The following is a 71,089-nucleotide window of genomic DNA, read 5'->3' on the forward strand; positions in this document are numbered from 1 at the left end:
CCCATGTTAGATAAAGGCGAATGACTCACTACCAATCTAAGATGAGAGGACGTTTCCATAGCTTCTTTAGAAAGCTTTTCATGACAGTTTACATATGAATACAGTCTACCCTTTCTTTGTCTGATTCCTCAATGCACTTTCCCTCCCCGATTCTGCTCTGTACTGTCTGGATTCTCCCACACTCCCATTGCTATATCTTTCCTATCTCTGTCTTCCTGCACCTCTTCCCACTATCAGTGTGTGAAGAAAAGGAAGCATCCTCCAGCAATCACGTCCCCGCCGAGGTGAAATCAGTTTACCAAACTGGTCGGTCATACAATTAATATAAAGCCAAAGATGATCATTTTAAATAAAGGGCTCATAAAGTTTGGCCATACTAGTTAAGGTAATAGGTTGACCTACAGTAGGGACAATGAGCATTCTTTAAGTGTCCTTTCTGTACTCATCTGCCATCCTGATCCACCACCCAAAAAATAGTGCACATGTAACCAACTGGGACTTTTAAAACTTTTTAAGACATAGTTATAGTAAGTGGCCAGATGCACTTCCACTGACTGCTGTTTTTTTGGAAGGACACATGAATAATATCAGAACTCGAGTGGTTTTATTTGAACAAGCAACAAGCATTTCTGATCAATGTTCAATGCTCATTTTTTTAATAGATATTTGTTGGAGTGAATGTTTTTGATTAATCTAATGTTTGCTAACGATTGTCCATGTTAAACCTGTCTATGACATTTACAAATCAATTAGTAAAAATGGGAAGGGCCAGACATTGACTTCTGGCTTAAGTCACTGCTTGCATAATCAAGTCTTTCTGATTTCCGTAGTTTTTAGGGCACGCAAGAAAAAAATGTATGGGCAGCACAGTGGCTCGGGTTAGCACTCCGGCTTTTGCAACGCTAGGTCCTAGGTTCGAGTCCCAGCCAGGACACTATCTGCGTGGAGTTTGCAGGTTCTCCCTGTGTCCCCCCATGCGTGGGTTTCCTCCCACATCCCAAAAATGTGCAGGTAAGGTAATTGGCTTCCCCTAAATTGATCTTAGACTATATTAATGACATATGCCTATAGTAGGGACATTAGATTGTGAGCTCCTTTGAGGGACAGTTAGTGACACGACTATGGACTTTGTACAGCGCTGCATAATATGATGGCGCTATATAAATACTGTGTAATAATAATGTACAGCCAGCTGATGAACTTGGGGTGGATTTTTCATTGCTATCTGTGCCTCTATAGCAGTGTTTCTGGACCTTTTTAACATGAAGAAAGCAGTTTTATAATGACTGTATTCCCAGTTTACAGTATATTCGTGTGGTGGTCAGTAGAAAGAATGTCTCCCTTACAGATAGCCAAAAAGATTGTCTTTTATACGGACCTGAGCAGCAAACATTGCTCAAGGAACTTCTAGAAACCTGGGGAGAAACCCCTGGTTCTGTAGAACCATAGAAGGTTTAGGTCTTGCTCAGTTCATCAAACAAACAGTATTATATGCATACAAAAATTCTAACATACCTTTCAGCGCGCTGCACAAATGACTGGCTGCAATGCATTCTGGGTAGGAATTAAGGTCAATCAGAGTTGATTTCTCCATTGTTGGCCAAATTCTCGGGGATTAACTCCATCCTTTCTCTTTCTATACACGCCTACGTGTTTGGTCTTTACATACATGTGTATTTTTAATGCTCTACAAGAAAAGGTATAGATAGATAGATAAAAAAAATCACTTGAATAAAATAGAGACAGAGACAAAAAGAAAGGGAAAAAAGGAGAAAGCAAAAGAATCTGAAGACCAGAGAAAGCAAAACCATTACTTAAAATAAACAGAAAAAAAAAGAAAATAAAAAACAAAGAAATAATGAAAATAAAAAGTATGACAGAAAAAAAAAAGAAAACTAAAAAAGATAATGTAGAAGTATAAACATCATGCAGTACTCTGAAATGAAGAACTTTTCTTGCTTCTCCTTTAATAGTTATTTTAATACCTGTAATATTATGGACCACCTTCTGAATTAGGAAATGTATGGGTCACACCTGGAACAAGTATGTAATCTATATATGGGCAGGGTAATCCGCATACTCATTCCAACTGAGGGATTTAGAAAAGGATGTTGGTCAATTGATCACTATTGAGAGTGGTAGATACTCTTTAAATAAAGATTGGCAATGAAAACATTTTTTGTGAAGATGAACATGTATTGGTTTAGCACTGAAGGATTGAATCACTGTGTCAAGTAATTTTTTTTGATAGCTTTTATGTTCATTTTTTGTTTTTTATTCAATCAAATTTTTTTTTCATACAATTAAATACCTATGCTACAAAAACACATAAAAAAGCAAACAAGTAGACTCAAATTTCATGAAAACAAACAAAAAATGACTGTCCCAATGGTTCAACAATCAGGAATTAAAATGGATTGACATATAAAAATATGCCCATACATGCCTCACATTTTCTTAGTTTCAAAAAGATGAGACAAAAAAAGTAAAATCAAATGATCAGACCAAAAGTTTCTGCAGCTGTGTTTGCTGTTTTTAAGTTTTGTTTTACTGGACCTGACCCACAACAACAAATGAAGCTTAATCTTTGCTTTTTTGGCTGCAATGGAAAACGCCTCAATTGTTTAACCTATAAACCTGATTAGAACCACTGAGTTCTGCAATGCAGAATATTTGTCTGTTCATTATCAATGTCCAGTATGGATTCTAATACTCCTCCCTATCTGCATTAAATACTGTGGGAATCTGTGAGTATCTGTGGCTCAGTGAAGCAGATAAAGTTAGCAATTGGGTTAGAATTAGCATTTATCATAACAGATATGACTGTACCTTCACTCCCACTTGCTGCCGCACCACAAAAATGTCATTGTGACCATCATGTTCTGTAAATCTTTCTATTTTCAGGAAGTTCTATCAATGCTGTAAAACTTACCAGATATTATTTTTATGTTATTTTTACATGTTTTCTCGATAATATAAAAAGATGTTTTAGGTATGCCTTCTACTGAACCACTGTAGCCCATATAATGCAGAAAGATTCTCTGGAGCTGATCTTCCCTCATCACTGACTTACCATGCCTTGTTCCATTTTGTATCTCTGTGTGCAGGTGGCTAGAGACAAGCCTTTGCTTTCCATGTTGGAGTCACAGCAAGAAGAACCATGAGCACCCTAACAAACAGAGGCAGCAGTGCCATAGATGATCTCAACCTGCAGCTATTTACAGCTATGAGAGTTTAAGCACATGAATTACCCAGACAATGGAACTACCAGGAATTCCAATTTAGGAGGAATACGTGACAACAGGTAGATTTTTTTTGGGTACCAATTTGGCACAGCTGACACTTGTTGTTCCCTTTAACATAGCAAGTCTTCATTTTTTCAATTTTAATATTATTATTATTATTATTATTATTATTAATAATAATAACAATAAACAAGATTTAGGTAGCTTTAGAAGTTAGTTCAGATTGAATAAATGAGCATTATTATTAATAATAATTTTTTTATTATTAATAATAATAAACATTATTTTTATGGCGCCAACATATTACACAGCGCTGTACAATAAATAGCACTTTCAAATGACAGACAGATACAAACAGTTACACAGGAGGAGAGGATCCTGCCCAGAAAATACAATCCAGGAGGTGGGGGAATTATCACACAATAGGAGGGGTTTTAAAATACAGAAGGAGGCAAGTTTGAATAAAATTCAGATCTATTTTAAAGTGACCTTTGCATTAAAAAGCATGGCTGAACTAAAGTACTAAAGACCTGTAGGAAAAAAAAAGGTTAACGGCTTACACAGCTTTCACCTGCAACACCTAATGATGTCACCATCAAGATCCTGGGAATGCTAAGGATTCCAGCAAATAAACTCCTGAACCATGTTGGATTATCATAGGATTATGGACAAACTAATTCAGAATTTAGTATTAAGGAAAAGTATCTGAAGCAAGGTAAATGAAGAGCAAATTTAAGACAATAAATAATAAACTTTCATGTATTGGAAATCACCCACTCTGCCCTCTGTTGCGGAATTGAGGACAGGTGTAGGGGATATTCGGCTGTCTGCTAGGCCCAATAACAAACTGGAGAAATTTGAGGAAATTTGGACCCTAAATATGGTTGGCTAAGCTAGTTGTTTCCTAGTGAGATCTTGGACTTCTTCCTGTTCTCATCTTTATTTTTTCTATTCTACGCCTACCTTTATCTTATTGTTTAATATAGGTTTTGTTTTCTTTTTTTTAATTCTGCATTGTTGTATACTTGTATATGTTAAAATTTATATTTAAATAAAAATAATAAACTTTCGTCCAAAGAGAAAATGACCTTCCAGAAATGTCGATCTGCATTGTTCATAGATATCATTGGTCCTTTCTGCTGTCCTCCATATTACTACTGCAACCTGTAATTAGTGATAGTCAGAAAACCAGTGAGAGCCCCAGGGAACCCCGGAGAAGAACACCATAGGACACCAAAGGGTGCACAGTTGTCTAAGAGGCTAGCTAGAGGCTTTGCTGTGCTAGGTCATAGGTTTGAATTTTGGCCAGCACACTATCTGCAAGGAGTTTGCATGTTCTCCTCCTGTTGGTGTGACTTTCATCCCCCTTCCTAAAAATATGCTGTTATTTGGTTTCCCACTCAAAATTATCGTTAGACTGTATTAATGATATATGACTATATGGGACATTAGATTGTGAGCCCCTTTGAAGGACTGTTAGTAAAATGTCTAAGGACTTTGTAAAGTGCTGCGTAAAATGTTAGCGCTATGTAAAAAAAAAAAAAAGAAAAGTGTTGGCTTTCTTTTGGATATTCACAGAAGATTTCTCATACTCCAAGTAGGTTTGGCAGGGTGGGCAACAGGAAAGCTGAGCATTTAGGGTTTTCTTTTATAGTCATGATTTGCTTTAATTACATTTCTATAACAAAGAGGTCCTTTTTAGCGCTAGTGACAGACTGTACCATATGTCATTTTTTTGCTTTTGCCCATAGTTTGACACAAAAAGTAATTCTACTAATATAATTAGAGAGGATTTATAGTGCCACACCTAACAATTACAAGCAGAGCAGGCAAGATGTTTATTGGAGAAAGGACAGGTGATATCCCTTCTGCAATAAAACATACGTATATCCACAGATGCAAAAAAAACTGCAAATGCAAATGCATAAATAAAACGTAACAATTTTGATCACTCTTGGTAGTGCTATTTTTTTTATTAAACTTAATTTTTAAAGCGCCAACATATTATGCAGTGCAGTACATTAAAAACAGTTGCAAATGACAGACAATGACACAGGAGGAGGAGAGGACCCTGCCCAAAAGAACTCTTACAATCTAGGGGGTAGGGGACACAATAAGAGGGGGATGGTTTGTCCTAAATACTGACACTTTTGTTGAACAACATTGTCTGCATGTTAATATAAAGAAAATAAGAATACAAATACAATACAAAGGAATTCATACATAGCATCTTATTATTGGTTATCAATAGGCATTACTTTTGTGATAATGGTGCTTTAAGTTTTTTCTTCTATCTCCTTGCAATGACACTAGTGATAGTGGCATGGGTGCAATTTAGATTACCAGAAGACAAAAAATGTGTGAAAAAAACATGGGAAAACACCCATAATCTCCCATTGGATGATATCTCTGTACAAGGAGATAAGTGACCAGACGCTGACCACACAGGCATTTACACAGAAATTCCTGTATAGGCCGACTGGCACAAAATTCAGATGAGCACAACCTCTTTTGTTGCGTGCCTTTATTTAATGCCAGGGTCTTACAAAACAGTAATTATGCGGGACGGCATGGGAATCTGTGCAATATAACAATAGGCATTTGTCAACTTTCCCTGAATTGAGGTCACCTCTGTTAGCCAGGCGTCAATTGGTGTTTTCCAAATCTATGCCCATCTCCCAGAATGCCCAGCATGAGGACACACGTCCACAAGAGTTGGAGAATGTAATGTCACCCTGAAGCTGGGTCAGGGTAGGATTCATGGTCTCTGGTTTCAGCTGCAATGAAAAGGTTAATGCATTCCTGAGATGGGGGCAGAAACAACCCCATTCATGGCCTGAATAGGGATACTTTAGACCCTATCACTGTCTGAGCTTGTAGTGTTTTTGTTTTCCCAGGGGCCATGAGCATTCAATGAGAGGTTAGTACACAATGAAAGGACAACTCCTGCTGATACAATGCGTTCAAACAATACAGAAATGCTGGCACCGTATTGTAATGTATGCTTCTAAATGAAGACATAATTCCAGCTATAGACGTGAAATAATCAATTCACATACAGCCAGATCGGAAATGACTGCAAGTCTGTTGATACTTTGTGATCTGTGCAAATTCTCTCTAACTACTTTTACAAAAGACATTTTCCTAAATCAATCTTTATACATTCCTACCAAAAGGACCAAAATCAGGTTTGTCTACTGAGTACATAAATCTTTCCCTTTCTACTGGTATTTACCACTCTGCTTTCAAATAAGCTATTATTCTGCCTATCCTGAAGATACCCTCACTAGACCCCTCCCTACCATCCTATCTCCCTCCCCCTAGAATTCAATTCAAGCTCCTGTGCTTTGCCTACAAATCCCTTTGTAGTTCTTGTCCCACTTACCTTTCTGACCTGATAGAAAAATACTCCCTAGCCACTATCTCCGTTCCTCCAATGACCTACTAATGACTTCCTCACTGATAACCTCATCACACGCACGGCTCCAAGACTTTTCTAGAGCTGCCCCACCCTCTGGAATGGTCTTCCTCGTCCTATTGGGCTTGCTCTCCCTTTAAAAGAGCACTCAAAACCCATCTTTTTAAACTTGCCTACCCTCCTGGTTCTGTCTCTTAATACTTTACTATTTCCCACCATTCAATATCGCCCCTCCTATTGTGTGACACTTTCCCCACCATATAGATTGTAAGCTCTTCGGGGCAGGGTCCTCTCCTCCTCATGTGTCTGTATCTGTCTGTCATTTGAAACCCTTACAGCTCATGTACAGCACTTTATAACATGTTGGCACTATATAAATCCTGTTATTATTAAGAATATTAATAATAATAAATCTGCATACACACGTGCAATTCTTGTCGTTGGAAAGGATCTTTCATGATCCTTTCCAGCGATAAGAACTGCAAGAAGCATGAACGAGTGCTGTACATACAGCACCGTTCTGCTCTATGGAGAGGGGAGGGGGACAGCGACGGAGCGGCACCCTGCTGCGCGCTCTCCCCCTTCCCTTGCATTAGGATCGCTCATCGTTCATCGTCCGTGGATCCGCCAGGAGGGATCCACGGACGATGAACGACCTATCGGGCGAGAAAAATTTGACGTGTGTACGCAGCTTTATAATAATAATGCTCAATTGTTCAATCTGAGCCATGGACCTAAGCATGCCCATACACAAAGGGGCAATCAGACAAGCAATAATGATCCAACGGACCTCATATACCATTTTCAGCCAATTGTTTTTGGTAAAAACAAAAAATGAAGTTCAGTGCTTATTCTTGGCTCCTGGTGCCCATCCTGTGACCTGGGGGTCTTTGGCACTTGCTGTGCTACCTTGGAACTTTGCTTTTGGGTTAAAAATGGCTTTAATGTTTTTTAATGTGTGTCGCAAAATAGCCAAATAGTTTTTAGAATTTGTAAAACACTAAAGGGCTCGTTCACACAGCTGTTTGGTGCCCTGTCTTCTGTTCATGTTTTTAACACCTACCATATATGGCCATCGGCATGGCCTGACTAATCTCTCATGTAGATCTGAGGTCAGCCTATGGCATGTTTAGTGTGGCCAGAGAATGTCCTCCAGTCTTTTCTTGTGTTCTCTGTTCAGCATTTCTCATGTTTTTTAGAACCCATACAAATTTACAAAATATATGCATGCATGTGTAATTGTGTGCTATTGTACACAGACTCACATATATGGGACACACACGCATGACAGCATGCGTAGCAAGTCTCACAGCTGTGCCTTGTAATTGTAACACAGGCCATGTAACGAGCCGCTTTCATGCATGCTTGGAATATTTCATGCATGTGCCATCAGTCCTGGAATAATTCCCATTTGTCCCCATATAGAACACGACTACAAGGCTGGTTTTCCCAGTGTCCCCTGCTGCAAACCTGAGGACAAGTGTCATTGAGTGTGACATATCAGGGGTGATGATAACCTGGTGACCTTTCAAGTCCTTCATACTGCAGATTGTCTGACCCTTGTGATTATCAGTGACCTTGCTAATTAGATCCACAGCTAAAGTGAAACCAATGCAGACCACATAAAAGCAATGTTTGTTCATATATGTCAGGCATGAGGACAGACAACAAGCAGTGCAAATCAATCTTTAGATAGAAGCAATCTAAAGCTATGTACACACATCAGACAGAAGACATATCAAACAAAACGATCAACGATATACAGAATTTTAACACAAACGCCTGAATAACACAATAATACATAACAATTGTTTACAGACTATGCCAAACAACTGTAAAGACAACAGATACGATCTGAAAGACATTGCCTAATGACTTGAAAATAGTTAAAGAAATTGAAATTATGTGTTTTTTTTATTAGGAAACACAAGTGACTCCATGTGACTTATGGGTTCAAACATCATTTCCTTTCACTACCACTCCTACACGTGTCCTAGGATAGCCAATCATTTGTAGACCGAACACATGCTAGATATCAATTGTTCATTGGATGAAAAGATCCACTAAGGCTGTCATTCCTTTCAACATTATCTCTGTCACCAGTTCAACTAATAATTACAGAATGACTAGTCAAACACTTTGAACCTTCGAGTCTGCACAAAGAAACATATATATGCTCTATGCAAAAAAAAAAAAAAATAAAATTTGAGCCAAACCACAATTTTCCTTAACTGTTAAATTTCACAATAGAGTCATAGCAATATTAACCTGGGTCCCCATATAGAAAAGTTTAAAAACAATGTCACGTAACTAAATAGGGAGAGTATAGGGGTGTAGTAAGAGGAAAGTCTGGAATGGTGTTTTTTTCTCATGGGGTATACACTGTTATGAAGGAAATCTAAGGGTCACATTTATTGATGGAAAACTGTCAGGCCTGGTACTGGTACAGACCTATGGTTCTCAATGGCAAACAAGACTGTAATTTTATTCTCCAAATAATGACTAATCAGAATTCTCTGGTAAATATACCATGCAGTGTTGGTGATCCTGAGTCCAGTATATAACAGCAGACATTGAAATTCACTGGACTAGCCATAGAATGTTCATTATCTTGTGCCCACTATAGGGCCTGCTAACTCTTTGCTTATTGGTACAGGCCTACAATGCCCAATGGTAAACCCAGACTTTATTTGTATTCTCCAATTGACTGACCAAAATTATCTGAAAATGAAATATATCGTGAAGTGTTGGAGAAAAAATTGAAATTCTTTGGACTAGCCGTGGCATGTTGGTGATCTTGTACCACTATGGGCTAGCTACTACTGTGCCTAATGGTAAACCCAAGCCCCGATCCTATTCTCCTGTTCCTATATCTGGACAATACCTTGGTTTTTAACCAAACTTTTGTGAGTTGATTTCTGAGTTCTCTGACGCACTCCTATCAGTTATCTTTATTCCAGCTATTTTTCTCACAGTAGATTATAAAACACCTCTCCTTATGTTTTGGAGAAGGGGGTGTTCTACATTGCAGCAGCATGGTGACTTAGTGTTAACACAAAAAGTATCTTACTGGCAGGATTGCAGGTTGATAAAAAAAGAAAAACCTGTAAGGGACTTATGGAGCCACTACAGCTAAGAACTGATAATATTAACTTTTTTTTTCTTGGTTTAGATACTGCACACTATAACTAAACTATCCTAAATACAACTCCCTAAAATACAGCCTAACTCTAGAAACAATTTTGCCTAATCCATTCAAAAAGAAAAGCAAGAGTTTCTGCTTCAGCAAGATTTAACAGACTGTGAAATTGATTATTTTGCCGAGAAGTCATTCAACCCATCCCTTGTTTAGAGATTTTGCTGTATAAAGCAGTTATTAGAGCAGATTTGTACATAGCCATGTTTGGTTAATCTCGGTGGTCTTTTTGAACGTTTTTTTGTTATCGCAAAATAATAAAGTATGTGAAAATTCCAAAAAGTCACCAACTTCTAACTAACTTCTAACAAAAAAAGTAACTTCTAACACTGTAACAACAATGCACATTTAGACACAGTACCATGCGCATTGTGGTGCCATTCATTCCAAATGGTGCCCACATATTTACATTTGCTGGCAAGGTATCTGCAGTAAACAGCATCACAGAACATGCATTGTGGCTTGGTGCATTACCTAAATGAAAATGACTCATTTTTACATTGAATGCGGTCAGCCCATGAAAAATGTTTACATTTTAAAATTAAAAAAAAAAAAAATGTTTAAAATTTTAAAAAGTTTTACCCAGCATGAAAGTCTAAGTGCCAATGCAAACCTGCGTGAGGATTATATTTGGCTTCCCATACTAATAAAGTTTTGTTTTTTCATATTGGTGAGGTCCTTGTGCAAGGATGATAGGTTGTGTAAGAGTTTGCTTACAATTACTATTGAAAAGCTATGCTTGCATCCAGCTACACAATATGCCCTTCTGTTTTACCCCCTACCTGAATGCAAGGCTTTCCATTGTCTAAAATAATGGCATGCAACTTTTGCTTTTTTTTCTCTCTGTCCTTGCAATTCCCAAAGCCAAGAGCACCCAATTATGCAAATCCAGTAAAACCCTGTAAAAGGGTATCTGGACTCCTTTCTCACTTCTGTTCTTCCTACTCCTTACTATTACTATGTTATCCAGTGATTGAGAGCCACATACAGATTTTGGTATCAGCACAGTCATATTCTAATTAAGTATTTTTTAAAACATTGCTTTCTTTATTTACTGTTTTCTATTGGGAAAATACAAAAAATGTGTATGGCTTCTGGCCTCGGAGGGCTGGATTTGAGGCAAGTTTGAAAATATGGGTTTTGAGTGCTTTTCTTAAGAAGCATAAAGTAGGAGCAAGCCAAATGGGACGAGAAAGACCATTACAGAAAGATGGGGCAGCTCTAGAAAAGTCTTGGAGCCGTGGATGTGATGAGGGAATGAGTGAGGGAATGAGTGAGGAAGTCATTAGTAGGTCATTGCAGGAGCAAAGAGAGAGTGGCTAGGGGAGTTTTTTTCCACCAAGTCAGATAGGTAGGTGGGACAAAAACTGTGGAGGAATGTGTAAGAAAAGCACAGGAGCTTGAATGTGATTCTAAGGTGAAATGGAAGCCAGTGAAGAGAACTACAAAGAAAGGCAACAGAAGAGGATCTTGGGCCTTTCAGGTCAGTTTAAGTGACACTAATAATTTTGGCTATCTGTAAGGGTGGCATTCTTCTCACTGTTTACCGTGTTCCCTGAAAACCTAAAAGTTATTTAAGGGGTTCCCCAGGTTTAAAAAAAGGTGGGAAAGGCTACACTAGAGGGTATTCTTACTGGACAAAAGCGAAGGAAGGAAGAATGCATCTTAACTTCACAAGCTCTGGATGAGTCACTGTGATAGATTGCTCAGGTTTTATAAAGATATCTGGCTAACTTTACAAATTCTAAGAAATTAGAGGGCAATTTATCCCACCAGGCATTGACATGTCTCAGCAGACTCAAACATGACATTTTGAATTTTCTCAATGCTAGCAGACAAATTTTCTAGAAAAAGAATAGAAATCCTATAAAAAAGACAAGAGAATAAACTGGGTTGTCAGGGACTGATTTAGGCTGGGGTGTGTGGCTAATGAATGCGGTTAAACTGGATCATGTGCATCTAAATCCTGTCTGCAGGCACCATTTACTGATAGCACCTGCAGGGCAAAAAAGTTACCCCTTCTCAGGAATGTCATCCTACGTATCAAGTGACATTTATAATATATCATGTGTACGAAAATGTTCTGCAAAAATCACAAATCATAATTTGTTCTAAATGGCTACTTAAAGTAAAATCCCATTAATTTTGTAGTCAGGTGTATTTTACATTTATTATATAATTTATTCATTCTTAAACTGATGTTTTGTGTTTGTGTATATTTATATTTATAAATTTAAAACGTAAATAAGTGGTAGCCCCAGTAGGGCTTTATTTTTTTCTTTCTTTATTTTTTTTTTATATTTTTATTATTTGGTGGGGCTTTATACCATAGAAAATCCCAAGAGACAGGATGAATGCTGCTGGTTAAGGTCTTAACTATTAACCGGAGCTCTTTGTGTGTTGGTATTATATATGCTGAGTCTATTATGTGCTGTCCTGTCCATACACTATGCTGTAGAGAACATACTCCAAACTGACATCTGGGGACATTGGTACACATTCTAGATTTTCATCTGAGACCATCACAAACAAATGTTTCATGCAATGAAAATGGGTAGAGAGCAAAAGGGTGAAACATATCACCAGTGGTAAAAACAAAGCTGATGAACGAGATGCACAATATTTATTTTTTATGCAAATTACAATGATTGGAGACTGAGATTACTGCAAGTAAAGTTTGATTGGCTCAGCTTTAGGTTAGTACAATTTGCATGAAATCTGCATGTGATTTGCATTAAAGTCACATTTTCTGCATCTCATTGGCCATCTCTAGTGGTGGAACAAACAACGTATCTATTCCAGGAAGTATTCATTGACTGTATATTAAAATCAATCTTTAAGAAGTAAAGGGCGAGTGGGGACTGCCTTTTTAAAATACAGGGAATCTGCTTTAAATAAAAATATATGTGTGTGTATACATAAATATAATATATATATATATCTATATATATATAGATATAAATATATAATGTTATACACATACTCAGTCTACAGGTTAACTGTCCTACAATTATTATTTTATCCATATAACTTTCTGTAGAATGGCAAATAGTGATCATGCCTTCTCATGTCTTGTTTGCCGCTGTCTACAACATACATGGGATAAGGTTACAAGAAAAGTATATCTAGAAAAAGACTGAGATTTCCCTAGGGAATGAAATGCTTTGCATACTTTGTGTCTTTTGCAGAACACATACTACGCTAAAAACCACGTGTTGCAAACTATTTTCAACGTTTGGGTAGGTTACAACTTCTTTTGCAATGAAAGTAGATGAATCATGGCAGCAACATCCTGGAAACAAAAAGAGAAGTGAGATTATTCCAGGTTAGTACTCTGGCTGCAGCTGCTAATACTTTGCAGTCTCATGCACACCATTTTGCAATTCCAGGGGATCAAGTCAAAAATAATCTACAAAGTGTTTCAAGGGCTTTCAGTCACAGAGGATGTTTTTCTGACAAATAAAAATGGAGACTTGCTCTGAAAATTTATGAGTTTTTCACACGTGGGTAGAGCCCTTTAAAGTGCAATTGTGTGTTAAAAAGCCATCTATAATTAGAATTATAGTCAATGGTGAGTTTCTGACGTAATCAGAAATTATATATAGCAATACTTGCTGATTATGGCACAGACTTACCTGTGTGCAGCTACCCTGTGGAGATAAAACATTGCAACATTAGAGAAAGCTGCCATTGTCACCACCAACTCCATGGTGGACTTCCAAGAGCACACCAATCCTCTTTGGCCTTTGGATGGGCACTGATAATGTCTCTGGCACAGAGCTTTACACTAAATGACACATGTGCTGTACAGTGTAGAGCTAAAACAAAGAGCAACCAGGAGCCAGGGATTTATTCTTGCATTGTATGTCTCTTTTGTCAGTTAGCCGTACCGCCCTGTGGCTTTATGTTTTTTGTGTTTAGGTCCACTTTAAAACCCATCTCCAGGCAAAAATCCCCTCTAACCCATCCTGCATGATCTAAGTTTCCATTACCTAGTAAATGAGGATAAACTCATCTTAGTCTGCCATTTAGATTCTTGGATAGTGCCACTTGGTGCAGGGTACTCTGGTTCTATAAATGTATATATGCATAGACCCTGCTTGATGAAATTTGTATGCTAGGATTTATTTGTTTTTACATACACCACTATTTAAATATGTTACGTTTTTATTAGGATTTTTTTGTCTGGGATGGAATACATTCTAGATTTAAGCTACCTACAAGATGTCCACTTTATGAAGTATACAGTTAACCTGTGTCCGTTATGGCTCATTGCCAAGTTTGTACACAGAGCTGTATTGTTCTATTCACAACCTATTGCCGTGAGCAGATTGACATCTGATCAGGTTTTCTACTGAAGCTCATATGTGTCCATTTACAACCATGATTGAATTTGTGACTAGTTTATGGAATTGGACGTTGTTATGTGATATAGATGTGTACAGTTAACTATTTGTGGCTGCTATGTACAAATCTGTTTTTTATATTGCATTGAGACCAACAGGAACTCTAATTTTGATTGGCATCAGAAATTGGACTTTTCTGGTGGATGTCTTGATAATTTGTAGATTGCAAAATACACTTGTGTGACAAGTGGATCAAGATCCCATTCATATGCCAGAATGCCAGAATCATATCTAAGTTTCAATTTAAAGGAAAAATGTGTTTGTTACATATGCTGTGAGATTAATTTTAATATTGATTGATATGATACTTGGTTAATATATACTAGGTGCAGGGCCCTGCAAAAAGTAATATTACCAACTGTTGATATATATATATATATATATATATATATATATATATATATATATACTACTGGTTTATGTGAGAGGTACACATACCAGAGGCCTACAATTTTATTTTTAGTAAATTAATGCATCCCACATGAACAAACCAATGAGAAAAGTTTTGCTTGGCTGTAGGCCAAACTCTTTTGACTTTATAATAATCTGTAAAACAATGCAAGCTTGTGAGGCTCTTTGCATGTCTATAAAAATATTGATTTTTATCCATTTTCTACTTCCAAACTGTAGATTGTGGATACAGTAAATTCTTTTCCAAGGTGGAAGGGTGACCACTCTTTACTGGTCACCTGGAGCCTCACCAGACGCTTTGGCTGCTGCAGGTCCTTGAAAAAAGTCTTCAAAAAGTTCTGTACCTTAATACTCCTTGTAAATGCAGCTTAACAGATGAATTCTTATCACAATCAACCTCATGTGACTTTCGCATACATCATCTTTCCTCTTTCACATATTTCTATTACAGCAATACCACTAAAATTTAGAAGTGCTGTAGATGAGAAAGGGCAATTATTGCTGGCTGTGTTGGTAGGGCTATGTATCTTAAGTTGACGACCCTTTCAGGCAATGTAGAGGTTAAAAAAACAGGCAATAAGAAACATGCTTAATCATCGGAAGTGTTGGAAATCTCTGCAACCTATAAACAGCTGTTAGAAACAAGGAACAATCTTTTCACCACACACATTGCTGTCAACCATTGCCTTAGTCACGCCAGGTCCAGTGGGTTCTGCGAAAGCCAATGGGCATCGCTCAGAAATCTTCCTGGGTATGGGTAGCCAATGGATCACACCACGATGCATAATCTAGATCATTTTATTCAGAATGACAAATACTCAGATTTTGGAGAAAAGAAGTGCACGGTTTATGCAGAGGTTTGTTTCAACCTAAATATATTCCTGAAAATGCTCTATGTAGTAATATTTTTGCAGGCTGCAAATAAAAGTGGAATTGGTTTTTACTTTCCACAGACTTTAAGTTCACTATAGTTTGCTACATATTTTACAAGTTGCCCACACATATTACAATATAATTATGAATTAGATCTACCAAAATTGTTGATGTGACGCTCTAAACTATCCAATAAATTTGCATCCAATTAGACATTGCTGGCTAAAAGTAACCAGTGAACAGCCTAACCAACCCCTTAAAAAAGGTCTTATTAGTTGGTTTTGTACATAACAATGCGAAGCTGGGGTAACCCATGTGGCGCCTTATTCATAACTGCAATAGGAGTAACATACTCCATCATAGGTTTGTCTTGGAGACAAGAACTTCAACCCATCTATCCAACAACCTGTTACATATCTGTGGCACAAAATTTGGAGATTCATGTTCTGGTTAATACGAGTTAACCAAGGTATTCTTTTCGACACAAGAAGGTGCAGAGTTAAGTGTAAGGCTTGCCAATTCAGAAAGGGTTAGTGTTATCTAAAGAATGGATGTTAGAGCAGGGAGGGTTAGTGCTAGAGTTCTGGGATAAAAGCAAAGTTAGGGTTGCCAATGTAGGAAGAATTAGTGTTACCTAAGGAGTAGGTGTTAGGGATACAGGGTGGGTTAGTATTAGAGTTAAAGGAGATAATTGTTTTGGTAGGAGATGCAAGGAGGGGGTTATTGCTCGGGATAAAAGAAAGGTTAAGGATACTGGAAAGTTAGTGTAAGGGTTGGAAAAGCAAGAAAATTAGTGTTAGGGTTTCCAACTCAGGAAGGGTTAGTGTTACATAAACACTGAGTGTAAGGCTATGTACACACGTGAGATGATTCTCGGCCGATACGAGCCACAGGGCTCATCTCGGATGAGAATATGGCATGTTTGCAGAGGTCGTCGGACGTCGTTCATGGATCCGTCCTGGCGGATCCATGGATGACAAAAGAGGAACAACGTCAATGCACGTAAAAGGAGGAGAGAACAGTGGGGTGCCACTTGTTCGCCCCCCCTTCATAGAACAGAATGACACTGTATGTACAGCGCTTGTTCATTCATCTTTCAGTCTTTTGCTGTGAAAGGTATTGTGATCATAAAAGATTGTTTCCAAGGACAAAAATCTAGCCTGTGCACTAGCTTTAGGTTTGAGGGTACAGGAAGGTCTAAGCCCTGCACAGAAGTCTGAACGATAGCAGATTATTGTCATAAGAAACATTTTTTTTGTGATTGTTTCCAGTGATAGGGGAAAGAACAAGCGTTTTACACACAGCACTGTTCTGTTCTGTTCAATGGAGTGGGCAGGGGTGAGGACAAGCAAGTGGCACCCTGTTGTGCTCTCCTCATTAGAAAAGTACAGAAACCAGTACGTGCACACACTGTATTTTTTTACTATCATTTGATGTGTGTATGTAGTTGTAGTGTTCTAATTGAGTAACTGCTAGGGTTGGGGAATACCAGAAGGGTTAATGTTGGTATTTAGGAATGGTTAGTGTGATCCTTTATTCTATATGCTGGCAACTCTGTGCCTAAAAACTATCAGTACTAATTGGCCAGAAGTGAATGTTAAATTATCAAGGATAAAGTATAAAAAAAGCTTGTGTAGACCATATTACCATGAACAGTCCCTGACCCTGCAAACTACAAATTACAGGAAACAAAACACATGTATGTGCATGGGTCATCTAATAGCAACACCTTGTAATAACTGTCTCTCAGCCGGTGATCAAAAGAAAGAGTTTATTCATTATGCACTACCTTGGACAGATTATCACTAAAGGTCTGACACACACAGATAAAATTTACAATAAATCAATCACTCTCCTCCCCCATCCAGAAATCTAACTTGAAGATCATAGTAGCGTCCGGATGGAAGCCAACAGTTGGGTGTTCGTGCTACACCCTGTTTCAAAGAAAACTGGCCATTTTTGATGATAATTTCCTTGTAAATAGTACTTCATTTGTTCATTCCCTCAGGGAGCTGAAGATTATTCTCTTTAAATTCAAACTGCCTTTTGTTAATGGGGTTTTATGATGTAAAAAGGTTCATTATTGAACTGGGCGTGGGTTTGTTTGAGGCTTAACTACAGGAATTAAGCCATCTTTAACCCATACTTGGCCACAGGGAATAGAGGTGAACAGCTGAAATACAGGTAGAAACTAGTAATATTTGAGATGTACAGTCCGTAAAATGTAAAAAGCTTTTAAAATGGCCAAAAAACAATATACTATACAGAAATAGACATCAAGGTCCATGTGCATATTCCGGTTTCTAAAGCATTCATGGTTCATAAAAAAATTTTAGGGGTTTTGTCTAAGTAGTCAGACCAACATGTATGGTAGGTTATGGCGTAAAAGGACCCCTAGAATTTTAAGGGGGGTTAAACAACCTAACCAGTTGCCCTAAGGCACCACCATAGCTTACTATTCCATTAAACACAAACATCTAATAGGGTGAGATTGAGAAGGAGGAGTGTGAATGAGAGAGGTGCAAAGTGAAGGAATGGGGCACCACTATGTCAAGAAAAGTTCAAAATAGTTATTGGGGCATGTGTTAAATACTAATCATATTATTATTATATTTGACTATATACTAATATATCTACTTCCATAGATAATAAGGTAAAATACTTATCTCAAGTTTATGAAAAGTTTTATGCAGAATTAAGCTTAGCTAGTAAAAAAAATAGGAGCAGGTACAATGTCTTTTGTGCAATAAAATAAATATACCTACCTGAATGCAATTTTTTAATTGCACTTACCTCTCTACACTCGGTTGCAGGCATCGTCATCTTTACCTGGTCCTCTTCCAGGTCTTTGGCCACGCCAAAATGATCTTCATTTATTTCTGGCAGGCAGCAGCATGCCAGGTTACCAAACATTATACACTGAGCTGTGCTTGCAAAAAGATTCTAAGCAGGCAAGATTACTCTTTTTTCAGAAAGGACATCACCTGTACTTTCACATTTTTTTTTCACAGTTACATTTAGTTCTACTTTAAAGCATACCTAATGGAAAACCACTGTCATTTCTTGATTGCTCTCTGTCCACATTAGAGATTTATTTACTCTAATTGTACTGATCACAAGAATTTTGAATTATCTCCAGAACAGGAGATGGAATTCTTCCAATGGGAACAATTGTTCCATTGACAGCTGTCTATTAAGTTTTTTTTTACCCCATATTTGAATGATATCCCTTTTATTGCCTGTTAAGTCTGGAACACAAGAAGCAAATGTAAATCTTCCTAATGAGACACAAAAAAAAAAAAAACTGCCACTCTATTACAATGAGAATGTTGGCTTGAGATATATAGTAAGGGTACTTACTATAATGACTTTACGTAATTTGTCCTAAATTTGGACACATATGCAATAGATAAGTTTATATTTACATTTCTTTATTTCTGTAAAAGTGTAAAGGTCCCCCCCCCCCCTTACTATTAGATCTTTCATGATGAAGGTCGTTTGGTAAGCAGTTTTGAAAGCATAGGACAAAATGTATCCTTGGACTTATGAAATTGCCGGTAATATTCGCTTACCACATAATAACTGTGGTGTAATTCTACCTTTTCTTCACTTCTACAAACTCAAAGTGGCTAAAATTTTCTGCAAAGTTCAGCGCAACATAAATGGAATTACAGACTCTAGTTTATGTGATTCACTTATAGTGTCTGCATTTCCTGCTATTCTCCAAATAGAAAAATGTTTTGACATCAGTCCTTCCATCATTGGAAATTATTTGATGGCATTGCAACTGGCATCCAATTTTAGATAAAAATTAAATTATCTGGTGGTTTCTAATTCAGAGGAGGACTTGCAACCCTGGGGGATAAACACAACAAAAAGAACACATTTTTGTGGGCTCAATACAGTGTAACATGCAAAGTGTGTCATGGTGCTTACTTTATTGACAAATATATTAGAAGGTCAATATGTTGTGGCTTTTTTTAATACCTTTCAGCATTGGCTTTCTTTGTGACTCCTTGAATTTGATCATTTGACATCTCTGTGCCTCAGAGAAAGTTGGTGCTGGAAATCTTCCCCTTAGGGCTGGGTGCTGTGATCATAAGTTTGATATGTCATTTTCAGCATGTAACTAAGTGTGTTTCTTACTCTGATTGATGTCTGAGCAGTTAAGTATCTCCACTTAGGGCCAGAAACCTAACCTATGTTATTAGAACTGTCCCGGGGGGGGGGAAAATGCTCAACCCAGTACTGCTTTGGTTGATTATAGGTGTATAAGTAGCGGAGTCAGAGCAAACTAAAAGGGGTGTATCACTGTTTTCCCTAATATGAGGGCACACCAGGGCTAGTCCAAAAATAAACACTTGTATTGGTTAATATACATAATATAGGTATCAATTATTGGTGGCCCTGTGGAACATCACCACTATGTAAAGCTGCATATTGCAAAGCTGTAGAGATAGCGTGTGCAGCTGGCCATAGATTTTAGAGTACAGAATTTACTATTAGAGCCAAGGCAAGCCATTGTTGCGATACTCTGAATATATGTAAGCTTAGCCAAGTAATCAGAGCTGGAGAGTCAGGGGAGGGAGCAGCAAGTGGCACCAGTTTATCAGTGGAAGCAAGAATTGAATTTGTGTAAGCAATAAATTGTTCCCCCTGTGTTATATTGTAAAAGATCAATGGCCAATCCAGACAGTTTGTCATCTCAAACGTTTAAGCTTCCCATCATTCTACTGGGTAGATGCTAACCACCAAGCCACCAAGGTCTTACTATTTAAGAAATACTGATATTTCAAGGAGCACCTTGAAGAGAAAGTAAAAAAAAAAAAAAGTTTACAGTTTAATAGTCAGGCAACTTTTGTTTTCATTCTTCTCAATCCCAAAGTCTGTCATCACATCAGGAAAGGATGTTCCTTGAATCTCCATTGGCAGTCATTTATTGCTGCCCCTATTAGATATTGTCTCCTATTTCCTACCACAGTGATAATGTTGTCACCAGGACAGGATGTGAGGGCAATGACAGTAGGAAGAAAATGTAACCAGACACATCCAGCTTTGTCAATTAGTTTGGGAAAGAACACTGCCACGATCCTTCTACTCCAACATTTCACCAAACAAGTGTGTTCAATAGAACAGATGAGAAGTAAGCAGTCATTATTTCTGCAACCTGTAGCTGCAATGTACTTCTATGGGGTCAATAATGATCCCATGGTTCAGAACCATTTTTTTGCACCTTGCAGTGTGAAACTGCATGACTGGCTGAACTTGGGAGCACAACAAACTGCTGCTGTGCATTCAGGTGTGGCAACCAGTACCACAGGTAATTGGATTTGCACGCACAAAAAATCAAAAAACAAGTGCATTGCCAAGAGTAACTTGTTGCTTTTGGGAACTGTGCCATGATCTGCCATAGCCATTGTTCCCAGTTGAATAGGATAACTTGTGACTACAATTATGGCTGTGGCAGAACACCGTGGACCACTGAAATGAAATGGCCCTTAGACTTTGTATAGATACTAGATTATCATTGATGATTAAAAACGTTCATGTCAGGCAAAAATCCAGTGTCAGAATAGGTGTTCCATGATGTTTGGGGATCTGCTGTGCTAAACAATCAATCACAAACTAGGACAATTGTAGTCCTGCATTGGGTGCCTTGCGCTTGCCCTCTACCCTCCAAAGAAAAGAACAGGTTATGATGGGGATATCACTCTTCCCAAAGTAGTAAAATTTTCTAACAAGTTCAAAGACACAAGTGAAAAAGTTGAATGGAAAACACTGCAAGAAGGATGGTGACAGGGTCTCTTTAAATCTTAAAAATAAAATGATGAGAAGTGTGTCACTGTGGCTGGAACAAAGTCATCCAAGGACAGTTTTCATTTATTATTACATAGCCTGTCTCAGGGGTATGTCCTCACCAAATAAATCTTCAAGTCTGTCCTGCCCGCCCTCCTTTGTGGTTCCTATTTCCTACTTTTCTTTGAGAATGGTGTTCCCACAGTTATCCTGATGGACTGGTAAATCCATAGTGGTTTGATGTTAGTTCTTATGTCTTAAAAATGGAGCCAATTGGTAATGTTTCTAAAAACATGATGCATTATATGTTTAATATATACTTTGGTTACAGTAAAATTGTTTTAATTCACAATTAAAAATACCATGATTTTGGTGTCCTATTATAATTATATATTAAAATTGTACACATGTATGTTATTTCTAACTGAAGTTCTGGGGTGAGTGTTGATATATGACATACGTTATTATAGGGAAGGGGGGAGTTAGTTTAGAACAGGGAGCAGAGGGCAAAAAGATAACTTCCTTTTTCAATTTTCCTTTAATCTAAACAGACACTTTTAGGTTGTTTAACAATCTACAAAACATCAGAATTGACCTCACTTTGGAGAAGAAATCACTAAACATTCAAAACTTCAAACTTGTTCATGCCCCCCGGGGCATGGGAACCAAATTTTCTTTAAAAAAGGTTGTAGTTTTCTGAAATGACAATGTCACAGTTTTCATGTTTCATGGTTAGTTCTGCTTGCTTTGGTGGGTTCCTAGATGACTTCTAAACTGTAGATAATCCCCATGTCACTGGAATCACCTCCATCCAGCCTTTATGGGCACAGTTTAGGTCCTTGCCCTGGAAATCCATTGCTTTTAAAGCAAAACTAAAGTTCCACTTTAAAAATTTTGTGATCAGGCAGGGCTTTAATGCATGCAGAAGGGAACTATCAAAACTGATGAGCTGCACATGCACAGCTCAACATTGGTAACCAGGACCCCCTGGAATCCAGCATCCCCTATTGGGACTGAATTAACATACATCATCCAGGCCATGGCAATCAAGTTGGCTGAATAACACAACTAGGAAGAGAAGAAGGAAGAAGATAACAGTGCCCTGCGATGGAACAGGGACAAGTGAGTATTGCAGGGTATAGTTGCACTTTAATCAAACTGGGGTTATGTTGCACTGAGAAAGCTTAAGGCTGAATACCAATTTTATATTCAATACATTAAAAATGCAAGCCAACTTACATTGTAACACACCATCATCCAAAGATAGGACATCACTTCATTTTTGTTGGGTCGCTGCAAGAATTTCCTGGTCAGATGGGTCATCTGTCTTTTGACCATGTCATTTACTGTGGTTCCTCCAACCAGCTTCCACATCAATAATGTTTTATTATAATTTCCATAGTAATCTTCTCACTTCTCTCTTTCTTTTCACACAAAAACACAATTCTGTTGGTAAATACACAGGAGATGAAAATACCTTTATAAATCTTTATTAGAAAAAATTTTTACACACATTAAATAATTTGCAAATCATTGAAGATTTTGAAGAGGACAATGTGTGTCAGAAATGTTCATTCCACTTGTGATCATCTCCTGTCCTGTTCATATTTAAGCCTATTTCAGATTAGTGTTTATGACAGCAGAACCATTGGGCCTGATTTATTAAAGCTCTCCAAGGCTGGAGAGGATACACGTTCACCGGTGAAGCTGCGTGATCCAGAAAACCTGGGATAGATCTGGTTCAGGATTCAAAGCATTTGCTAGCAAATAGCAAATTACATTGAAGAAATCCATTCCAGGTTTGCTGGATCACCCAGCTTTACTGATGAAATTGTATCCTATCCAGCCTTGGAGAGCTTTAATAAATCAGGCCTCTTGTATTTCATTGTGGTCAAACAGCCCTCAACCACCCCAAAATGGTTATAACCTCTCCAGTTCACTTTAATGCGGCAGGCTGGGACTGAGGTTGGGCCCATGGCAAAGCAGGTCTGAAATGGCCCTAAAAGAAACCAGATTTTAGCAGTTTTGTGATGGAAAAGTGTTTTTCCAGTAGAACAGATATGTCATAATACATTGTTACTAGTGCAAAGCAAACACAAAAACCACAACCATGTACATCAGCATCAGCAAAGTTTGCTGTATGCCTGGTAAAACCACTGCTGGACATTCCTAAGTGCTCACTTTTAACCACTAGGCATGTAGGAGCATTCGCTATCAGTGATTGTAAAGCCATGGTTGACAAATCACACACATATTTATGCACCATTGTAATAAATATATCATTGAATGTATTCTGGTAAATGCAAGCAAGGTAAGTATCTGAATTTGATCTAGGTTCTAAACAGCAATAAGGGTAAGAAGAAGCAGATCAACAAGCCAATTAATTGTGCTGCATTTCATTTGCATAGCATTCCGATGAAGTGATAGAGTGAACGAAGGAGTTGATTACACTGGGGAACAATTTTGAACACATTTTTTGTTGACTTCAATTTTTAAGCTTATTTACACTAAAATAGGTATGCTGATTCTGAAAGTGCAGTTAGTTTTCTTCTATCACGTCAGGGTTTTCTTCTACAGCCAATAATAATGTGATTACTGTAGCGTGGATTTGTATAGGCTATTCATTTACATGCATGTCAGTGTGGTCAGAGGTTGTGCGCTGCTCTACGTAGTGAATAAGCAAAATTTATTTTTCTACTTACATACGTATTTCCTTTCTTTCAGATCATGTCTGGCTCTGTTGTTTCTCGTCGTAAGTGCCTAAACAACCCTCATTCATTTTGTTATATCTGTGGCAGTTTCACCATTCCCAGTGAAAGGCCGAACATCAGCACTTTTTTAAAGCAAACCTATTTGGCATATTTCAAAGTTAAACTTGGTGATCAAGATAAGTCTTGGGCCCCTCATAAGGTGTGCAAACAGCTCGGCTATACACCCAGTGGCTCATTCAGATGAAATCCTAGTGCTGGTTTTCGTTACACTACCCTCTCTTGAAGAACATGATTTTGGTGATGAACTAGGTGACAACAATAATGAAGAGTTTGAAATTGAAGATGTCTCTGTTCATAAGGGATTTGATCAGAATGAGTTGAGTGATTTGGCACGTGATTTGGGACTATCAAAGAAGGCTTTAGAACTCCTAGCATCAAGACTGCGTAAGAAAAACTTACTTGAAAAAGGAACAAAGGTATCGTACTTTTGAACTAGAGAAATTGCATTTCTGCAGTACCTTAGAACTGACAGTGGCTTTGTGTATTGCCATAACATACCTGGTTTATTGGAGGAATTGGGAATTCCAATCTATAACTCAACTGAATGGCGACTACTCATCGATAGCTCAAAGCGGAGCTTAAAATGTGTCCTCCTTCATAATTGCAATATATTTGGGTTGTTGATGGAAAGAATAATTTATTCCTGCTTCTGCGCATGAAACTTGGTCTGATGAAGAAGTTTTTTAAAGCTTTGCCAACTGAAGGAGACTGTTTCAATTACCTCATTTTGGCATTTCCTAGCCTGTCATTTGAAAAAATAAAGGCCGGTGTGTTTGATGGTCCACAGATTCAGCAGCCCATCAAAGATGAACATTTCATCAGGACAATGTCAGAAGTCGAAAATAAAGCCTGGTTATCATTCAATTGTCACACCATTGTCAAGGACTTTCTTGGAAACACACAAGCAAATAATTACACAGAAATTGTCCAGAAACTCTGGAGTGCTACAAAATGCTTGGTTGCAATATGAGCATCAAGGTGCATTTTCTGCATAGCCAACTTTCTAACTTCCCCAAAAACTTTGATGCAGTCAGAGATGAGCAAGGTGAACAATTCCACCAAGATTTGAAGGTCATAGAAGGATGGTATCAGGGTAGATGGGATGTACATATCATGGCTGACTATTGTTAGAGCATATGGCGGGATTGACCTAACACTGAACATTCCAGGAAAAGCTAGAAGCGTACATTTTTACCTTAATCTCTTCCCTGATTAATTTTCAAATGCTTGACTTAGAAGTCAAGGATCCAGTGCATTGGTAAAGTGGTGGAATTTGGCATGGGGGGACCCTCTTTGGTGGGGTCTCCCCCTTTATGGTGAACGGATGATTATGGCTCCTGAGGCGGTGCTGGGCGGCTAGGGGCCAAGGTGGAGATGTTGGAAGAAATAAAGTCCTGTTGAGTGCGGATTTTGCCTTCTGAGACCTGCAGCCTGGTTGTTGGGGTGTATAACTGGGTGTATGGAGTTTGATAACATTATGGATATTGTTGTTATGGTTAGGTATAATTAAAAGGGAGGAATTAGGTTGTTGGTTAAATAGGTTATATTCAATATAATATATTTGCGTTATATAATCCCGGTTAAGTAATAATAATAATAATGGAGTGTTATGTTATGTTAATGTATGCTTGCATATCAAAAGTGTAAATGTATTTATTTATTTGTAATTTATTTATTATTGGATATTTGTTAATTACTTGAATGGTTAACTTATTTGATGGTGTTTAAATAAACTGCCAATTTAAATCCAAGATTAGTGTCTGGGTATTTATTGGTGGGGGAGAGGTTGGTAAGCAGGTGGGGGGTCGGGGGGAGGCGGCGGTTGCCAGAGGTTCTGATGGTGGTGGTGAAGGATGGGCTAGAAAGTCCGAGCTACCCTCGTCATATCTTCAACATGACAAATCTAGTTAAAAATAACTACTGTCAGCGTTTTTTTGTTTTTTTTGGACAGCTGTCTCTGGAACCTCTGGTGTCCTCTTTGTTTCTCAACTCAAGATTTTAGATTTATTCTCAGTTTGTCTCAATGACACTAAATCTTCCCAAGGGGCACACAAGGAGCAGTAAATTTGAGAGGGATTTGACCATGTCACCACTCAACACAAAACAAAATAACAAACATGTAAGCTTTAGCTGTATTTAAACAGCATAACATACAAACTTAAACAATAACAATTCAGTATAAAGTTTATAATATTTATGTAGATATTCAAAAGGTATGCATAAATTACAACAAACACAAAGTGACATGATATAAAGGTTTTGAATGTATCTGGGGTTCATCACTAGCGTGTTTCCCCGAAAATAAGACAGTGTCTTGTATTTATTTTACCTCTGAAAATCTCATTAGGGCTTATTTTCAGGGGATGTCTTATTTTTCTCACAAAAAATCTATATTCATGTACAAAAATATGTATTTACCAAAACCTGCAACCAATATTACTATAGAAAGATACCTCTGTGTTACCTGTGACCTGTTAAAATCACAGATTTCTTCTGTTATATACAAGAAGTCATGAATAGGAATTGACATAAATGAGTAATGAAAAAAAACACCGCTTCATAAGCAAACAAGTGCAACATAACAAGAACATGAGCTGATAATGAACATGTGACTCATAGAGTTACATGTTACATCTGAGTAAAAGCAAAAAAAAAAAATCAATTAATAAATATGCATTGCTGCTAATGAATGAAATACCAGCAAAGACCTTTTGAAAAGAGAATCCACCAACCTCTTAGTGCTAGTGTCACACCAGAGTACTGTAGGTAATTAACCCTGCGATTTCTTCACCCCTTGCTCCAGTGTTTTTGAAATCTCCTGCTCTCTCTCTCTGCTCCCTCCTTCCTCTTGGTATCCCTCCGTGTACCACGTGACCACACCCTCCGAAGAAGCCAATAGGGCTTACTTTCGGGGGAGGGCTTATATTTCACCCTTGCATGATTAGCATGCTAGGGCTTACTTTCGGGGTAGGTCTTATTTTCAGGGAAACACGGTAGCTAAATCCCAGCAGGAGGAAGAAGGTCCTGATTCCCCTATATTGATAGAATTATGGGGTCATCATCACCAGAGGGATCACCGGTATGTTGAAGGAATTCTTAATTTTCCCTTTATAGATACCGTGTTTCCCGGATTATAAGCCATCCCCATTAAATAAGCCTTAAAAATAATTAAAATAAGGCACATACCCGTGAATAAGACATCCTCCAATATCTGATCCTGTGTGTGTCTCCTCGATGCTGGCTGCAGTGTGTGTCTCCTCCTGGCTGCAGTGCAGAGCCAAACTGAAAGTAAGAAGCCGGCGCCCCCGCGATTCTGAACCAGGAAGCAAGCTGCTGATCCCTGCCCTAACGGAGATCCCTGCCCTAACGGAGTTACACTTAAGTAAGTAACTGTAAGTGAACAGAAGGGGACAATCAATGGCATAGAGTGATCAGAAGGGGACAGTCAATGGCATAGAGTGATCAGAAGGGGGAATATGAACGGCACATGAGTGATCAGAAGGGGAATACCGTATGAATGGCACATGAGTGATCAGAAGGGGACAATCAATGGAACATGAGTGATCAGAAGGGGAATATGAATGGCACATGAGTGATCAGAAGGGGACAATCAATGGAACATGAGTGATCAGAAGGGGAATATGAATGGCACATGAGTGATCAGAAGGGGAATACGGTATGAATGGCACATGAGTGATCAGAAGGGGACAATCAATGGCACAGAGTGATCAGAAGGGGACAATCAATGGCACATGAGTGATCATGAGTGACTTTCAACAATAAATGTGTACTGTAGTCTTCTTCATGGAAAAATAAGACATCCCCCTGAAAATAAGACCTAGGGCATATTTTGGCATTTCAAAAAATATAAGACAGTGCCTTATAATCTGGGAAACAGGGTAGTAATTGATGGTGTATGTTATGAGAGGAATCATCAGCAGGGGGAAAGAGGTCCTGATTTCCCTATTCACATAGAATTGTGGGGTGTAACACCATAGGGAAAACCAGCAAGTTGGAGAAGTTCCTGATTATCCTGTATTAAAAGAATTCTGTGATTTATCACTAGAGGGATCGCCAGCAGGAGGAGGGATGTCCTGATTATCCTTTATAGAAAGAATGCTGGAACACATCACTACCGGTAGAAAGATCACCAGCAGAGGTAAGGAGGTTCTGATTCCTCTATATAGATAGAATTGTGGGTTGTAACACTACAGGGTTTACCAGCAATTTCAAGGAATTGCAAATTCTCCCGTGTAGATGGGATTATGGGGTATATTACTAGTGGGATCACTGTCAGGAAGAGGTCCTGATTCCCCTACACATAGAATTGTGCATTATATCATTAAAAGGATTACCAGCAAGTTGAAGGAGGGCCTGGTCACCCCGTATATTATTATTATTATTATAATTATTAAAGAGGATTTCTATAGCGCCAACATATTACGCATCGCTGTACATTACTTAGGGGTTGCAAATGACAGACTAATGTCCTGATCCTACTGTATCTACAGAATTCTGGGGTACGTCATTAGGGGAATCACCAACAGGAGGAAGGGGTCCTGAGTCCCTTGTGTTGATAGAATTGTTGGGTGGATCAATAAATAATTACCAGCAAACTGAAGAAGATCCTGATTCCCTGATATAGATAGAATTGTTTGGTATATATCCACAGGGATCAGCAGAAGGAGGTTCTGGTTCCCCTATAAAGATCCTCTGTATAGTTATTTAGTTCGATCTTGTTTAGAATTCTGTTTTGAGTTTTGGAAACCTTGCTTATGAAAAGATATTGATAAGAAAATAGAGTCCAGAGATGGACTTCAAACATGGTACACTCTGAAAGATGGAAAAAGGGGACTTGGGGACTAAAAACTTAAAGAGTACCTAAACTCAGAAATTTCCCTTTACATAAAAGGGTAGGTAACCCTTTTATGTTAAGTAAAAGTTCTGTTCATTTAGGTTTTTTTAGGTGCAATACCCTTCAAAAAAAAAAACTTAAAGCCTCCCGGCATACCTACATCACACATCCCGGGAGGCTTTTGGGTGCTCCTGCGCATGCCTGAGCATTTCAGGTATGGGCAGAAGGGGCCTTTTGGTGAAAAGAGAAACATTTGCCAATCTTACACACACGCAGGGAGATCGGCAATTTTTTTTTCCAACCTATGTCACTTGATCTCGTGCCTGGGTCGGGTGACATAGGAAGAAGAACCGGGAAGAAGAGGAGAAGATGGCACCAGAGACGGATACCGGGACGACACGATGGAAGACACCCCCGGACTGATCAACTGCTGTGCGGGAAGGTAAGTGAATTTTTTTTTGTTATAGGCACTTTTCAGTTTAGTTCCTCTTTAACAAACATTTGGAAGTGCATAAGGCTCAGCAGAGCAGTATTTTCAATATGAAGCAGAAGTCAAGAGCGAGAGGAGATGACCTCAAACTAGCTGCAGAAAAGTCTATAACCAACCCAAGAAATATTTTTTTTTACAATGGTTGCTGATTGGAAGAGACTTCCAATCTGGTGTTTTCTGCAGTTATTTTAATATGAATGTAAGAGAGGTAGCTGAGACATGACAGATAAGGAGACTGAACACACTAAACTAAAAGTAAATGAACTTGTGTGTGAGTGAACAAGGGGAGGACTCTGAGCAGATACAGACTTGTGTCAGGCAGGGGTTGAGGAAGGATAGTTTGATATATGAGGACAGGCAGCTGGGCAGGCTTTTCATATGTAAGCAGCACAGAGGATGGGCAGGGCAGAGTTAAGCTGGATCTCTACAGAAGGAGGTCTCAGTCTTATCTGGTGCCTGGAGCAGGCACAGGGCTGGGGTCTCCCTTTCTCTTTTTCAGAAGTTTGGATTTAGCAGACAAAACTTTGCTGTGCAAGGTAGGTCTCTATGCTTCTCTACCTCTGCTTTGTCCATCTCATTCCCAAACTTTTTCTGAAGTTCTCTTCATTCCCATCTTGCTCCCTTGATAGCCTGCAGCGCATTGCTATGGAATGCTAGCAAAATCCTATCCGTCCCCCTAAACCAGCATCCATCTAGTGTTCCTAGGGTGATATTCAATCCAGATGTGCAATGCCTTCCATATAGTTTTTGTATATTAGTTCTTCACCCCCTGGACCCCTTCAACCATCTTTTCTCATGGCTATGGCCACTTGTCACCTCTTGTTGGGAAGGACTAATTGATGGATGAGCATTACCTCATCCCTGGCTTGGCACAAAAGATAGATTAGCGGGAGAAATTGTGGTTTTTTTCAGCAGATATGTTGAGTTTATTATAAAAAAAATTGTAGTAAAGGAAAAATGAAACAGAAGTTTAGATCTTTTGTCCAAAGCAATCCTGCAGATTTTTTGGAACAACCAGTTAAGTTTCAACTTAATCAATAATTGTAACTGGTTGCTATAAGCAATGTCTTCACTTGCTGTAGTTGTGCAGTGAAGTGGCTTTGTTCCTGCTGGAAAGAATACCTTTGTTGCTATGGGCAAAAGTGCAGGTCCTCTCCAATTTTCATAAACTTTCAGTATTAAAGCAGGTGTTGTTATACTATAGTATAAAAATGTATATAAAGTTATGTTTAGTTACGCTACAAACAATTATTCTTTTACCTAGCTAGCCATGCACCATGCAACATTTTTAATTAATTAGACAAGTCAAAAATTCAAAATCTTTGCAAGTGATTTTGGATAGAATTTCTATGGAAAATTGATCTGACAAGCTGTTTTTGGTTTTAGTTAGTTGGTTAGCCATTATGTTAAAATCTAAACCACTTCTTGTGCCAATTAGCTATGGTGGTAAAAATGATCGGAAAATATATCGAATATCGAACAAGTGGATAGTACTTTGAATACTTGTAGTTGATCTTAATTGGTCATAATATAATCATTGTAATTAATTGACTGAAAATCATGTGGTGTATGTCTAGCATTCGTTACATGTCAAGTTGGCTAAGATTAGTTGCTATTAGCTTTCTTTTTTTAAAAAAAATACAGCAATTAATAGCATTGACTTTTTATTGTAAATATATGCACATATATAGTTATAATTTCTGCTCAGGTGCAGTGTATGGAATGATGTCAATCTATTGGTTGTTTTCAGGACTTAAAAATGCAGAAAATCCTAAATATTTACAAGATTTGCTCAGATGTTTATATGGTGTACTGGCTGCTGTACCTGTGGTCATAATATGAAAATGCAGTAAATTATAGAAACAACTAATTTCTGAAATTATCACTGCAGTGCAATGGAAGAAGCTAAATTATTGCAGCTTGTTACAATGCTTGGATAACTTTTCTAAAATAAAAATACATTTAATGAGAGTTTAATTAATTGGCTCACCTGCTCATAGATGCCGCATCACCCACTTTGGATATCAGTAAACAGACAAATCTAACAACTGACAAGTTGGTTTGATGACTTGCATATTGTTAGATCATTCTAGATTTGATGGTATAAAATGTGATAAATAACCACAATCAGATTTTGTTTAGGTTATGAAGAAAGACTGTTTGCTGTGTAGATTGAGAATTGTCCTGGTGTGATTTTTGGGAAGATTCAAAAAGATTTAAAGATTAGTTTTTTGAATTCACAACAGTTACTGACTGTAAATGATCGTAATGAAACAAACTGATTTCTGCAAAAGTTTTAAACTGGGAAAATTTTTGTCCAACTGGGCACAAATATGACCATTGCCACAAATGTTAATCATTCAGTATGTATATGGGTTTTCTGTAAGAAGTGTACTAATTTTGCAAAAGAAAGCTGACCATATACATTAGAATCTTAAAATGAAAAGTTTTACAAGGCATGTCAGAAAAGATTGTTAGGTGGGGGATAAGATTTATATTCTGCTTAGGAAAAATTTCTAATGTATCCAATAACCACTTCCCCATTAATATACTATTAATATTAGTTTAAGTGCATTAGACTTTAGTGCAATTTATTTAAAGATAGTAGATTGTAAAATCAGATTATAGATCAGCATGCTTAGTAGGTTTCTGGAGGTTCTGACAGCACAAAGATAAATATTAAGATGGAGTTAGTTGATGAAAAGAAAACAGGTTTTGAGCATTTTGGACTGTTTCTGGCTAATGACCATTTTGCAGTTTGGAGATTTTTTTTTTGTTATGTAGGGAATTATATGTGGAGCAGTGACAGGGGACAACAGGTTCTGGTCAGAGCCGAGCTGGGGGAGGCATATGAGGCAATCGCCTTGGGTGTTTCAGCAGGAGGGGTTGCATTTTGGTCTTTTTGTCCTGGGTACTTAAAGATTGTATTTTAATACTTGTTTGAGGCATGCAAAAATTGGGTTGATATATCGTCTCCCCTTATTCTCGGGAAAATATGTGCCCTATGGTTTGCATGTGTCACCATGCTAAATAGTTATCTTCAATATCCCAAAACAGTACTGTTCTGTGCCAAGGGCTTCCAATTTTCTATTCAGCACCTGACATTGGTGTCATAGAGTTAAAGTCTTAAAGAGTTAAAGAGTTTTGTCATTATCTTGATTTTTATGACAGATTCTCTATAATGTGAACCTGATACTTTGTTCATACAGTGCAAATGAACAGGTTTACTTTATTATTGACACTGTAGCAGATTATAATCTGTGCCTCGCTTCCTTCCTTGCCATGTGACACCTCTGGTTCTGGCTAATTAGGTACTTGGGTACCCAGCACTGTCAAATGTGAGTTCTATGCCCTGTGCAAGCTCTAAACCAGGATTTGGAGCGGTAGGGTGGCTCAGTGGTTAGTACTCTGGCTTTTGCAGCATTAGGTCCCAGGTCCGAATCTCAGCCAGGGCACTATCTGCATGGAGTTTGTGTTGTCCATGTGTTTGCTTGGGTTTCCTCTGGGTACTTTGTTTTCCTCCCACACTCCAAAAACATGCAATTAGGTTAATTGGCTTGCCCCAAAAGAACTTAGACTGTTGTAATGACATATGACTATGGAAGGGACATTAGATTGTGAGCTCCTTTGAGGGACAGTTAGTGACATGACTATGAACTTTGTACAGCGCTGCGTAATATGTTGGCACTATATAAATACTGTATAATAATACACTAAGTTTCTGCTTCTCAAACAAATATTGGAGGGAAATACATGAGTAAAAAAGTAAGGGGGTGACCATAACGGGAATCTGTTGCTGTGCCCTGAATGGCCCAAACACAGGTTCACTTTTAGATGTCTCTTCCCCATTTTTCTAAAACCTGCAATAGGATAATGAAAAACAGATCATAAAAACATCACCATGGAGTTTGTGCAGGCTTGCCTATATTTTATGAGTGAAATGCTGGGCCTGGCTCTTCTCACCTCCTTCTATAAATACGCCTGGCTGTTTTTGCAGATACACTGGCTTCATTTCTTGTGAGCCTCCTGGATATCACTGACCCAGAATAGTTAAAAGAGAGAAGTTTGGCAAGATAGCCAGGAAACTAGAATTTCTAGGAGTAACAAACATACACCTTAAATGAAAGGTTTCCTTTGAGCTATGAATTGGTGACCTTTATGTAAAGCCTAAAATTAAAATATTTTTGCCTTGGATAGAGTAGGAAATGGTTAAAGTAGAACTCCAGCCCTTTCCTACTGTACGGGGTCAATGTATAAAGCAGTGAATATGACATTCATTGAAACATTCCCTGGTTAAGAATCAATTATTGCCACACATGGATAATGAACATTCTCCACCAGGGAATGTTTCAGTGAATGTCAGAATCTCCGCTTCATAAATACACCCCTAAAAAAATGAGTGGATTGAATATCTCCTAATAAATATGCCTTGTTGAGACTGATTTTAATATTTGTCACAAACTTGACCAAAAAAGATTACAGCCACTTTAAGCATCAAATAATAATACAACTGAGTGTCAAAATAAAAAATAAAGAGTATGCATTGAATAGGGGAAGGAAGCTTTTAAGGCACTTTCATCTTGCTGATTAGACAGACAGCAGGAAGAAGACACTGTGTGCCTTGAAAACATGGTATTTCTATTGAACTTTGTTAGGAATGGTCAGGTCATATACACATTAAATCATTGACATAAATCCTAACATAGATTGCTGAAATTAAAAGAACAGTGTAGCATAACAAGATTTTTTAGTTTTGCTTGTGGTTAAAGAAAAAAAAATGTATTTCACCACAAATGCTAAACTTTGCAAATCAGAAAGAAGTTTGCAACAGGTCCTTGTGGTACAGCAACGCTGTACTATTTGATCCTTGGTCTACTCAATGTGAGTGTTCAGTTTATTGGATCCTGCAAATAGTTTATTGAATTTTCAGGGAGTTAGGAGAAAGAAGGAACAATTTCTGTATAATTTTATTAAGGTGTAAGAAAAGTCGTCCACTGTGGCTGCTCAAACATACAAAAATAATTGCAAACTAGACCGAGACCCGTTAAGATCCAAAATACACAATGATAATAGGATTATGTACCCCAAGCTAAGCATAGAATACATATGAATAGAAGAACATTTTAAAATTATAAAGATCTCTAAAATGAAAAAAATTAATCCAGTGATTGGTCAGGATTAGGGGTACGAGTAGTTTGCGCTATACACCCCAGTTTGGTGCCTGCATATACATGATCATTGGTGTTCTTGCCTATGGGAAGAGATAAGGAAGACCACCAGTTCAGGCTCCTTGGGTGACAACAGGCTGATAACATTTTATAATGTGTCTGAAGGCATCAATAAAAGTACAGATAAAATAGTCAAACATCATTTTAGGTCTGTGGGTATTGTTAGCCTCAGGTCAGAATACAGACATAGCTCCCAGTTTTAGGCCATTTGCATGACTGAATGTTGGGTGTGGAGTTCAGGATTTAGAATTTTCCAATTTCCTGGATATAAATCCCTGATGACAATCAGCACTATTGAAATGTAAACCAACATACTGTATTCAGGCAACAGTAATGCATTTCTATACCCTCCGGCTACAAACATGGCCAGTGGGATTGTGAGATTAGTGTAAGCACAGGACATGTCCAGCTGGGAATAGTTCAGGTTTTCCAGCTATGGAACAATGCTTTATCTTCTACTTTGTAAGACAAACTACTGGGTGATGCTCTGAAGAATCACAGAAAACAATCTCTGGTTGTCTAAGGTCAATTTGTCATCTTGACTGCAACCTTCTGGTTTCATATTTCATATCTCCATCTTGTCGTAGACAGGTGGGTGTCTAGGATAGACCAATAGGCCCTGCACTACGTATTAGCACCCATTGAGTCCTTCTGTCCTATATGGCCAACAGAACATGGACATGGTGGTCACCAGGTTCATCTAGGTCCTAATAGTACAAACCTCTAAGCGAATGGACCTTTCTCTATTCCATCTAAAAGTAAAAGTCTTAGCTTCGGACATACTTTACGGTAAAAAAGGACTTTTTTTGCCCATACTAACTGTTTAGAGAAATGTTGGAATAGGTCAGAAGGTATCTGAAGGTTACATTAAAGAGCAGAGACCTATTTTTTAGTCCTAGTTGACCTCAGTGCCCCATGGTCATGAATACATTCCTGATCTATGTCTCTGTGGGGACAGATTTCACCTTTGTAAAATGTCTGCTTGTCTCCAGCAATGAAACTGTCCCGACATTATATATTATCTGTTGGCTTAGTGTTTAGCACATGTTTGTATTTCAAAGCAGCAAATTGTGCTACAGGATAATATCTGTCCATGAGCTCTCCGACATTTGGGAGACAGACAAATTTATGCTTTTAAAAAGAATTTTGCAATGACAAATTATTTTTTTTTTTGTTTTGGAAATAGGGTTAAAATGTAATGGTATAAATGAAGTTACATTAACATTTAGTGTTTGGCCTGGAAGAATCATTTCCAGGAATTTGGCTTAGATATATATATACTTCCCTTTCTGCTTCCTGGAAGAAATAAAGCTGGACTTCAGGAAGACATAAGGAAACACCAAGTAATTTATGTACGCTTTAAAAAAATAAGTATATTTCTGAAATGCTGATAGTGTAATTGTGTAAATTCAACAGACTTTCTTGTAATTGCCAGTGCAGTAGCACTCATACTGGAAAATGGAAGGGCAGCATGTTGAGCCAATTAGGTTTTTCTGCATGCAATGACAGGGAAAGTGAGTGCAAACGTAAGAAAGAGATACATTTATTAGTTTGCAGCTTCATTATCCAATCAGAAGCCTGGGGCAGGAAGGTGACTATATGCTTTATTCCTGTTGAGAAAAAGCGGTCACCAGTTTCTGTTATCTGTAAATCTAAAAACAGGATGGGCAGAATTACATACATTGGGCAGTCCGGACACTTTAAAAGCTTTTAAAGAGCTTTGCAGCTTTTGGAAGATTTGACCCCTTCAGGTCAGTTGGCATGCACCTCTGATGGACCTCCTATGTCTATATGCAACCTTATAACAGCTCCACTGACTGCAGAAGGCATACATCTAAGACACTGATGGGCACAGAGGTGGAAAAACTCCAAAGAGTAGACCAGCAGGGCAATTGTACAGTTTGTCACCCACTACTTGGTTCAGGAGGAAAGAGTTTTCCAAAAGGTCTTTACTAATGCCATTCCCACACTTTACTAATCAATACTTTTTTTAGTGATGTCCTCATAAATTATCATTCTTTGAAAAAAAAAAGCTTTTTCCCAAGGCCTCCTTTTTGGCCACAAAATGTAACCTAATAAAAAACACTGCACTAATCATGGCAATTTTGACACAAATCATCATTAATTATTTTATTTATGTCACCTTCAGGGAAATTAATTATTTTTTAAAATAGGTTTTCAATTACTTGCAGCAAAATATTGTACTGAAACTTTGATTGAAGCCTAAGAAATAAAATTGCAACAGTGACATCTGCAGGTCGGGGAGTGAAATGGAAACAAATATTCTACTAACCCCTCTGCCCTTTTTGCTGAATTCCATCGGATGATTAAAGATGAAAGATTAAAGATTGCTCAAAGATATTTTGCATCTGACACTTCCAAAGCATTGATAAATGTTGTCATCCTCCTTGACGCTGTAGGGTTTCCCTACTTCATTACAGGTTACAGATATCTCTACAGTCCTGCAGAATTACCTGACAGAAGTATAAGAATGCTTGAATTAGTGACATAGTTGCTTTAGGGGGAACTTTTGATATATTTGTCAAATTGCATCTCCGAATTAACTTAATATTGTGTTCATGTGTTAACTACTTTGTTTCTACATGTGGATTGTAATTATCTGTATACAGCATCTTATCTCATCGTAAATAAATAACCAAAGACTTTCAACATCAATACCTGGTAGCTAAATATATTGTGATCCAGGGGACTGGAAAAGCAGAGGCCAGATTTAAATTGTCAATTATTTTGTAATTTGGCTGCTATACCTTAGGCCAGCCATTTTCAACCAGGGTTCCTCCAAAGCTTGCTAGGTGTTTCTTGAACTGTGGATGATTGACCTCCGATTTGATGATCCCTGCATAGTTCTGTGGTCATCACCACTTGGTAGAGCCAGCTTCATGACTCTAGTTGTCTGTAAGGGTGGCATTCATTCCATCGGTCACCAACGTAAGTGACTATATTGCCCACCAATAAATTGGTTCTGGCAGGGGATCCCCAAGACCTTAAAATTATTTTAAGGGTTATGCAAGACCTAAACAATTATTTTTAGGATTCCTCAGGAGTTAAAAGGGTTAGAAATACTGCATTAGGTCTGGATCTGCTGCCAATTTCTAAATGGATTTAATTGAACATTTGTTCACACCACAAGTCAGGGTCTGTCATAGGGTAGGGCAAGCTGCACGGTTGCCCAGACCCCCTTGTTTCTCCGGGGTCTCCAATGACAGAATGGCAAGGATGCAGAGAGCTGGAATGTAGTGCATTTAGTGCCTTCACTTTATATTTTCCTAGGGAACATTTTGTCTAAAACCAACCCTACATCACTTAAGATCCCTGGTCATGTTACCGATCAAAAAACAAATTTGGAAAAAAATATTTGCTCATGTTTATTAAACTTTACTGTATGTAATTTGATTGAATTGTACTTTTATTTCATGTTAAAGCAAAAAAGAAGCATCATGCTTTCAAGAAAATGTGTGAGCTTTTATGAGCTGAATGGGATTCTCTGGGATGTGCTTCCCATGTATCCTATTATTTCCACAGAGAAGACAAATATGTTGTTTTTTATTCTTAAAGAGGGATGTGAAGAAATGTCCATTATATAAATAGAATCAGATAATCTTTCCTGTGTTGGAGCAAATAGCAGAATTTGGTCACGTTTCAGGAAATGGTAAATCTTCTATTTGTAGAAAACAAGAGTGGCTGTGTGACATCACCGAACCGGACAATGCTGATGAGTATCTGTGATAATGGTCACAGTGTACTGTATATTCCTACCAACTATACACTAATAGTGATCACACCGCACCGTATAATAATACCGAGTATTTATACCCCGATAATGATCACCCCCCACCATATAATGATACCGAGTATCTATACCCCGATAATCATCACACCGCACCGTATAGTGATACCGAGTATCTATACCCCGATAGTGATCACACCGCACCGTATAATGATACCGAGTATTTATACCCCGATAATGATCACCCCCCACCATATAATGATACCGAGTATCTATACCCCGATAATGATCACACCACACCGTATAATAATACCAAGTATCTATACCCCGATAATGATCACACTGCACCGTATAATGATACCGAGTATCTATACCCCAGGATTGTATACTAAACCCAAACACCAATGTATAGGAGGATTGTATTCTGAGCCCAAACACCGATGTATGGGAAGGATTATAACCTGTCCTAAACCACCAATGTATGGGGAAATTGTATACTGCCCACGATCACCAAAATAGTATGGGATTGTATATGGTAACGGACCACCATTGTATGGGGGAATTGTTCACTCCCAGCCCCCTTAATGTATGAAAGTATACTGACCCTGACCACTAATATAGATTGACCACTAATATAGATATAGACTAAGAGATTGTAAACGACCCCATACCACCAACATATGAGGGGATTGTAAACTTTCCCCGATCACTAGTGTATGGGGAGAATCTATTTTTCTACAGCCCACCAATATATAGGGAAGATGTATGTTTACCCCGACCACCAATGTTTAAGGGAATTGTATACTTCCCATAGGCACTAATGTACAGGGGGGTTGTATTCTGTTTATTGGCCATCAATGTATGAGGGGATTTGTTTACCTTCACTGACCACTGATGTATGGTGGAAGGGAGCTGTATACTGTTACAGTGCACCAGTGTATAAATGTAACTTTCAAACTAACAAAAAGACAAATGAAGACCCCTACAGCAGATCTGTGCCACTGAAACAAGATGAGAGGAATACATACAGTGGTTTTTTGAATAACGTTTTCACACTTGTTGGTTTCAGGTCTTTATGCTGCGACAATGCTTACAATGTAGCTGCTTTGCATTAAGTGCTATGTTTGTGGTTCACACTCTCTGTGTTGGTTGGTAAACAATTGCTGAAAACTTGGGGTGGGAAGGAAACATCTAAAGAAATAGTAAACTTAAACCCACGGTTTCATATCCCATCACACACAAATGCTAAATAAAATGCAATTATGTTCACATGAAATGAGTTTGAGAAATGAAAGTTCACCTTCATGATGCACACACAAAAAAAAGTAACACTGTTTCTTATGTGTTTGATTTAATGCCAGTAGCTTATGACAAGGGCATTCCTAAAAAGATATTAATTTTCAAAAATAGACAAAGAATTTATGGTTGTGTGTGGAAGGTGGGGGGCATATGTGGGTGCCTGCAGGTCCTGACGAGGTGTTGTATGATAGGTCGTAATTCTGTAATCCATCCCAGCTAATAAGTACAATCAGCTGCCAATTTCCAGGGGTAACCTAAGGAACCGCTCCTCCTTTAAATAATTACACAGTCTTATAAAATCTCAGCTTTCTAGATGTAATATTCAGTTTCCTCTATTTCTGTTTCAGATTTCAGTTCCTTATTTTTAATTTATGTCATCTATACTTCTAAACATAACTTTTTTTACATGCAAAAAAGTCATTTTATTATATTGGAATAACTTGTAATTTAACACAGTATGTAATCTGATATATTATTATGCTCCAATTGTTACCCCGAAAAGTGAACTTGAAGAATACCCCTCAAAAGCAACTCTGGGCATGCAGACAAGTACAGACATAGACATCAGCCATCAGGCAGGAAATCTGAACAAGCAGACGCTGTGGTATCCCAATTCTGCTATTGGCAATCTGATTGCTCAGATGCATTTAAGGTCTAGAACAGTTTTTCCTAACCTTTCTAACGTGGGGGAACCCTTGAAATAACTTTCTGGTGTTAAGGAACCCCTTCTATATTTATTATATCCACATCTCACAGTATATTTATGTGGTTATCAATGGGAAGAATGTTTCTTACATTATTGACCAGTAGGATGAATGTCGCCTACAGACAGCCAAAAGGACAGATCACAGAAAGGAAAGGTTCATTTTAAGGATGATATCCCATGCAATAATCTGTTATGAATGACCTCTACAACAACACCACAAAAATTAATAATATCTAATACTGGATGTATGTTTGGTGAATTTGCTTCAGAACAAAGCCCTAAGTGGCCCCAAAACATAATTTATATTCAACATATGACACATGGAAATTGAAGAACGTGTTGTATTTTACTCTTTTCAATAGACCCATAGCACATGATTCACCAGACATCATACGTGGTGTATAAAGTAACCAAAGCTAAGCTTCCAAATCATTTGCAGAAATTTTCCTGCAGAAATTCCTAACCTATTATAAATTGAAGCCATGACTGTGTATGCATCAAAAAAAGGCTTATGAGTCAGGTTTAAATGTTGGAGCCATCGCTGGATCTCAGCCACTTGTTACAAGGATAGACATGTCTACAGGATCTTTATGGTTATGGTCGCCCATCACTGCACAATTGCTGTTAATGTAAACTTTTCAGTAACCTCAGAAGTCTGAATAAATAAATGTCTAACTTATCACAATATACAGCAACAGTATCACTTATCAGAACAGATATGCCTATTATCATTACAAAGCTGTCCTTCATTTTCAATCAGATGAGTTTGCTCAGGCTGGAATCATGTCATCAGTCTGCTGCAAGACAAAGGGAGCATTTTCTCCATTCCCCATTGATCAGGCAATGAGGAACATTTTTTCCATTCCCCCAGTGATCAGACATTGATCAACATTTTCTCATTTTGCCCCAGTTATCAGACATTGATCAACATATTCTTCATTCCCCCAGTGATCAGACATGGATCGCCATTTTCTCCAATCCCCCAGTGATCAAACATTGATTAAACTTTTACCCACTCCCCTGGCAATAAGACATTGATTAACATTTTCTCCACTCCCCCAGTGATCAGACATTGATGAACATTTTCTCCACTCCCCCAGTGATCAGACATTGATTAACATTTTCTCCATTCCCCCAGTGACCAGACATTGCTCAACAATTTTATCACTTCCATATTGACCAGACATTGATGAACATTTTCTCCAATCCCCCAGTGATCAGTCATTGATGAACATTTTCTCCAATCCCCCAGTGATCACACTGATTCACATTGTTTCCATTCCCCATACATTCCATTCCATACATTACCAGTAATCAAGATTTTTCTCTTCTCCACCAGTGATCAGACATTATTACTTTGTAGCAAGTGACAATGTAATAATCTGTAGCTGGGAGTAATATGAGATACATGTAAGATAATACATTACACATACACATTACTTGGATCCACAATGTGTATGTGAAGACAAATTTTTATTTTCAGTTTTGGATAAAATGTGAGTTAGAACATCCATCAGGTTTTATTTGCTGTTTGTAATGTATCCTCACTATTGTCCTTGTTATCATTGTCTCTATTAGAAAAAAATGATGGGAATCTGAACACTTGTACGCTGTCTCAGGAATCGTAATCTTTTTTTGCTTCCTGCTGTGTCTGTAAGGCAGAAAGCAGAGGGAAATCCCTCAGACAGACAGAACACAGAAATAATAATAAAAAAAACTACACATTTCCTCCAAAAAAGTTTTGGCTTTACGTATGCTGTAATGGTCACGTCCAGGTTCTGGAATTCATCCGGTGCTGACAATTTCCTTGCTTTATCTACTCCATGAAGTTTCCTTAATTTTAAAAATCTGAGTTTGCAGAAATGTATGGAGTTCATCAGAGGTGTGCCAAGAGGCTATAGACCCTCAGAAAGCTTTCTGAGCATGGATTTATCTTTAAATCTAAGATAAACTTTATTCTGCTCATATGTTGCCTAATCACCTTAATGAACATTCTAATCAAATTCAGTAAAACTGTTTTCATTATAATTTATGTTTTTGACCTTGTGACATCATCACTGGGTGTGTATGCCTCTATGCAAAAACAGAGGCAGCGGAAAAGGCTGACAGGGTGCCTTTCATAGCTGCCCAAAAAACTGTTCTAACTCCCCCTTATGATGATAGTCCTCCATGATTAAAAGGGCTGAAGTGAAATAAATGAGAGGGGTGGGCCAGGGACAGTAAGGCTGGGAAAGAATGGGCTAGATCATGCTACTGGCCATCAAATGAGGGGGGGGGGGGGCTGTCTGACTTGCTGCAGCTTCAAATGCACAATGTGAGACTCGCATGTCAATAAATCCTCTTCTGGGTTGAATGACATAAAGCTTTATTCATCCACCTACATTGAGTGAAAGGCGTCATGCATTTACTCCCTTGGAGGGGTTGTCATTATAGCGCCCTGCCCGAAACGGGAAGCTGACATCACCACGTCATTCACTGCGTCAATTATTACTCCCAGCACTGTGGGGAAATAGAAGATGGGGACCCTGCTGTCACATGACCTAAAGACTTTTTTAGAGAAGGTAAGTATTTAAAAAAGGGGGGGTTAGGCCTTATTAGTTTTTGTAATAATTTTAGAGCTGCATTTGTGTTATTTTAAGTTGCGTTCAGCTACACCAAAAACAAATTAGGACTATCATTACATTATATTACATGCTGTGAAAACCCTTCGTCATTGTCTGTGAATGGGTTAAATGAAATATAATTTCTGTAATGAGACAGGTTTGGGAGAACGCCTACATGACAGGACAAGTCTCTAAAACCAGTACACAACACTGCATGCAGTAATTATTAGTCGAGCATGCTATGCTTTTCCTGTATATGTCCTCCTCTCCTTATACCTAGGACTGTACCATTCTGGCTGCCAATGGACCCCAACAGGTAAAGCAACCAATGGGCCTGAAGGGCTGGGGCAATGGGTTCATTGGCTGCAGCAGTCATACGATCCTCTGCAGCTCAGATAGAATGCATTTACCTGTGGCCCATGCATCTAGGAAGTTTGCTTTTTTTTTAGATTTATTACAGGGAGGAATCTGATATATGGCATTTTTATGGCAGTATGGATAAAAAAGGTTTAGGCCTGAACGGTTTTAATGCAAGGTGATATAAGCCAACAAGAGTATCCTTGCCCTGATCTTTGTCTAATTTGAAATAGGAAATACAAATATTGCATTAGATTTTTATTATGTGGTGCTTAATAACCCTCAAATCTTTAAAAAAGGTTCTAGACCAGTATATGCAATGAAATATAGGGCCTGATTTATTTAAGCTCTGCAACCTTTTAATTTTTTCACTAGGGGTTGAATTTAATGGATTTATGTCTTTTCCTGACTTACTATGTAACTATATGTAAGGCTGGAGAGGATACATTTTCATCAGTGAAAGTGGGTGATCCAGCAAACCTGGAATGGATTTCCTAGACCAGATCTATTCCAGGTTTGCTGGATTACCCTGTTTCACTGATGAAAGTGTATCCTCTCCAGCCTTCTGGAGCTGTAATAAATCAGGCCCATAGTTTACTGCACTGCGAACTGCATAGCAAAACAATTGTCTGATTGGAGAAATAGGGAGAATTAGGGATTTGGTGTTCCATACATTTCCCTGGAGACTGGTGCTTCCTCCCCCATTTCTTGAGCTTCTGTATTGGTCATTGGGGTCATCCATTACTAGGGAGGATCAGGATGTGAGAGGGCCAAGCTAGACTTTGCAGGAAAGGTCAAACTGCATATAAATTTGGCTACATAAATCTCTGCTCATTTAACTTTAAGTAACCTTTGCTTAGGATTTGTTTTTCATGGTGGCTTTCCCAGGTTTGCAAATTAAAGCTGAACTTCAGGCAGCTATAAAACTACGCAGATTAATACAGCTGGGTATTCATTGTTAAATTTTAAGATTAGGTTATATTTTAAATGGTGACACAGCAATTCATCAGGGGATGAATTTATCAGTCTGCTTCTGCTCCTTTATTGTCCAGTAAGTAGGTTGAGGTTGAGAAGATGGCACCGCTAGATTCATTCTACAGAAAGGAGTGTCATCCTTCTGGCTCTATTGGGTGCAAATTTCAAAAGATGACTGATAAAAAATAAGCTGCTAATATAACTTTCTTATATACACTTCATCTGTGTAAACATTGATATTTAAATATTACTATAACACAGTAAAAAACATTGCATACAAATTCACTTTCATTTTAAGGTAAAAAGTTGCTCAACAAACCATCCTTCCATTGTTTGCATAACTCTGCCCTTTATTTTTCTGTATATAATTTTAAAGGAAGCTGGTTGTGCAACTCAGTTAATGCTGTTTAAAGCGTTGTTTTTGCCTGTAATATTTCACAAAGAAAATGTAGAAAAAAACATGCATGCTTCCTTTGATAAGGTAATATTGTGACAATAATGAAAAACATTTTTAATGCTAATTTCTTTTTTCATATTCAGGTTACAGACTTTGCATTGGTTGATGGGACAACACTGACTCCTTCAGGATAAAGATGGAAGTACAGATTCAAGAAAATCCAATGCCAATTCTTTGGTTTTCTGAATGGTCGTGAAGGAAAACACTGTCCATTTCTGGATATGATCTTTACTGCTCTTGACACTCAACCACAGTTTTGAGTTTCCAAACGTTCCCCAAAAAAATTGTGCAAAATGGATGGAGAAACTCCTCAATATCACCTGAGCCGGCTTTACCGGGAATACCAAAGCAACAGTGTCATATCGCTTCATTACAACTATACCGGAAAACTCAGCACTAGCCGATACAAAGGCGGACTCAAAGCTGAATCTGTGGTCTTTCTGGTGGTATGTGTGCTCATTGTCTTGGAGAACCTAATTGTACTTTTGGCCATATGGCGCAACAAGAAATTTCATGCTCCTATGTTCTACCTGCTTGGCAATCTGACCCTGTCGGACCTTTTGGCTGGCATCGCCTACATGGTGAACATTGTGTTGTCAGGGGCAAACACGCTTCGCCTTACACCTGCTGCATGGTTTATTAGAGAGGGTGGTGTCTTTGTCACATTGACTGCCTCTATATTTAGCCTACTGGCGATCGCTATTGAGCGTCACATCACTATGGTCCGTATGAAGCTCTATAGTGGGGACAAAAAAGGACGAATGTTCTTGTTGATTGGAGTGAGCTGGCTGCTGTCTATACTGTTGGGTATATTGCCAATATTGGGGTGGAACTGTATCCAGAACCTTCCAGCCTGCTCCACCATCTTGCCCTTGTATTCTAAGGATTACATTTTGGTGTGCATTAGTGTCTTTCTGGCCATTCTTATATCTATTGTGGTCCTCTATCTCCGCATATATAGGATTGTCAAACACAACAGTCAGAGACTGGGGACACTTCGCAAAGGGGCGCTGAGGAAGTCCCAAAAGTACATGGCCCTGCTGAAAACACTTACTATTGTGGTGGGAACCTTTATTGGATGTTGGCTTCCACTTTTCATATTGCTCTTGTTTGATGTCTCATGTGAGGTCAACGCTTGTCCAGTCCTCTTCAAGGCTGATTACTTCCTTGGCCTGGCTATGATAAACTCTCTCTTGAACCCCATCATCTACACATTAACTAGCAAAGACATTAGAAGAGCCATCCTGAAACTGGTCTGCTTCTTCTTTTTTGTTAACGAGGATGGAGAAACAAGAGGAAGATTTGGCTTCTTCCCTGTCCTAGAAAGAAGTACCAGCAAATCAGAAAAATCATCCCATAAGCAGGAGGGTTTGGAGACCACCGTGTCTTCGGGGAATGGGACTCCAACACCGGTAAAGTCACTTGTGCCTCCTAGAAAGTACTGAACATTGTTACTCTGGATGATCAAAGTCACCTGGACTTCAAATTGACTTCAAGTCCTAAAAAGAAGCCCACTGTGAGGGCAAAGCATTAATGCAGAGGTGCTCTTTCTATGGCGACATTGGTTTATATGCCTGGCTGATACCTCACAGATCATCTTGGAGATCATATGAAATTAGCATTTTATTTATTGTACCCCTAAGGGTTGACTTGTTTGTCCCTGGAGTAATCAGTCATTCACAATCAAGTTTGTTACCACCTGCCATCTTTTAGTTTATAATAAAGCATGAAGGGTTAAATCCTCTATCAGCTTTACATGTTCTCTGGGTCTCTGTACTTTCTTGTAATGAAAGTGTAATGAATCACGCAAGAGCACAGAGAACAAGGAGAGCTGCCAACAGGGTCTGGTTATAATGACCTCCATTAATAGGGGTGAGTGAACTACCTGAACACTATTTCTGGTATTCAGATGGCATTATATAAGGGTAAAACTAGCCTTGAAATATAAAATTTATTATTCCATAGGGAGCAGGTAGCAAGGGGGCTGCCGTGCCCTCAAAACCCTAGCTATCCCTAACAGCAAGAGCTCACCGCATAAATGAAGGGCTGGAAAGAGGAAAAGAAAGAATTGAAAAATAGTATTTCACACTGCAACAGTGGCTGAACAATATGTATAAAATGTAAATTGGTGTACATAGAAAATGTATAAATAAATAATGTATCAAAGTAGAATTAACATGTATTGTGTCATTCAAAAATACAAACGAAGTGTAAGCTGTCACGTGTGTGCTGATTTTAGTCAGTCTGGATGGCCAACAATTCTGCTCTGGTACCAGCTATGAAGTTGAATAAAACCCAACATGGCAAAAACATGGAGTTTACTTTTTCTTCAATGATTTAATCTTTTAATAATCCCTAAAAGTATTGATAAACCAGTACACAATGCATACAGACAGGAACTTGTCTAATCTCAGATTTGGTGATGTATCTATTCTGCTGTCCAGTGTTCTCCATGTTGGAGAGGAAGCTGTAGGTGCAAGGATCCCCTTGCTCCAGGCATGGTAAGTTGGCAATGGGGGAAAAAAACTCCGCTGCAGGGACACTAAGGCAATATGGGGGATTAGCCATTTTTTCTCTTGGCATTCAGACACCTGGGGTGCTTACAGCTGAACTCCATCCTTCCATTCAGTCTTGCACAGTTGTACAGTATTTTGTTGCTCCGATTTCATTGAGCTTCTCATATGTGCAAGAAGCTTCAGCAATTCAGATAGAGCCACACTCATTTACTGGCTGGAGGACATCCAGCATTATATTCTAACACAACAGAAACAAAGGTAAGAACAAATTGATTTTATTTACAAAAACACTCAGTTAATATGGCTAAAGGACCAGTAGAGAACAGAACAGCAAAGTCACATAAAAATAAAACTGCCCTTGATAAAAGTTTCAACACCAAACTGCTGATTCCTCTCTCTGTAATTAAATGCACTAAAGGCAAATTTTAGTTTTATTAAAAAATGAGACACATTGAGGGTACAATAAAAAGAATGTATTTGTGTATTAAACTCATCAAATCCCCTAATGTTTTTTAAAATAAACAGAGTATGGAGGCTATAAAAAGACATTCCGGTGTTCTGTGATCACATGCTTTTTAAGACAGTGACCTGGAACTTCTGTCCACCCAATCTGAATACTTTTTCAGGTCACAGAAAGAACTCAAGCAGAACATCAAAGTAACTCATATTTTCAGAGGGAAGTTAGTCATGACAGCCAAATAGAGGTGTCCTCTAAACTTGCTAAGTGATTTCATTTGTTTCACTCCGTACTCACCTCAGCTTTTTCCTGAATATTTAAAAGGTGACCAGTTGGGGGTAATGAAGAAATGGTGTTTGGAAAACCTGCAGAAAAAAAACACATCTATACCCAAAAGAAACACAATATATTGCAGCTTACCAGTCCCTAAATGTGGTAACTGAATTATTTTTTCTTCTAGTATTTTGCCCTTTTTTTCACCTGCTGATCTTCCCAATGACACACCTGTTCTAAATTGACAACGTTCACCAACTGTACTATATGCAACTATGGAGGAGCAGAACTGTCACCTCAGTCTGCTAGTGATTTGGACTACAATCTCCCCTTCCCTTGATCTCAGTTACATAAAGAAGATGGGTTGTTTAAGGACTGACAAGCTGCATTATATTACATGTGATTGGGTTTAGATATCCCTTCTTACATATACATATAGCAGTTCTAAAAATGCATTCACTTCTTGGTGCCCTGGAGGAGGCAGCTAGTACTAAAAGCAATTTGGAATGGCAAAAATTCTGGCAAGGGACTGTGTGAAACCTGTAAATTTAAACTAAACTAGTAGTTTACATAACACACAAACATTCACACTTATATAGATATAAAAAACAGCAATAGGATTTTAAAACCAAAAAATGTGCAGGCCAACATTAAAGGCATCCGACATATATAAAAAGGTGCAAAAGCCTGTGGCAAATAAAATCCATATTTCATTGTTTTTTTTTTTAGTCCACAGATATTAAACAGGAGTGTGAGACTTACAAATCACATTCCAACAATTACAGGTGGCACATTGGAGTTTCTGAGCGTATTGTGGAACGTTAGATAAAAAATGTTTCCTCTCCACACTGGCTGCATCACCATTCGGTGGACAAGAGGCTCCATAGGTAATCACAAATGAAAATCTTTGAGTGCTGAGTGCTGTCAATGCAGATGGGCTGAGCGATCTCTCCTCCATAATGAACTTTAAGGTCAGGTTAAGGGAAAAAATTAGAGAACATGTTGCAAAGCACCAGTGGACATTGGTCTAAACCATTGTTTCACAACCAGGTTCCTGGAGCAATGAGAAGTTTGTGCCTTGAGACCAACAATTTTTGGCTATCTATCTCTAAGGGTGACATTTTCACTAACCATGTAAGAGACATTTTTTTTTCACTGACCACCACACTAATGTAATCTGAGCTACGGCTGTGATAATTATAGTCAGGGTTACCTGAATACTTGAAAAGGCTTTCTAGGTTTCCCTCATTTAAAAGGCAGAGAAAAGGTGATCTACACACAGACATAACTACTACACTATAATTTTAAACTAACTACACCTACAGGATATTAAATACCATAAGCATTATCAAAAACGAATAAACAGTAGTTCTGTTTTAGGGAATATTTAGAAATTGTAATTGTGCCCAAGCAGTACCCTGAAAGCTTTAAGTGTATAGAGTTCTGCCTGAAAAAAATAGTATTGTACATCCTGGCATGCATCTGTGTCTAGAAACTACTGTGTGTACAGCCTCATAGCTGTATGTGAAATATAAAGTACTGCTTCCTCTACCAGCTAGTCTAAGGAGATTTGGAGTGCGACTGTCATTGTCACTTCTGTGCTGTTTGTCTTGAAGGCTATGATAGGAGAAAAGCCAGACTTCACACACCGCCGAATAAGGGATGGTACATCAGTAAGGGCCTGCACTGACAGCTTGTTTGCTTAAAGACTTTTTCATTTGCTATAGAGAATGTACAAATGTCCCATCAAAGCCCTCAGCACAGCTACTTACTGGAAAAAGACCACAGGCAATACTAATGATTGGTTCTTTGCCCTCTCTGCTTTATTTTTGAGATGTTTTCCCCCCAAAAAACTTGCTGTACTTTAAAAATTAGCACAGCTTACAGCCTAAGCATATCTGCTGTGTACTGAAAGGTGGACCCCAAGTGTCAGAATGGTGAAAATACCTCTGAGCAAAGTAGTGGTGTCTGAGGAACAGCACAGAAAAATGACTAGAACAGCCTTTAAAGACCAACTGTATGCAAACTTCTAAATACAGAGATGAATGACAAATAGGATTCAATTATTATTATTACTACTATTAATAAACAGAATTTATATAGTGCTGACATATTACGCAGCGCTATATATTGCAAATGACAGACAGATATAAATAATGGTTCTTTGTGGCAAATAAATAATGCATACTACCCTGTTTCCCCGATGATAAGACACTGTCTTATTTTTTTTGGAAGGCCAAAATATGCTCTAGGGCTTATTTTCAGGGGGATGCCTTATTTACCCATGAAGAAGACTACAGTACACAGTTATTGTTCATGTGCCATTCATGTCCACTTCTGATCAATCTGTGCCAATCATTGTCCCCTTCTGATTAATCTGATCCATTCATTGTCCCCTTCTACTGTAATCAATAATATACCGTACCATTAAATGTCCCATTGTAATTCATCATATACTGTACCATTTAATGTCCCATTCTAAAGCTTATATACAGTAAGTGGTATTGCTCACAGCAAAAGAAACCTGTCTGTGTCTCACTTTTGGATGTTCTGGCCGTGAACAAACTCCTGCAGTCTCCGTTAGGGAGGGATGAGGGAAGCTGCCTGTGTTTGCTTGGGCGGAGTCACGTGCGCGCACTGCAGTCCTGTCACTTCCTCTTCATGACGAGGCGCGGCACGCAGCCATGGAGGCAGACGGAGGAACCACACGGAGTCACCCACCGTACCACCCGATTCGGGTAAGCGCAGGTATCGGTGGGTGGCTTATTTGCGGGGGGGGGGGCTTATTTTACATTTTTTCTCTAAAAAGGGGGGGCTGTCTTATTTGATGGCCCTGCCTTATCATCGGGGAAACACGGTAAGTCCCTCCCTCCCTGCTTGTGAAAAGAAAGGCAGAAGTCGTTCTGCTCTCCTTTCAAATCGATCCTTGTACTGCAGGAAAACCGAATGGCTCCTTGTTTTCTTCTTCCCACCCCTGGTTTTTGCCATCCAGGACTGCAAAAAGCAAACACCACTTTACATTTAGGGATTTCCATTTTTTTTTAATACAGATCTGAAATAATTCTGTCATAAATATCTCATTACTTGAACTGCTAATAAGCCATTTCTTTCAGTGTAAATAGTGAATGGGTTAACCAGCCAGTTTCATCTGAATGTCTTCCACTTTCATAAACCCAAGGGAATTCCAAATTTTATGTGAGTTTTTTTAATAGCTACAATACAAAATTCTGCAATTTAAGTTTAATTGCTCCATAAGGAAAAGAAAGCACAATACTAAAAAAAAAAAAAGAAAAGTTTGCGATAGAAGGATACTGCCTTTGATGAGCGTTGAGTCACAGTTGTAATCCCAGTCAATCTTGGTTACAGAATGAAAAAGTTTTGCCATATACCTGCAAAAAACAGAGGAATAATTTTATTACATCTTGCCCATTTATTCGATAATTAGAAACAGCAATGATATTTATAGATTTGAACTGTCTACAAACTGGAGGAACTTTGGTTGAGATACACACAGTGATACAGGAGGAGGAGAGGACCCTGCCCAAATCTTACAGTCTAAAAGTTGGAGGAAGCAGCACACAATATTATTATTATCTTGTATTTATAGCGCACTGACATTTTATGCAGCGCTTTATAAAGTCCATATTCATGTCACTAGCTGTCCCTCAAAGGGGCTCACAATCTAATGTCCCTACCATATTGATATGTCATTAATGTAGTCTTATGACAACTGTTTTGAGAGAGAGAGGATTAAACTAACTGCATGTTTTTTGGAATGTGGGAGGAAACCAGAGTACCTGAAGAAAACCCAAGCAGACACAGGGAGAACATACAAACACCTTGCACATAATGTCCTGGCCAGGATACGAACCGTGACTTAGCACTGCAAAGGCCAGAGTGCCAGCCACTGAACCAACCCTGCTGTCCAATAGGAGGGGGATAAGGAATGGTGGGTAAGTCATGAGGGTTTTAAGAGACAGAAGACATGTAGGAAAGTTTGAAAAGATGGCTTTTGAGTGAGCATGAGGGGGAGGATTATTTTGCTTACTGACCACCAATGTAATGACCATAGCAAGTTATTTCCACTGACTTCCCCAATAATCAGCAAAGTAAGGAAGAGGTTTTCTCCATTTAATAAGGGTTGACAAAGAATGCTCTGGTGGTTAAAATATAAAGCGTCACCTTCCCTTTGAAAGGATGGGCATCTTTTCTGACACTACTAGGTATTTCCATATAAAGATGATATAGGTTACAACAATTTCCAAAGCTTCTCATTTTAAACCCATGTTGTGCTTTTGAATTAAACAGTTTGAGGTTACAAACTCTTTGCTTTTGATTAATTTGCTTAGTTTGAAAAAAAAAAATAAAAAAAGGCAGATTATAGATCTGTTTGACCCAAGCAGGTTTTATTAAATTTCTGGCAATGGACTCACAATCTATGCTTTTTTATAAAGGACACTTTCTCAGTTTCTTCCTGGAAGTTCCAGGCAATGTCCCAACATTCACAACATCAGTTGGGAATTGAAAAACTTCTGCCCTGAATCTTTATGGTTATTTAAATGTCACTGCATGTTTTTTCTTTTTTTGCCTGCAGTTCCCTTTTGATAATGGCAGTACTCACAATGCTGAGGGGATGACCACAGTGGTGTCTTCCTGAGCTTCCTTCTCCACCTCTGCAACTTCATCTTCTAAGAGCTTCAAGTCTTCTATCTCTTTCTGAAGGAATGTACCAATGTTAAGGAAAGCAAACCACCAATGAAACTATTTTAATAAATTATTAGCCACCGCATGGATTCCAAGAAAATAGCACAAGTCAGTCACAAAAATTTCTTAGAAATCAAGAGAATAGTTATTTTCCAGTGCAGGGGTAAATCACTTAAAAAAAATAGTTATGATACGCCAGTATGACTTGCTCATCCAAATGTTACATTCAAAGAAAGCTTCCAAAGTGGGGAAAATATATCCAACTACATCCCCAGGACTATAATCCCTTACACACTGTCCATTATGTGACAATGACACTTTTTTGTTTTCCCCAATATCTCAAAAGCCAGGTAGAACTGTAGGACAACTACAAGGGTTACTCAAAACAAAACTACTGGCAGATGCTTGTTTAAAGCATCTAAATTTATTTTAGAAGCAGAAAAACAGGTGTACAAAGGTGCTGCAATCTGTTAGCTTTGGAAACAAGACACAACTTGAGTAGAAAAGCCTACACAACCCCCCCCCCCCCAATCAGCATTCTGCAACTGCCCACACAACAGTAATAGATGGTCATGCCAAACTGATCACTTGAATTGGGTTTTTTGATTGTCTCAGTGAGCCTGCAGTCCCCATGACCCTGTTGCTAGTTCACTGGTTGTCCCTCCCTGGACCACATTTGGTGGGTTCTAACCACTGCATACCATAAATAACTTTTTTTGGATGTTCTGTCGTCTAGCCATCAAAATTTCGTCCTTGTCAAAGTCACTCCTTACACCAACTTTCCCTGCTGCCAACCTTCTAGAAGTGACTATTGACTTGTTGCCCAATATATCCATCTCCCTCACATGTGCCATTGTAACCAGATAATCAATGTTATTCACCTTACCTGTCAGTAACTTATACTAATATGTTTGCTGGTCAGTGTGTATTGACAAATATTAGTCAATAGTAACCTGAGGAATGCATCAAACCAAAATTCTCATTGAAATGACTCCTGTTTTTTTAAGAAGGAGCAAAAATCCCAATTCATGTGATGAGCTTTAGCACAGCCTTCTATTGTCATGTACAAAATAAGGACAAGCATTTGGTTGGTTGATAAGAGTAATGACATTTTCCAATCTTTAACAAAGCAAATTTTTTTGTTTTTCTGTTATAGTTTTATACAGTAGCACTGTAAATACAGGCCACTGTACAAGAAAAAAAACACTACTGTGCTCTAAAGGATATTTAATGTTGGTTTCTACTGAAGCATTTTTCGCAGAGTGATCCTGCAGCTCCCGCTCAATCTTATGAAGTTTGGATGACACTTTTTGCTTGGTCTCTTCTGATTCCAAGAACGTGTGTGCAACTTTTTCTTCAACTGATAGAATATCTAAAGATTTCAACAGAAATGATACAAAAAGCATGTGGATTAAAGTGAATCTAAACACAGTTTCCCCTTAATTATTGTTTTGGGACAACTCTAAAAATTTTTTGGCTCCCCTCTTACTTCAAAGCTAGGTCAACACAATAATACAATAAGCACCTCTAATGAGATCCGAGGTCCGCATTTCTGTTTCCAGAAGAGAATTGATCATGGCTTCCTGCGCGTCCAGGCTCTTCTTTAAAGCAGCCGCTGCATTGTCTGAAACCATGACCTTGACAATCTCCCGGCTCACCTCCACATACTCTTGCATCTGCTCCCGAAGCATTTTGAATGGAATACAGATAACTGGACAACAGAACAGTCCTGTAGATAAAACACACACTGAGTAAATCAAGACAAAGATCTCAGTATCAAAAGATATAACGGTATATCCTGCGTCACAAACCTAAAAGAGGAACAGTTAGGAACCATTCTTAGGAGCAGACCACAAGATCACCACAGTTACCCACAACAACTCCTTCTGTGTTCCTGTCCTATTTGGTTTGAGATGGCTAAAGGGGCAGATTTTCTATGACAAGTCCTTCCAACTCGTATTTCAGTGTCCAACAACACTGTCACAGAAAACATAAAAAGTACTTTCTGGGTCCTTTGTAAAGCTTAGCCATCAGGTCAGAAAAAGGTCAGACCCCAGTAACAATATAGGAATATCAGGGTGGAAGTTTTCTATAAAAAAATAATAGCTTGGCATCTCAAGGTGCTGCTGTGTTTGCTGATGTTTCCTCTCAGGTAAAGTCCGAGAGTGCCACCAAGACCATCACCCACACATTACAAATATCATAGTTCTCCCCAGAGGGTTTTAGCCGGTTGCTCCGCCCGGCTGATTTAAATACCCCGCCCAGCTCTCGAAAGCTCTCATCCTGGGATGCACGAATCTCGGTGAAGCTGCTCCGTGCTCTGTGTCATCAGTTCAGAGGATTGCTGCCGATGAGAGGTGAGCACACAGTTCCAGCCTTCATGTGAAAGAGACACAGGCAGCCCCGCCCCCATCTCATAGCACAGAGCTCGGATTTCTTGCCTGTGAAATGTATCGAAGCCAATGAATAGAACTACAAAGAGAGGCAGCAGAAGAGGAGCGGTGGGAAGGATGGATGAGTCTGGCTTCAGCGTTCATAATAGATTGGAGGTGAGAGAGTCGGGTTAGTGGAATACCAGCGAGAAGGATGTTACAGTAGTCCAGACGAGAGATAAGAGCATGTACAAGGAGTTAGGTGGTCTCAGGGGACAGGTAGGGGGGGGACTTTGGAGATGTTGCGTAGGTGAAAGAGACAGGACCTGGAAATGTTCTGAATATGGGGGGTAAATGAGAGGGCCGAGTCAAAGGTAATGCCAAGACAACGTGCCTGGGGGGAGGGACAAATAACAGTGTTGTCAACAGTTAGAAAGGTGTCAGAGGGAGATTTGGAATTTGAGGGGGGAAGATGATGAGTTCTGTTTTATTCAGGTTGAGTTTCAGGAATAGGTCAGACATCCACGATGAGATGGCTGACAGGCGGCATGAGACCTTATCCAGGACTGAAGGAGACAGGTCAGGGGTGGACAGATAGATTTGAGTGTCATCAGCATACAGATGGTACTGTAAGCCAAAGGAGGATATGAGACTACCGAGAGAGGAGGTGTACAGAGAGAAGAGAACCGGTCCAAGGACTGACCCTTGGGGAACACCAACAGAGAGGAGAGTGGGTGAGGAGGAGTTACCATTGAAAGAAACTTGAAAGGAGCGGTCAGATACCAATGGAGCGCATATTTAGATTGGACAACTACATTGACCAACAGGAATGTGCTGGAGAGAGGACTGAGCAAGCTCTAGCACAATAAGGAAGTGCCAACAATTCTCTATTCAGGAATCTGGTAGCTAGACCTTTCTGACCTATAGTAGCTCATTTTCTTCCCCAATTTCAGCCAGCTGGGCCTATCTGACCTATAGGAGCTCATTTTCTTCCCTGATATCTGTCAGCTGGGCCTGTCTAACCTCTAGCTCATTTTTTTCCACGATTTTGGTCAGCTGGGCTTGTCTGACCTATAGGAGTTCATTTTCTTCCCAATATGTCACCTAGGTTTGTGTGACCAATGTTGTGTCTCATTCTAAAAGGCATCACTCTTCCACAACAGCAAAACGAAATAAATCAACATGTCAATGAAGGATAAGCAGTTGCCACAGCTGTGCTGTACTTTAAATAAAGCGTATAATAAGTGACACTGCATACTCATTTTAAATATAGTATATTAAACCAGCATTCCCTATCTGAAAACATACACACAACACAAAACTTCACCATGCTACCTGCTTTTATTTAGTACTAACCCCGCCCCCTCTCCTCCCACAGCCAACCGCAGTCCTCTGCTCTCGGTAGTAAACGAAGTAACCATAGCAAACCTACAGCGCTCCTCCAATCCCGTACCAGGAAACCCCTCCCCGCCTTCTTCCTGAAGCCGTTAGGAAATTTAAATGTATGGCGCCGAGTTGTAAGAACACTGACAGAAATCGGCGCGTGCCGTGTCCTCCCTGACAGGTTACCTCAGCGGTTTCCCGCTCTTTTGCTTTCGGTGTGCTGCTGCGTACCGGAGCGCTGGGAGCCGGGTGATGAGCGGCTGTGCCGGGGCAGTGATAGACGTCTGGTGAGAAGAAGGAGGAGGAGAGAAGACTGCCTCTGGCTTTATCCGGGGCGGGCTGGGCTTCCTCCTGTGGTGAACACGTCACATTGCACCCTGGAGGATGAATGGTTGGATTAATGTGAGAAGAAGCTGGGTTAGAAATGACAGAAAGTTTCATCCACCGACCTGTAGTGATTTTTATTTTCAGTTACACCATGCAGCACAGCAGGCTGAATGTATTCCCAGGCAATTAAAGAAAAACTAAACCCAGCCAACTCACCTTCGCCAGGTGCCGCCATCTTCCTTCTTCAACGTCTGGACAATCTTTGGCCATCAAGATTGGCTGTGCCGAAATAATGTTCTTTCATCCCGGCACACATTAAAGTAGCTGGAAACGCCCGGTTTCCCTGACAACCAAAGCTGGCGATGCGCATGCACAGCTCAGGTTAATTTCAGAAACCTGGTGCAATCAGGCAGGTAAAACACATTATTGCAGAATGGACATCGCCCATTACTTTCTGCAGTAATATTCGGCCTGATCATACAAAATCAAGAACTAAACCTAAGTGTTCGCAATTACTAAGCTAATTTCCCTATGTTCTTTTGTCGTCACTGACATCTTCGTCGTCCAGGTTCGGGATCTTTGGTTGTCTTAAGCTGGGTTTACACTGTCGTTTTTTTCAAACACATGTAAACGTTCCTATTGCATGTATATGCGTTTTTAAGCACTTTTATTAGCATTTTAAAGCTTGCCTTTAAAACGCTGGAAAACGGCTATGCCGGGTTTATGTTTTTAGTGCTTAAAAACGTGGGAAAACATCAAATTGAAGTCAATAGAAGCGTTTTGCCGCATTTTGGTGCGTTTTCCAGCTTTAACGCAAGCTCATAAACGTGCCTCAAGGAAACCTCCTGGTGTAGATTAGCCCATTGGAATGCATGGTGATTTCAAACATGGGCTGTAAAAGCCTCAGGTTAAACGCTGGGGTAAACGTCCGTGTAGACTAAGCTTTAAATAGGAAATAAACCCAAAAATTACCCAAAACAAAAAAATATACTTACCTTCAATCCCACAGAGCAGATCCGCCCGGAGGTTTCTTTCATCCAGTCCCACGTCGTACCGGTATCCTTCTTTGGGCTGGCATGCTAGGTGCCGCCATTTTCTCTCTATTCTTACTGGTTCTTCTTCCTACGTTACCTGACATACTGTGCATGCATGAAATTGGCATTTTTTTTCCCTTTTGGCATCTCAGGCATGCATGGAAGGGGTAGGCAATGATAAAATTTTTGTTTATGTCCGCTTGATATTTGTTCCCCGCAGCTGAGCATGCCGGAATCATACACTATCATGTGCGGATGCAGATGCCAATCACATGACCAGTTCTTCTCCAATCATAGCATGCTCTTTGCTGCATCATTTAGGGCAGTATTTTTCAATTTGGGATGATCCACAGGTTGTTAGGGGTTCCTTGAGCAATAAGCAGTGTGTTAATCTCAGATGATCTGAACCAGCAGTCACCAATCGGTGGTCCGTGGTCCATGGTTCTGGCTGGTGCATCCCCAAGTGGGTCCAGGAGAAGGACCCCGCTGGGGGGGGGCGCACCGGCACAGAGCTGGGGACCATGTCCCCCATACAAATCCCACAGTCATTGAAGTGGGCGGGTAGTGTCTCTGGCATCATGACGTCACTAAAGCAGAAGTTTCTTCCCCTTTGAATGACAATCGGGTCCTCATACATGCGCAGTCCGGAGCTGGCAAATTTAGTGGTCTGCCGGTCCGAAAAGGCGACAACTGATCTGAACTAATGATGTTTTTGGATGTTTATAAGTAAAACATTCTTCCCACTGACTGCTACACTAATGTACTGTGAGCTGTGAATTTAGTATTTATAGCAGGGGTTCCCTAAGACATGAAAGTTACTTCAAGGGGTTCCCCTATGTTAAAGGGGTTTAGAAAAACTGATATAGACAGTGGGTTACATTTTATAAAGGAGCTGTAAAATGCAGCCAATGGTTTTTGTTCCTTGACAGAGCATGAGCTCAGATATTATTTGTGCACTGTAAGGTTGGGAGATGTGCTGACTCTGTATTTTCAGGCGTTAAGAGTTTTAATAATCTACAAATGCTTGAAATTTCCCTATAAAATTAGATTACATGAAATCTAATGGTCTGTTTTTTTTGTGCAGGCTTTAGGCATTTACAAGCGGTTCAGAAGTTCCTTGGAGCTTCTAGAGTCAGTTTTGTCATCCAAAGGTCCCCAAAAATCTTGGAGACCTTTGAACTGTTTATGAACGCTTGGTTAGGTGCTTATGGCCATTTATTGCCAGGGAATCGCTCATGATTCCTTGCTTTATGGAAAAAAAAAGCTTTTTCAGACATTTAGGCTTTAACCTGAGGCAGTTTAAAACGCATATCTGGTCACCACATGCCGCGGCATCCTCGAGCAGTGCCCGAGGTTACCTCTAGTGATGTCTGGCATCTCCTTCCCGGCCAGCATCTGTGTCCCAGGCATCTGAACGTTGGGGACTTGAGGCCAGGGGAAGCAAATGCTGACCGGGCATCTGCGTGCGAGCATGTGGCTGGGGGGCAGGACCGTGCGGCTGGGGAGCAGGACCAGGCGGGAAATTTAAAATTCTAAGTAATTTTAAATGTACAGCTTTTAAATTTAAACATACTTATTATTTATACCACCAGGGAGGTTTAAAGCCCATGTTTGAAATTCAGGGGTTTTAAAGCTTGCCTTTAAAATTCTGGAAACCGTCTGTGCCTCCTTTGTCACATTTTACCGCGATAAAGTTTTCAGGCATCTTTAAATGTGGGAAATGCCCTCGTTGAAATCAATGGACGCGTGAACCCGTTTTCATTTTTAAAACTTTGCAAGATGCGTTATCTAGAACGCTCAAAAATGTGCCTCAAGGAAACATTCACCTGAAGATTAGCCTATTGGAATGCATAGGAATTTTAGACATGGGCTTTTAAAGCCTCAGGTTAAATGCTGAGTAAACAGACTAAGCCTTAAAAACCCATAAGAAATGCCTGCACCTGTTTTTTGCCTAAAAATCCTGGGTACCTAGCTGCTTGCGCAGTAGACATTTAATGGCAGTAAAAACTACCATGTTTTACCACATATTTGAAGATAGCCTAAATCTAGTTTCGAATCTAATGAGAATGGCAGCCAGGAGGTGGCAGGATATGCTTGGGATAACACACACTGCAGCTGGGAGGCTACAAGAACAGCAGAGTCTATACAGTTGTACAGTCCATACATGTCAGAATGAGAGCTGCTGTTTTTCAGGAGGAATGAAAAGCAAAAGGTAGATTTTCCAGGCTACTTTTTAGTTTGGTAACTTAGCCTGGTGTCTTTGGGCCAGCATATTTTATTCCTTTAAATACAAATACAAGGTGGACAGAGGATACACTGGGTATTTCTTAAAGCGAAAAAGGGGGACCCTTTTTAGTAAGGACTGAATCGGAAATCTAGAGCCTCCTGGGATACATACATCATGTACATCACGTCTGCGCATGCTGAAAGCAGGGGGAACCATAAAGAAGTGCAGAAAATGATAGGCTGTTCTGTTAAAATGCTTTAAAATGGACACCAAAACCTGAAAGAAAACAAAACTACCATTTGAATGGATAGACGAATTGCCTAAATGACCTCAGCCAATGATCAGTTTCAGGAAGATTAAAAAAGGTCTAAAGTTACCTATGAGTACAATTAAAAGATGCTTATGTAAAGCTATCGACAAGAGGCCCCTGCGAAGTCCCAGTGGTGAAAAAAAGAGATGCTGAAAAGGTTATAGTTTGCCAAAAAACACAGTGACTGGCCTAAAGAGAAATGACGGTGAAACATGGTGGTGCAATCATCATGATATGCCAATGTTTGTCATACTTTGGTATTTGGCTTGAATATTGCATACCAGGAATCATGGATCTAATTAAATACATGAAAATACTTGAAGAGGTCTTGTTGCTTTATGCTGAAGAAGAAATACCCTTGAAATTGGTGTTTTATCAACGATCCCAAACACAGCAATAAACGAGCGACCTCTTGGTTGCAGACCAACAAGATTAGTGTTATGGAGAGGACAGGTCACTCCCTGGACCTTAAGATAGAAAATTTGTTGGGTGACACCAAAAATGCTGTTTCTGAGGCAAAACCAAGAAATGCAGAATTGTGGAATGTAGTCCAATCATCCTGGGCTGAAATACCTGTTCGCAAGTGCCATAACCTGGTTGACTCAATATAACACAGATGTGCAGCAGTTCTCAGAAACTTGCTTATCTAACTAAATATTAGTTTAGTGATTCAAAGGAAAGCTAAATCTTGCAATATTTTTCAGCTTTTTACAGTGAATGTTTAAGTTTGTAAAGAATAATGCAGACACGGGCTAATATTCTCTTTTCACTTGCTGTAAAAGAATAACACAAATTTGATAATCTTTTCTTCATGTGGAATACAATGTGCAGGCTTCCCAATGCATTTGCATATATAGAAATAAAAGCTATTATAAGGGTTTTGAATGTTATTCACTTTCTTAAAACCCACTGCTATTATTCAGAACACAACTGAATTGGTAAATTCAGTGCCTGGATCTCAGTACTGAGCTGTGAAGGGCGGGTTAATTTAGGTCCGTGCGAGAGGTTAAGGCAACTTTATTTGAAGCATACATCTAAACGTCACCAGGAGGTATAGTTAATTGACAATAGACATACCAATTATCTTTTGCTAAAACAAGGCTCTGGCTTCTGGTGGCTTATGGTTCTAGCTCTACACTGCACAGTCCATATGCCATGCAGTATAGAGGTCAGCTCCAAATCCATATGGGTGGCACTGCCACATACACAGCTAGCTGCTGGGACAATGTAACTCCCGTATGGCCATCCGATGGCCAAACAAAATTGCTGTGGAGTCAGCAGTATCCTGGATCTGTCACTGCTGCAGGACACCTGGAAACAGGTAAGTCTGTGCTATAAATGGCAAGTATGCTGTGCATACTTGGTGAATGTGGTAGAAACTTGCCACCCACAAACAAGTTCCCTTTTTAATTTAAGGTGTGGTTTAGATCTACCCCCTTGATAAGGAAAACACACTACTTCATTAAATCCTCCCACAGCACTTTTTCATTATTGATGTTTTATGCTTTGGTATGTTCTCACGTTTCCTCCTCCCTCCTGCTTATAAAATTCTCAGTAAAGACACTTTTAACCTCCCCATCCTAGTCAGTTTTACAATTGCTATGTACAGAGGTTATATAAAGAGTCAGGAGGCTTTTATAGTAAAATGCTTTTCCCCTGTAACATGGAATAGTCAACACTGAATTTCAATATAAGGGGTCTTTATATTATTCAATAATCTGACATTAAGTGAAATTTTCCCTAGTAGCGAATCAATTATTGCCATTGGAACACATAGACCTGGAAGATTCTCCGCCAGGGAATGTTGCAGTGAACTTCATTTACTGCTTTATAAATAGACCTCTTTCTGTTTTAATCATTGTAGATCTTGCTATAGGGATACAGAGATTGGGGCTTAAGAAGGACATCTTTTTCATAAAGCAAAATGTGATAGTCATCCATACACCCTTATACATATGTTTTTCCTTGTTCTTGAAAACACATGGCCTCTGTCTACTCAAAGTATACAACATTGCATAAATACATTTCAAGTTTCAGGCTGCAGTATCACACCTGATGTGTCAGGTATACTAAGAAGAAGAAAACATTCGTCAGTTTTGAAACTTTGCATATATTAGTTTGTTAGTGTATCAAACTTATCACAAGGAACTACTTCAAGAACTATCCCTGCTGCTAACATTGCAGTACTGTGATATACTGAGGTTCATGTAAGGGTCCTTCACACCAGTTAACCCTAGCATTTACCCCAAGATGAATGAGATTACTCTAAAGTGTTATTGAAAAATTCCAAGATTTTATGAAATGGCTGTGATATGGATTTCCCAATTACTAATTTTGATAAGGGTGTATCGTAGATATTTTCTGTGATCGAGTGTGAATTTATGTATGATGCATTTGTGCAGTGTTTTGCAGTGCTTTCTTTAATTTAATTGTATGAAGTAATGAGATTGTTATTACCTGGAAACAATAACAAATTTTAGAACTAATACACCTTCTAAATTTTGGTGAATTTGATGAGCTACATTCCCACAATGATAAACCATTGGGATCCTCTCAAACATATTGCAAATGCAAGCTGAAAGCATGTTGTATTTCCCTGTTTACAGAAGTAGGAAGGGCTCATTTACAATGCAGAGAGTCCCCGGGTTACATACCAGATAGGACTGTAAGTTTGTTCTTAAGTTGAATCTGTATGTAAGTTGTAACAGGTACTTTATTTTAATAAATGCAATTAGGATATATGTTTGACTCAACATATTATTAGGCAGCATGGTGTCAGTTACTGTATGAAATCCTCACTGTGAGCTAATTACAAACAAAGCATAAAGTCATGCAAACCGCCCACTCCAAGCCTCTGTCCTGCACACAAGGGAGCAGGGAAGCCCCGTTCGAATCTAGAATTCATCTGTATTGCGGATGTCCTTAACCTGGGGACTACCTGTAATGCATTGTGAAAATGCATGTGTATTGGTGTACTTGGTTGCCAATTATTGTTAGTGGCACTCTAAATGCACCATAGGAACACATGCCATGTGTGCAATGCAGCATGCACTAATTTTTTGCGTGGTGTCTCTAGGCAAATATAAACTTTAATCTACTCATGAATATGATCATTTCCAGTGACAAAAGGAACAAGCATTACCAGTACAGACATAGGTGGGTGAGCAGGAAGTATCTGTTGCACCCTGCTCCATAGGAAACAGCCTTAGCCGTTAACTGTGGGTTATTCAGTGATCTCCCAGGACAGGTAAGACAAATTCTGTGCATGTATTTCAACTGTACTGTATAATTAGCAATTAAGCTTTAAATTCTTTGTTAATTTCCACCATTAAGTAGGTAAGGTCATCTCAAATTTCATGATATAAGGTTCCTATCAAAGGTATTAAAGGTAAGAAGTAAATCTAGATTTCTGTTTTTTTTCCCCACTATTTTTAACTATAGCATGTGTTATTCATCTGCAATATACACAAGGGACCCTTGTCCTCAGAAAACCTCGGCTATAATCATCTCCCTCTCCCACAATGTGACAGACTGCTTCAGAGGAGTGCTGTACTCAGACAATGCGCACACATACAAAGAACTACGCTAGCATTTAAAATAATTATCTTCAACAAGACCCTAGTTTACCATAGCTGCCCCAGTGTACTGTCATTTATTAGTCAAAGGCATTCTGTTTATCTAAGCAGACATATACTCAACTGTTTAAGAGATAATAACAGTCTTCACAGAATGGAGGAATAAAGCATAATAGAAAGGTTGGGATGATGTCCCTTTCTGCAGAACATTCTGGAATTGTACGATCACAAACAATTATTTCTATTTATGAACATCTAGTGTGTGCACACATCAAGTTTGATTAGGAAACTAAGGAAAGTGTGAAAAAGCCAAGGATTCAGAAGGATGGGCTTCTGGTTTGTGTTACCCTAATTCTGAAAATACTAAAGCAATGGCAGATCACAGCGGAGGATATTAAAAACCTCTCTATGAAATTCTGGAGATGTAGACTTTGTCCTAATTCTTGATGAGTCATTGGCCTTAAGCGATTGCACAAATCCAGCTTTAAGGAAGGTGTTGAGATTCCTAGATATGGAAAGAATTCCCTTGAAGTTTAGAGACCTGGCTCTTCTTTCACAGTAAACTTTACTTGACAGGGGGGTCTATCAGTACCAGCCCTCACAAGACTCTGGGTGCTTGAGGCCATAATGTAGTGGAATAGAAGAGACCTTAGACCACCATTTGCTCTAGTGCCCCTTCATTTTAGAAGTTTATAAAGGTATAGGGAAGGTTCTGGGTATTTCCTGTTTTAGTTGCATGAGCTATGTGGAATGGGTTCATTTAGCTTTCAAGACTCACTGGGACTTTGATGCACTTTTTGTCGTTAGTCTGGTGACACAATATTACATTTGGAATGCACAGTGTCGAGTATGCCTTGGTAAAAAAATATAAAAATCCTAATCTAAAATCTACTAGGTGTGACTTCTGATAATGCTACAGACCTAGCTGTCATGCTGAAACTCTAGAATAGAAGCGGACTGACCACTGAAAGATTATGTGACATGCCATTTCTGAGCTTGTGCTAAAGAGTGCTAATTAACTGAATGTAAAGCTATTATTTTGGTTTCAGTAGTTTGTCACAAACCTTGAAAAAAGCAGATTACTGTGCAGGAATTAGCAGAATTCATAAACTTCATACTCATTCACACCAACATGGCTAGCAGTATTTTTTAGTATCTGGTAAGAAATAGCATTTTAATCTCTCAGTGAAATGTATTTTATTACTTTTTAAAAAATGTCCAAAAGACATGCAGATTTGAAGTTCTGTCTTTGTGCATTGTTGGTTCAGGTCAGTATAAACGCTGCTGCATTGATGACAGCCAGGTAACAAACATTTTCAAAAATGCAGCAAGAACAGCCCACATGTTTGTAGTGGAAGGTTCCCTGAAACTATTTTTTGGTGTGTGTGCTATAGGTACCTAGTTGGTTTTAAATAGTAAATTGCAGTTTAGTGCATTAGTTTGTATTTTTCTAGCAGAGGCCTAATCCCCCAGCATTCTCTGGTTTCGTACGCTCATAGGTGGACCCTGGATTGACCAAGGACAAATTGCTGGTCACTATATCTGACATATCTGCTTGGTGTATAAAGCACACAACACACAGAGAAGTCAGTTTGTTACCATGTTCTGCAAAAATATGCATTTTACAAGGTGTCACTGCAGTGCAAAGGTGTGAATCTGTCTTTATAGCTTTACAGGTTTTTTTATGTGTATGAGTAACAACAATGGCATTCACCTCCTTGCATCTACCCATACTGAGGCATGAGTCCATCTGCACCTACCTAGCCTGACTTGCAAATGCACACACATGGGGGGACAGGGAGTGTCATGCTGAAACTAACTCCAGTTATTGCCAATAACTTTCAATACAGCAAGTACGCTTTAAAAAATTAGGCTGACTTGCTAAAGAAATAGGACATGTTTTACATTGAACAATTAATATATTCCACTCTTTTTAGTAAGTCAACCCCTTGGTGTGTATGTGCCCAACAAATATCCTAAAATGTAGTGAATAAAGTATTGCTACTATCTCCCTTACTTTTATTAAAACGCACATGACATTTCTTTAAAGTAAATAGTTTTATAATTTTTACTTTAGACCACATGACATATTTATCTAAGACACCATTCATAGTGCAGTGTCTTATAAATGAAACTTTTGTGTAGCTCCTGCCCGCAGGCTGAATCCCCTGTGATCGTCAGTCAGGCATTAAAGAATAAATTATAATAAATAAATCAAAAATTTGCTCCACTGATAAATCATCTGATCTACCAATCTAATAGAAGTATTGCACGGCCCTGTCTTATGCTTAGTCATCCTGGCTCACAGTTTTTCAATAAAGAATGCAACTGGCCGGTTCAACACGTTAGACCAACAAAGTCCAGTTCTCAGCATTGAGAAACCTGCCCCTAGGAAAAAAGGAGCTTTTGCTTATCAGGTTTAAGATCCCTGCAAAACCTGCTCGTAAAGTAAGCAGTGAAGGAAAGAGGGGTTTGGAGGTAGCCTTTAACAAGCCACCTTCAGAAGTTTTAGTTTGTGTAGAATATAGTGATGACTTATTCTCTGCTACATGTTCTTTGATTCACCAATGTCATAAATGAAAGACTTACACTTCATTCAAGTCAATTTATTTTACCAGTTCTCAATGCTATAATGGCAGCACAGAATACTTTTGATTCTTGTCACCACTTATGTTGATTTGGAAGCCCCATATAAAGCCTTCACACAGTGCTGAAGGGCACATTGACTTGTATCAACATATTACATGCTTGAAGTATGACAACCATAGGTTTTTACAGACCGCATGTTTAGTGTTCTTGGATTATCAAAGGTCTCCCTTATTTGTTAAAAATGTATATAAAAAATATAATATATATAAAATATATATAAAAACATTTCCAAAGAGCAAAAAAAATTGGAAGTCCTGTGGTGATATAATGAAAAACAATCCCTCCAGGTTGACTGTATTCTTTGAAAAAGATATTGGAAAACTTTTGCTCCAGGTTCTTCTATGCTTCAGGATTGAAGATACTTTGTAGTCATTGTCAGTGCCTTCTGTGAAAACTGCTTTGCTCTAACCACCTACTAGAACAGGGACCCAACCAAAAACTGAAAAGTTTTTTAACTTTTCCTTACTCTATCCAAAACAAAAAAAAAACAAGTTTGAGTTCCAGTTTAGATTTAGCTACACATTTGTGCAGCTAATGTACTGCATAATTTGTTGGCGCTTTAATTCAATAATAATCTCTACCTGGGACTGATGACTGGTATAGGAGGACAATATTTACCTGAATGATTCAGATAACCAAGGTATAATGATGAAAACAATATGTTTCATAACTTCTTATTTGTGACTCATTGACTGTTGCACAATATGCAGGGTTACTTTGTAGCAGTACGAAGAGGAAGCTAACATATACAGGAAATGTAAAATGTACATTTATTTGGAAGAATAGACTACAAGAGCAAATCACCAGATAAAGACACCCAATCAATTACAAGACAATTAAATCCAAGAAAATAAACTTTTTGACCTTACAAGGAAAGTACAAGGTTATAAAATGAAAGTGTAGTTACATGATGTATAATATTGTGTGGGTATGTTTGTTGGTGCCCTTCCAGCTTGTTGAAAAAAGTTTTTTTGCCTTCTGAAAAATGAAAAATATTTAAATGAAAAGCAGTTGTCCCAGTGTTTTATTACCACTATATTTCACTCATTGCCTAATAGGAGAGAATATTAGAACCAACCAGTTTGCTTGAAAATGTACAAGAATGACGTTAAAAACAGAAACTGGGCATACTGGTAAACTTTATACACTATAACTTGTTGAATTAAGTGAAACTCACCCCTGGTTATGTGTTAAAGCAAGTTGGTATCTAAAGCCCCATACAGACATGAGATCACTGTCACCTAAAACGATAAATGAACAAGCACACAGCGCCCGTTCTGTTCTATAGGGAGGAGATAGAGGGAAGACAAGCGAGCAGCACCCCGCTGTGCTCTCCTTCACAGGAATTCACTGCCATTGTTCCCAATTGGCTGTTCATCACGGCGGGTGACTATTGTGTACACATCGAAATGAGCCTGACCCCATGACTTGGGTGACAATCATCTGAAGTGTGTATGCTTTATAATTTGTAAGATATTTCATGAAAGTAATATTGGTGTTATTAGATGCTTACATGTAAATAACTGAATATAGCTGTATTTCTCTAACAATAATAACTAAAATTCTTTGTATAGAATGTCTGCCTTCTGAAATGGTGGACTGTATTTCACTTTTCTGTTCCTTTATCTTTAATTCTATATTGAAGTGGAACTTTTCCCCACTTTATTCTTTTTCCAAGTCATGTGGAATCATCTTTTAGATGATAAATCATTTTGGTTTGTTCATGTTTCCTAGCATATCCTGTAAATTCCTGGTAGTAACAGCCTGTGAATGTATGCATGCTCCAAGGGTGACCACAGTTTTACCACGGTATATATGGCAGAATGTGCCAGAACACCAGGCACTGGCACGGTTGCAGATGTAAGCTTCTACTGCAAAAGCCACAGTGTTCAAGAATTAGAGACTGACATATAGCAGAAAGGGTTAGGTGTCTCTATGCAAAAACAGAAGGTAAGGCTGAAGTTCACTATAAGCTAAACGAATTGCTTTAAAATTAAATTCTCATTAGTACCGCAAAAGTTTCCCCTAAACCTCCATCTCTTTCCATTGTTTACCTTTTTAATTACTTTGTACTGTGTAGTCTCTTTTTTTTATGTCATTATAGTGGCTGCAAAAGATCTATTTGTAGGAGTTAGAATGATTACCATTTACCCTCCAGTCCCTATGACTAGTCAGGGGGACTGATATTTCCACTGCTCATACAGCAATTTGAGGGAACAGACAAGAAGAATCAGTTTGCTAATCTCCAGCTCATACTCTGCAGGTATGGCATACATCAGGGCTGTCAAACTTAAACACACAGAGGGATGAAATTAAAAACTTAGACCAAGTGGCAGGCCAAACTTGAAATTTATTGAAACAATTTAGTTTTTCCTTCTCATTGAATATAAAACATTTTTATATGGAAACAAAGAGGTTTTGCTTAACATTCAATCTGGAACAAGCCTATAATAGAAAAAGAGGCCTAGGAATTTTTTTTTTTAATTTTTCATGCATGATAGAAAAATAAAAAGACCACAAAAGGCTATGCAGAATATTATTATTTTATTAATAATAATGCAGAAGAGAAGTCTTTTAAATTTTGTTTACCCTGGAGTGTGACAAAACTTTCACGGTGTAATCTGCATGGTTGTCAGTAGTATAGTAGGGTAAGTAGTTTTGTTTCTTCCTATGTTTTTTTTCTAATTGTTTTACTTTTTGAATTGCTGCATTCATGTGGTTTCACATTGGATTCTCTGGCACAATTCTCTGGCTAACCTGTCAGTATAAAGTCCGCGGGGTCCATGCATAGCCTGCTGTTCAACAGACACAAGTGATGCTGCTACTACAATTCCCGGCATTACTTGCGTCTATAAAATGTGGGGCCACGCATAGACGCGAGTGATACTAGGAATTGTAGCTTAATATGAATTGCAGCTGGTCAGCCGTTACTACGGATTGCAGCAGCGGCGGGCCATTTGCAATTCATTATAAAGAATTCTTTTGGGGGCCAAAAAAAGGACATTGTGGGGCAGAGACACCTTTTTGACACCCCAGCCATACATCATAGCATGCAGACCTTTTATCCCTCCCAGAAATCAGAACAACCCTCTCTCTTGTCCTAACACTGTTACTCAGTTATACACTGACTGTTACTTAGTTATTTACAAACCTTTATTATCAATTCTCATCTGCCACTGCTGACAACACAATAAATCACAAGGCTTCTTTGTACTGTGTCTGGGTTCCTGCAGGCCCATCATCAGCCCAGAAGGTAACAACATTACTATGACACAATGAACTGCTTTGTGACTCTATGGAGTGTAAGTTTTGCTAAAGTCTGTGAAATAAACACCATGTCAGCAGAACAATATTCTTCACCAAGGAGAGGGGATTTCTCAGCTCTCAACATTGCCTCTCACACACTTCATCAGACATAAATATTCTCAGAAAGACTGTATTTGCATCTAGACCAGCTGAGAAAATTCCCACACATAGTGATGAGACTAAATTACTGACAAGATAAAGCTGAAAAGGGGGACAGGGACAGCACAGAGGTGGAGGAGTGGGTCAGACAGATCAAGATACTGGCTGCAGCTTTGATTGACTTGAGTAGAGGTGCTCCAAACAGGAAAAATCCAAGTCTGACCGATTCTGGAAACCACGAAAATGCAGCCAGTCTACATCCATTTTTTTTGTTCTGTTCCTACCTGTATGTAACTTGAAAACAATCACTATAATTTCACTTTTTTAATCCTTACTGTCCCTGACTAGCAGTAGCAGAAAATGGCACCATGGCAAGCACTGCCTGTCCCTTTTTTTTTAACTCCTTTCTATTCCTACGAGCTGGTACAAGCTGCCCATCTCGCCAGCAAAAATGACACCTTTTCTCACTGTGCTCCATCTCTTCTAGAGTAGATGTAGACTGGATGTGATCTCCTGTCATTGGATGATTATCTCTGTGTGGGTTATCCAGTCGGAGTTGAGCTTGGATTTCTCAAATTCCAATCTGAGGTCAAAATAGCTAAAATTAATGTCGGAATTGACTTGATCTGAACCATACAGGAACTAGCATGGGACTAGTGTCCAAAAGGATTAGTAAGGCTGAAGACTTTTTAAGGATGGCTTGGGGAGTTACAAAAAATAAACAGTACAAATATGCAATTCAAAATAACATTTAGAAAGCAATAATAGCATTGGTTTTCAGGGATTACAGCTCACTGTATCAATAAAAGGTCATACTGGTACTTGTGTTGCAGGGAATTCTTCAAGCTGTTAGAACAACTCAGTTTAAGGAAAGCAGTAAGACAAAAAGTCGAAAGGTAGCCACGATTATCAGACTACTGCCAAAAGCAACTACATTTCACTCTACCTAAACCAGATATGTTAACCAATGAGTAAAGGAAAAGTTACCGTATATTTTTGCTCTTTTTTTTTTTTTTTTTTTTT

General features: G+C 38.8%; 2 protein-coding genes and 1 long non-coding RNA gene across 4 annotated transcripts in view; 1 reads left to right on the forward strand and 2 right to left on the reverse strand.

Annotated features, from left to right (window-relative positions):
- The window catches only part of LOC140324935 (uncharacterized), a 2,755-nt gene extending 992 nt beyond the window's left edge, over positions 1-1,763 (reverse strand). Inside the window, exon 1 of the long non-coding RNA XR_011919596.1 lies at positions 1,516-1,763. This is a non-coding gene — a long non-coding RNA (uncharacterized lncRNA). The remainder of the gene's footprint in view (positions 1-1,515) is intronic.
- A 28,077-nt stretch (positions 1,764-29,840) lies between these two features.
- LOC140322939 (sphingosine 1-phosphate receptor 1-like) lies at positions 29,841-47,006 on the forward strand. The gene is made up of 2 exons (XM_072399603.1): positions 29,841-29,997; positions 44,918-47,006. The coding sequence occupies exon 2, from the start codon at positions 45,128-45,130 to the stop codon at positions 46,277-46,279; it is 1,152 nt and encodes a 383-aa protein (XP_072255704.1). The 5' UTR covers positions 29,841-29,997; positions 44,918-45,127; the 3' UTR covers positions 46,280-47,006.
- A 603-nt stretch (positions 47,007-47,609) lies between these two features.
- On the reverse strand, positions 47,610-56,882 carry SPC24 (SPC24 component of NDC80 kinetochore complex). Of its 2 annotated transcripts, none has more exons than XM_072399604.1 (6): positions 56,726-56,882; positions 54,310-54,513; positions 54,010-54,156; positions 52,702-52,804; positions 51,393-51,469; positions 47,610-49,044 (listed from the first exon to the last, which is right to left on the reverse strand). In XM_072399604.1, the coding sequence occupies exons 2-6, from the start codon at positions 54,473-54,475 to the stop codon at positions 48,938-48,940; spliced, it is 600 nt and encodes a 199-aa protein (XP_072255705.1). In that variant the 5' UTR covers positions 54,476-54,513; positions 56,726-56,882; the 3' UTR covers positions 47,610-48,937. The 2 variants fall into 2 exon arrangements, with proteins under 2 accessions (XP_072255705.1, XP_072255706.1); XM_072399605.1 differs by having other exon boundaries at positions 56,771-56,881.
- Between the last annotated feature and the right edge of the window lie 14,207 nt (positions 56,883-71,089).

Source organism: Pyxicephalus adspersus, chromosome 2 (assembly GCF_032062135.1).
Source record: "Pyxicephalus adspersus chromosome 2, UCB_Pads_2.0, whole genome shotgun sequence".
Classification (NCBI taxonomy): domain Eukaryota; kingdom Metazoa; phylum Chordata; class Amphibia; order Anura; family Pyxicephalidae; genus Pyxicephalus; species Pyxicephalus adspersus.

Coding starts and splice junctions, on each gene's coding strand:
- LOC140322939 (XM_072399603.1), top strand. CDS start 45,128: ATGGATGGAGAAACTCCTCAATATCACCTGAGCCGGCTTTACCGGGAA.
- SPC24 (XM_072399604.1), bottom strand. CDS start 54,475: ATGCTTCGGGAGCAGATGCAAGAGTATGTGGAGGTGAGCCGGGAGATT. Junction 54,157..54,309: donor GACCTCGGATCTCATTAGAG/GTGCTTATTGTA, acceptor TGAAATCTTTAG/ATATTCTATCAGTTGAAGAA. Junction 51,470..52,701: donor GTGGTCATCCCCTCAGCATT/GTGAGTACTGCC, acceptor TGTTTTTTGCAG/GTATATGGCAAAACTTTTTC.